Source organism: Hypanus sabinus, chromosome 23, assembly GCF_030144855.1.
Source record: "Hypanus sabinus isolate sHypSab1 chromosome 23, sHypSab1.hap1, whole genome shotgun sequence".
In the NCBI taxonomy this organism is placed as follows: domain Eukaryota; kingdom Metazoa; phylum Chordata; class Chondrichthyes; order Myliobatiformes; family Dasyatidae; genus Hypanus; species Hypanus sabinus.
The window spans coordinates 22,622,411-22,694,499 of record NC_082728.1 but is presented as its reverse complement, the minus strand read 5'-3'; the positions used below and the strand labels follow the sequence as shown (position 1 = coordinate 22,694,499).

General features: G+C 42.0%; 1 protein-coding gene across 2 annotated transcripts; it reads left to right on the top strand.

The window, feature by feature from the left end:
• The first annotated feature begins 25,976 nt into the window (after positions 1 to 25,976).
• fscn2b (fascin actin-bundling protein 2b, retinal) lies at positions 25,977 to 63,394 on the top strand. Of its 2 annotated transcripts, none has more exons than XM_059949065.1 (5): positions 25,977 to 26,799; positions 50,033 to 50,189; positions 57,347 to 57,468; positions 59,897 to 60,064; positions 63,189 to 63,394. In XM_059949065.1, exons 1-5 carry the CDS (start codon positions 25,977 to 25,979, stop codon positions 63,392 to 63,394), a joined length of 1,476 nt encoding a protein of 491 aa, XP_059805048.1. The 2 variants fall into 2 exon arrangements, with proteins under 2 accessions (XP_059805048.1, XP_059805047.1); XM_059949064.1 differs by having other exon boundaries at positions 57,347 to 57,509; positions 59,866 to 60,064.
• The last annotated feature ends 8,695 nt before the right edge of the window (positions 63,395 to 72,089 follow it).

Here is a 72,089-nt window from a genome sequence, read left to right as displayed (position 1 = left end):
GTCCACCCAGTTAGGTCCTCTCAGGCAGGCCATGAGAGCCGACTTCAAGTGACAGTGGAAGCGTTCCACCAGTCCGTTCGACCGTGGATGGTAGGCAGTTGTGTGGTGTAGCTGTGTTCCCAACAGGCTGGCCACACCCGACCGCAGGCTGGAGGTGAACTGGGCGCCTCTGTTGGAGGTAATGTGGGCCGGTACCCCAAAGCATGCTACCCAGGTTGCAATCAGTGCTTGGGTGCAGGAATCGGCAGATATGTTGGTGAGCAGGACCGCCTCTGGCCACTTCGTGAACTGGTCTACCGTAGTTAGGAGGTACGGTGCTCCTCGGGACACTGGTAGGGAACCCACGATATCCACATGAATGTGGTCGAACCTCCGGTGGGTGGGTTCGAACTGCTGCGGTGGGGCTTTAGTGTGCTGCTGCACCTTGGCTGTTTGGCACTGCGCGCACGTTCTGGCCCATTCACTGACCTGCTTGCGAAGTCCATGCCACGCGAACTTGCTGGAGACCAGCCGGACGGTTGTCCTGATAGATGGATGCACCAAACCGTATATGGAGTCGAAAACCCGCCGCCTCCAGGCTGCCGGGACGATGGGGCGAGGTTGGCTGGTAGCCACGTTGCACAGGAGGGTCCTCTCACCTGGGCCTATGAGAAAGTCCTGCAGCTGCAAACCCGAGACTGCGGTCCTGTAGCTGGGCATCTCGTCATTTGCCTACTGCGCCTCCGCCAGTGCTGCATAGTCCACCCCCAGGGATAGGGCCCGGACAGCTGGTCTGGAGAGTATGTCCGCCACGACGTTGTCCTTTCCCAAGACATGCTGGATGTCTGTTGTGTACTCGGAGATGTAGGACAGATGTCGTTGCTGGCGAGCCGACCAGGGATCAGACACCTTCGTGAACGCGAAGGTCAACGGTTTGTTGTCAGTGAACACGGTAAACGGCCTGCCTTCTAAGAAGTACCTGAAATGCCAGATTGCCAGATACAGTGCCAACAGCTCCCGGTCGAAAGCATTGTACTTGAGATCGGGTGGTCATAGGTGCTTGCTGAAGAATGCCAGGAGTTGCCAGCGCCCCTCAATGAGCTGCTCCAGCACCCCACCAACTGCTGTGTTGGGTGCGTCCACCGAGAGTGCGGTCGGAACATCTGTTCTGGGGTGCACCAGCATTGCGGCATCTGCCAAGGCTTCCGTGGCTTTAACAAAAGTGGCCGCGGCCTCCTCGTCCCAAGTAATGTCCTTGCCTTTACCCGACATCAGGGTGTATAAAGGGCTCATGATACAGGCTGCTGAGGGGAGGAAATGGTGGTAGAAGTTCACCATACCAACGAACTCCTGTAGGCCTTTGACTGTGTTGGGCCGGGCAAAGTGGTGGATTGCGTCTACCTTGGCGGGCAGAGGTGTTGCCCCGTCTTTGGTAATCCTGTGGCCCAGGAAGTCGATGGTATCGAGATCGAACTGGCATTTGGCCGGGTTAATATACTGGCCGAAATCACTCAGGCGGGAGTAGAGCTGGCGGAGGTGGGACAGATGCTCCTGGCGACTACTGCTGGCTATAAGGATGTCGTCCAAATAGGTGTACGCAAAGTCCAGGTTGCATCCCACCGCATCCAGTAGCCGCTGGAACGTCTGTGCAGCATTCTTCAGGCCAAACGGCATTCGGAGGAACTCGAACAGGCTGAACAGGGTGATAAGTGCTGTTTTGGGGATGTCTTCAGGGTGCACCGGGATTTGATGGTATCCCCAGACGAGGTCTACTTTGGAAAATATTCTTGCCCCGTGCAGGTTTGCTGCAAAGTCCTGTATGTGCGGCACGGGGTAGCGGTCTGGAGTGGTAGCCTCGTTCAGTCTGCGGTAGTCGCCGCATGGTCTCCAACCCCCAGCTACTTTGGGCACCATGTGCAGGAGGGAGGCCCATGGGCTGTCGGACCTCTGTACGATCCCCAATTCCTCCATCCTCTTGAACTCCTCCTTTGCCGAGGGAAGCCTTCGTGCGCGGGCGTGGAGGAGTGGTCCCTTGGTCAGGATGTGGTGCTGAACTCCATGTCTGGGCATGGTTGCAGTGAACTGCAGTGCCAAAATCGATGGAAAGTCCGCCAGGATTCTGGTGAATTCGTTGTCCGACAGCGTGATAGAGTCCAGGTGTGGGGCCGGCAACTTGGCTTCACCCAGGGAGAACGTCTGGAAAGTCTCGGCATGTACCAGTCTTTTCCCTTGCAAGTCGACCAGCAGGCTGTGAGCTCGCAAGAAGTCCACCCCCAGGAGTGGTTGGGCCACCGCGGCCAGTGTGAAGTCCCACGTGAACCGGCTGGCGCCGAACTGCAGCTGCACTGTGCGGGTGCCGTAGGTCCGATTCGTGCTGCCGTTTGCGGCCCTCAGGGTGGGTCCTGGCTTCCGGTTACGGGTGTCGTACCCCGTTGGGGGCAAGACACTTATCTCCGCTCCAGTGTCGACCAAGAAGCGGCGTCCTGACTGTTTGTCGCAGACGTACAAGAGGTTGTCCTGGTGGCCAGCCGCCATAGTCATTAGCGGCAGCTGGCCCTGGCCCTTGCAGGGTGGGCGACAACGGCGGGCTTCTTTACCCCACCGCTGGTGGTAGAAACACCACTGTTCACTGGCCTCCTCATTCCTCCCTCTGTGTTGTGTGCGCCCCCCTGCCAGGCCTGGTCTGGTCTGCTGTTGGGCGCGTGGCCTGGTAATCTGACTGATGGATGCCACGCTCTCCCTCTTGGCTTTCCACAGCATGTCTGCCCGGGCCGCCACCATCCAGGGGTTGCTGAAATCTGCGTCAGCCAGCAGCAGATGTATGTCCTCGGGCAGTTGCTCTAGGAACGCTTGCTCGAACATGAGGCAGGGCTTGTGTCCGTCAACCAGGGACAGCATCTCGTTCATCAATGCTGACGGCAGTCTGTCTCCCAAACCATCCAGGTGAAGCAGGCGGGCACCCCGGTCACGCCGCGAGAGGCCAAAGGTCCCAATGAGCAGCGCTTTGAATGCTTCATATTTGCCTTCTTCCAGGGGCAACTGTATGAAATCCGCAACCTGGGCGGCCGTCTCCTGGTCAAGGGCACTCACCACGTGGTAGTAACACGTGGAATCAGAGGATATCTGCCGAATCTGGAACTGGGCTTCTGCTTGGCTAAACCACACGCGTGGTACGCAGTCGGAAAGTCGTTTCGAGACTAGTTTATTCAAACTTCGTGGTGCTGGCATTTAATCCCTAGCGCCTGCCCTCTCCGGGCAGAAATGATGTCAGAGGTGCATTACCAAAGTCTCTCCCCACACGCTGGCTATTTGTGAGCTGGTTGGCCTGCGCAGAAAGTGGGTCACCGCATGATTACATTTGAAATTACATTTGAAAGAATACGTTTGCCACATGGAGAATGCCTGAAAAATTCACAGTACTAGTTTCAGAGGTGGTGAGCTTGCTGTGCAAGGATAGATTGAGTACAGTGAGACCATATTCTTTAGAATTTAGAAGAATGAGAGGAGATCTCATCAAAACTTGAAGTTTTTGTTGGGTTGGATGCAGGGAAAATGTTTCCCAAGGCACCACAGGTACAGGAAACAAAGAATTAGTCACAGGAGGCAGAGGAACGGCTGTGAGATTGCTTCACGTCGATGGGGTGGGCCATGTCCATGGACTCTTCAGAGGAGTAAATGAATACGCCATTATTCTCACGGAGTTTATAAGGACTCGTGATGGGTGTGTTTTCACGACATCATTAACAGGCTTCCCTAACTAGAACCCCTGGATGAACTAAGAGATTTGAAATCTGCTGTGGGCTGGATTGGTGGCATTCAGGACTGGTGATTCAGGAAAGTCCAAAAGTCCAGGTATGACCTTTGGAAGGCCATCTCACATGCAAAGCTGCAATTCCAGACTAAACTTGAATAACAGAGGGATGCTTGACATCTGTGGCAGAGCTTGAATGCAATCACCTCCTACAAGTCAAAGCCAAGCAATATAAATAACAAAAAAAGTTTTGTTCCCAGATGAGCTCAATGCCTTCTATGCTCACTTTAACCAACAGAACATGAAGGAACCTTCATGAATATGCACAGCTCTCGATGGCTCTGTGATCTCAGACTCTGAGATGAATGTGAGAGTCTTGTTCAGGAAGGTAAATCCGTGGAAAGCATCTGATCCAGAGGGGATACCTGGATGATTACTGAGTGCTAATCAACTGGTTGGAGTGTTTACAGACATCTTCAGCTTCTCACTTCGGCAGTCTGAGCTGCCCTCCTGCTTCTGGCAGGGTTCAATCACACAGCCCAAGAAGACTGTGGTAATCCATCTCAGTGACCGTCGTCCAACAGTGATGAAAGTGCTTCGGGAGGTTGGTCATGAAGCATATAAACATGGTCTGGATCCATTCCAATTTGCCTACTGTTACGACAGGTCCACAACATTTCTTTAGCTCGTCATTTAGTTCTGGAACACTTGGACTGCAAGGGAGCTCTTCATTGGTTACAGTTCAGCATTCAGCACGGCCGTCCCCTTGAAATGCATCACTAAGCTTCCAGACCTGACTCTCCCTGCCTCCCTGTGAAACTGGGTTCTCAATTTCCTCACTGGCAGACCCCAGCAGGTACAAATGGCGACAGCACCTCCTCCACTCTCATCAGCACAGGTGCATCACAAGGCTCTTTGCTACCTTCATGCTCCACTCACGTTATACCGATGATTGTGTGGCTACGTTCAGCTCCTATGCTGTATTTAATTTTGCTGATTACACCATTGTTGTTGGCCAAGTCAAATGAGGTGTGTGGCTAAGCGCAGCTCCAACGCTGTATTTAAGTTTGCTAATGACTCACTGTTGCTGGCTGAATCAAAGATGGCAATGAATCAGCATATAGGAGGGAAGTTAAAAATCCGATGCTTGGTGCCACAATAACAACCTCACGATCATTGTCAGGATAACCAAAGAACTGATTATTAACCACAGGAGGAAGAGGCTAGAGGTCCTAAAGTCAATCCTCATTAGGGATCAGAGGTGGAACTATTAAGTAGCTTTAAATTCTTTGGCTTTAACCGGTCAGAAAATCTGTCCTGGGACTAGCATGTAAATGCCATCATAAAGAAGACAGTGTCTCTACTTGCTTAAAAGTTTGCTTAGAAGTTTTTGCATGTCACCAAAAACTTTGTAAAACTTATATTGATGCACAGTGACCAGGTATGGAATCACCAATGTTCGTGAACAGCCCAGTCCATCACAGGGAAAGCCCTCCTCGCTGCTAGGTATATTTACATGGAGTGCTGAAACAAGAAAACAGCATCCATCAAGGATCCTTATGATCCAGGCCATGATCTCTTCTCACGAGTACTAAGGAAGGTGGAAGGCAGCAGAAAGAAAATTATAGACCAGTTAGCTTGACCTCAGTGGTTGGGAAGATGTTGGAGACAATTGTTAAGGATGAGGTTATGGAGTACTTGGAGACGTGGGACAAAATAGGATAAAGTCAGCATGGTTTCTTAAGGGAAAATCTTGCCTGATGAACCTGTTGGAATTCTTTGAGGAGATTACATGTAGGATAGATAAAGGGGATGCAGTGGATGTTGTATATTGGGACTTTCCGAAAGCCTTTGTCAAGATACCATACATGAGGCTGCTTGCCAAGTAAGAGCCCATGGTATTATGAGAAATTTACTGGCAAGGTTAGAGCATTGGCTGATTGGGAGGAGGCAGTGAATGGGAATAAAAGGATCGTTTTCTGGTTTGTTGCCAGTAACTAATAGTGTTCCGTAGGGGTCAGTATTGGGACCACTTATTTTTATGCTGTATATCAATGATTTAAATTATGGAATAGATAGCTTTATTGCCAAGTTTGCAGACAATATGAAGACTGTAGAGGGGCAGGTAATGTTGAGGAAATAGGTAGGCTGCAGAAAGACTTAGACAGATTAGGAGAACTGGCAAGAAAGTGGCAAATGAAATACAATGTTGGAAAATGCATGGTCATGCACTTTGGTAGTAGAAATAAATGTGCAGACTATTCTCTAAACAGGAAGAAAATCTAAGAATCTGAGATGCAAAGTGACTTGAGAGTCCTTGTGCAGAACAACCTAAAGGTTAACTTGCAGGTAGAGTTGGTGGCGAGGAAGTCAAATGCAATGTTAGCATTTATTTCAAGAGGTCTAGAATACAAGAGCCGGGACGTGATACTGAGCCTTCATAAGGCACTGGCAAGGCCTCACCTTGAGTATTGTGAACAGTTTTGGGTTCCTCATCTAAGAAAAGATGTGCTGACATTGGAGAGGATCCAGAGGAGGTTCACAAGGATGATTCAAGGAATGAAAGGGTTATCATACGAGGAACGTTGATGGCTCTGGGTCTGTACCCGCTAGAATTTAGAAGGATGAGGGGGAATCTCATTGAAACCTTTCAAATGTTGAAAGGCCTAGAGAGAGTAGATGTGGAAAGGATGTTTTACGTGGTGGGGGAGTCTAGGACAAGAAGGCATAGACCCAGGATAGAGGGGCGTCCATTTAAAACAGAGATGCGAAGTAACTTCTTTAGGCGGAGGGTGGTGAATTTGTGCAATTTATTACCACAGGCAGCTGTGGATATATTTAAGGCAGAGCTTGATAGGTTCTTGATTGGATATTGCATCAAAGGTTACAGGAAGAGGACTGGGGAGTGGGGCTGAGGAGAGGAAACAATATTAGCTATGATTGAATGTTGGAGCAGAGTCGACAGGCCGAATGGCCTAATTCTGCTCCTATGTCCTATGGTCTTACTACCATTGGGCAGGAAGTAGAGGAGCCTTGGGTCCCACACCACCAGGTTCAGGAACTCTTATTACCCTATAACCATCAGGCTCCTGAACCAGTATGGAGAACTTCACTGGTCACAACACCAAAATGATCCTACAACCAACCAGCTCACTTTCAAGGTCTCTTTTACAACTCATGTTCTCAGTATTATTATTTGTTTTTGATTTACACTGTTTGTCTTCTTTGCACATTGGTTGTTTGTCAGTCTTTGTTTATTTGTGGTTTTCCATAGCTTCTATTTATTTATTTTTCCTGTGAACGTCTGCAAGAAAATTATTCTCAAGGTAGTGTATGGTAACATGTACAGCGCATACTTTGATAATAAATTTACTTTGCCTTTGACTTACCGCTAACACTAGAACAAGCTGTTAAAGCACTTTTTTTGGGTTGGTTAGCACATGTAGCAAATAACTTCAGCAACAGATTTCAGCCACTACTCTTCAGATTCAAATATGATCTGTGGATTAAATCTAAAATGCTGCTCTGGGGAACAATAGGTTCCTTAGAACCATGAACCAAGATAATTGAAAGATTCCACAGTTAATTGGAAGACCAGATAATGCTGATTTAAGTTTGTTATTTAGGTGTGAAGCGGTAGGTGTGGACTTTGTGTGTGGGTAGTTCAAAAGAAGCATTATGGATGAATTGTCCTTTGACACTAAAATGTGTAGCATTAGGTTGAGCAGATCCCTCACCTTCTCTCTCTCCCTCTCTCACCCTCCCCCTCTTCCTCCCCCTTCCTCCCCCTCTCTCCCTCCTTCCCAACCCCCTCCAAAAAACTGCTAGCTTACTTGTGAGCATGTGTATCTACCAACTGTGACTACCTCCAGTGACTTCGTTCACAAGACAACATGGGGTGGGGGGGGGGGGTAAACTCTTCACACCTTTTGAAATCTCTACCTCAGAGACAGTTCAGTGACTGAGTATATTCAATAGAGTGAAAGACAGATTTCTGGACATAAAAGAGATTGAAATATAAAATAATAATGATGGAAAATGGTGCTGAGTAGGAGATCAGACATGACCTTTTCCAGCCCCTTTTTAAAAATAATTTTATGATTTATGAATGAGGGGGTCTCTTATTGAAAGGCCTAGAAAGTATGGATTTGGACAGGAAGTTTTCAATAGTGGAGGAGTGTATGACTAAAGGGCACAGCTTCAGAGTACAAGTACATCCCTTCAGAACAGAAATGAGTAGGAATTTCTTTCGCCAAAGGGTGGTGAAACTGTTAAATTCATTGCCGCAGATGGCTGTGGAGGCCAAGTAACTGGGTGTATCAAAACGGGGTTCGTAATAGGTGATAGGTTCGTAAATTAGTAAGAGCATCAAAGTTTTTGGAAAGCAGAAGAATAGGGCTGAGAGGGATAAAAAAAACAGTCAGGATGGAATGAAGGAGGAAACTTGATGGACTGAATGACCTAACTCAGCTCCTATGTCTTATGGTCTTATGGACACTGCAAGGGGCAAAACAGCTTCACATTACTTCAGCACTAAAGACTCTTCAAGATAATTCATTATGAACCTCAAGCAAATATTTATCACACTGTTGAATGAATTTGACTAATATGCATGGCATAAACAGAACTTAAAATGAAAACTTAAAATATATTATCTATTAAAACTTTCTGAAGATTAGTTATATAAAGTAGTTTCAGAATTTCAACAAGACTTCTTTTGGAATGAAGTCTTTGCAAAAATGGAACCAGTGACCACAGAGTTCTGAAATGAAGTTCTACATGGTTTTGGAACTTTTTTGGATGCTATCATATCTTAGACTTGGCAACAACTTGGCAATATTTATATATTTGCAGTACACATTTTCATAAGAATCTATTTCAGAAATTTCTCGATTAAGTGAAATCTTTGTTACTTGTAGACTTGACTGTTTCAGTGCTCTCCAATCCAGTCTTCCATCTTCCAACCTGTACAAATATCTCATACAAAACTCTACTCTCTGTCCTAATACAGACCCAGTCCAATGTAACCAATACCTCCACATCAAGTGGCCTGTGTTGACACTAATCCAGGACTGCCTCAGTATAAAATTCTCTTTTTCTCAGGCCCTTCTGTAACTTGCTCCTCCTTCCCTCCTCAAATTCTACAACTGGCCTCTGACCTCTGTACTTCTCATGTTCTGATCTTTTCTAATTTTATTCTCTCCACTGTAGCTTTAAGCTCTGGCACTCTCTTCAGATATCTTTGCATCTCTCAACCCCTCACCCATTTTAGATCTCCAAAACCAACAACTTTGACTAAGCGTTTGGCCGCATGTTCCAATATGTTGCCCTATTACAAATCTTATTTAATAAGATTCCTATGAGCCAGTTCGACATGTTTCACATCATAAGTGCAAGTTCTTACAGCAGAACAATGACAGACATTACGCAGACAAAGGCAAAATGCTAAAAGTTATGGGAAACAAGAAGTAGAAAAGCTGAAATGCGCAGTAGGTCAGGCTGCATCTGTGATACAGATAAATTATTTTAAAAGAATGCTGGTTTTATGAACAGCTTGAGGCAGTCTTCTCTAGAACCTTGATTAATACTGCAGTTAGAGCATACACATTCTACATTTTACTCCCAGTAACGGGAAATTGCTCCATGTGACATGAGCCGCAGGATGTATGCCTTATTGGAACCACCTATCTGAAAATAATAGGCGGCCAGGTCACTTATTTCCAAGACCTACAAACAAGCTGTTGGAGGTATTCAGTGCATCTACAATCTCTTGTGCCTTTATTTGCAAAACCTGCTGAAAATGATGATTGGTATATTGGGAACAGGAGAGTGGCAGAGGTTACGTACCATTGTTTCTGAAGAACTATTGTCACATATGTATAAGATGATAAGAGGCGTAGATCGAGTGGATAATCAGAGACTTCTCCCCAAGGTGGAAGTGGCAAACATGAGGGGGAATAATTTTAATGTGATTGGAGGAAAGTATGGAGGGGATGTCAGAAGTAAGTTCCTTTGACATAGAGTGTAGGTGCGAGGAACACTCTGCCGGGGTGGTGGTAGAGGTAGGTATATCAGGGACATTCAAGAAACTCTTAAATAGGCACATGGATGATAGAAAAATTGTGGGCAATACAGAAGGGAAGGTTCAGCTTGACTTTAGAGTAGGTTAAAAGTCAGCACAACTTTGTGGGCTGAGGACCTACAGTATACTGTCTCACTACTGTTCTATGTTCTGTTTCCTAATGGTAGTACTGATTGACCTCAATTAATTGCATTCAGGTACAGTGAACAGTATGTTTTATATATGGGACGAGAGACCCAGGACTTCAGTTGTGTTTGAAGCCAAACTATATACATTACAACTTCAATTACAATATTCAGTTCAGAGGGAAAATGCGGCAGATAGAGCAGAAAATAACTTTACACTGAAAAAAAATGTATTTGAGGGAAATCATTTTGCAATCAATTGTACAGAACTAAATGATGTTACAAAACTGATTGGAGAGGAAAAAACAAATAAAATGATTATAAACTTAAGTACCTCAATTTTCTAAAATTTTCAAGGAAATGTAATTTTAATAGTAAATACAAATAATTTTGTTATAGATTACGAATATGATAGTTTAGCAATTCATATAATATTAATATTTTAAATGATCCTGTAGAGTCATAGTGTAATACACCACAGAAACATGCCCTCTGGCCCAACCAGTCCATGTTCGTCCCAGTTGCCCGGTTTTGGCCCATAACCTTCCAGATACCTATCTGAATGCTTCTTCAATGTTGCATTTGAACTTGCCTCGATTATTTCCTCTGACAGGACACTTCAGATACTCATGACCCTCTGCGTAAAGAAATTACCTTTCAGGTCTCTTTTAAACCTCTCCATTTTGAGTTTGTATCTGTGCCCACTAGATTTGAACTTCCCAACTCTGGTGGAAAGACTATGATTGTCCATCTTAATGTCATGAGATTATAAACTTCTATGAGACCAACTACATATTTTCTTACATTTTAAGGAATAGAGATCCTGCATTGCTAACCTCTCCCTATAACTCACACCCTCGAGTTTAGGTAGTATCCTTGTAAATCTCTTCTGTATCCTCTCCCGCTTGAGAATGTCTTTTCTATAACAAAGCTGGTGGAAAATTCATCTTTTATGTAAAATGGTTGGAATAGTTGATTATGAATTAGGCACTTTTTGCTTGCAATCCTTTTACTGTACACTTCCAAGTGATTAATTTTTCTGCAATTTCCCCAGAGACTGAGTTGTAACTAATGAATTTTCTTAGGAGCTCAACTAGAATATAGGTTTTTTTTGAGGAAAAGATGGGAAGTTCTAAAGTTTTTATTGCAGTGCAGAATCAAAGTTGAGAAAGGTAAGGAAAAAGTAAAAGTGAATCAAGAAGCCCAAACTAATGAGTATATTTTTATTTTGTATGTAAAGAAGCTTTTCAGCTGGGAGTAGCAGGGTGTCTCACAATGTAAACTTATTGCAGTTATAAGGGAAAGAAAAGGCGCCAGGTTAGCGTACTGGTTAGTGCAACGCTATTACAGCTTGGGGCATCAGACTTCAGAATTCAATTCCGGTGACGTCTGTAAGGAGTTTGTACGTTCTCCCTGTAACCGCGTGGGTTTCCTCTGGGTGCTCCAGTTTCCTCCCACTGTCCAGAAAGCAAATTGGTTAGTAGATTAATTGGCCATTGTTAAATTGTCCTGTGATTAAGCTAGTCTTAAATAGCTGGCTTGCTGTGCTGGAAGGGCTGTTCACCACTGTATCTTTAAATAAATTAAATAAATAAAAGGTGAAATCTCCTGTAAAGTTCTCTACAATTGGATCTTTGACTTCCTAAATGGAAGAGCACAATCTGTGATTGGTGATGATATCTTCTCCTCGCTGACAATCAACACTGGCACACCTCAGGGATGTATGTTTAGCCACTGTTCTATTCCTTCTATACCCATGACTGTGTGGCTATGTATAACTCAAAAGGCCATGTATAAATTTTCTGATGATACAACCATTGTTGGCAGAATCCCAGATGGAGATGAGATTGCATACAGGAGCAAGATATACCAGCTAGTTGAGTGGTGTCGCAGCAACAACCTTGCACTCAATGTCAGTAAGACGAAAGAGCTGATTGTGAACTTCAGGAATGGTAAGATGAGGGTTCAGAAATGGAAAGAGTTAGCAGTTTCAAGTTCCTGGGTGTCAGGAACTAACCTAGTCCCAACGTATCAATGTAGCTATAAAGAAGCCAAGACAGCAGCTATGTTTCATTAGGAGTTTGAAGAGATTTGGTTTGTCAACTAAAACACTCAAAAACTTCTATAGATGTACCATGGAGAGCATTCTGACAGGCTGCATCACTGTCTGGTGTGGGGGTTGGGGGGCACTACTGCTCAGGTCTAAAAGAAGCTACAGGAAGTTGTAAAATTAGTCAAGCTCCAACTTGGGTACTATCCTCTGTTGTACCCAACACACCTTCAAGGAACGGTGCACCAGGAGCGTGACGTCCGTTATTAAGGATGCCACCAGTACCGGCCCTCTTCTCATTGTTACCATCAGGAAGGAGGTACAGAAGCCTGAAGGCACACACTCAAGTGATTCAAGAACAGCTTCTTTCCATCTGCCATAAGATTCCTAAATATATAATGAACCCATGAACACTACCTCACTTTAAAAAACATATTTATCATTTCTGCTTTTGCACTTTTTTAATCAATTCCATATATACATATATCCTTACTGTAACCTATTATTTATTTATTTTTCTTTCTATATTATCATGTATTACATTGAACAGGGTCTGCTATGTTAACAAATTTCATGACACATGCCGGTGATAATAAATCTGATTCTGATTCCTACAATCTAAACAGAACCACAAATTATGCATCTTTCTTAATTCTTCCTATCTGTGAAGGTTGATTGGTATTCAACCTTCTTGAGCCAATGTCAGGAGCCATTGAGCAAACATCATCGGGTGAAAACAACTTTCATCGGTGTTCTGTCAGAAGACAGTTAGAACCTTTAATTTCTTTTGATAAGGGTTTCTAATTACCAAGTTATCAAGAGACAAGATCGTTAATGTTGGCAAGATTTGTTTTCATGTCCTGTAGCTTTTTAATTGTGCTATCTCTTGAATTGATTCGGTAATAGATGCCTGGCTGCAGTGGGGAAACCAAGAAAAGAGGAGTGTAGTGTGTAAGCAAAGCTGATGACATGAGACTCGGTATAAAATAATCATTAGAAACCAATCCACCAGGGCTAGCAGTGTAGCATTCATTCCAACACAGATGAAACTTAATCTATGCTGTTAGGAAAATAGGAATGTGACTTGGAAATCAGAGCCTCACTACTACTTCTGTAAAAAGCTTAAACACATAATAAAATTAATAAATTCTTAAGCAGATATAATGCTCACTGGGCCACAGGAGTACCTATAAAATTATACTATGTGTTGACAATAACTGCATAACATGGTGCCATGTCATCAAAACCAGACATTACATTTAAAGAAGTATGAGCTCTGATATTGTTATGTTTAGGGTAGTCATTTTGCTGAATCTCATCCAGGTACTCTCTGACTGAAATGGCAGGACGACATTCCACTGGCTAATTGGAGGTGTGATAGTGTCAACTATGGTGACTTATTCTTGATTCCTTTTGTTTCCCTTCACCCCAGGTGAGAAAACTGGGATATCTCTCCTCTTAGCAAAGCAGGGAGTGAAATTCCACCTTTTGAATAACTTTAGCAAATGGAACGATTTTCCTACTCATAATGGAACATAGAACAGTATAGTGCGATACAGGTACTTCAGACCATAATGTTGTGTCAGAGGTCAGACCAGGCCATCAGCTTGAGTCATATGTGATTATTCATGCAGACTGTGGTTTATATTGGCCTCCTTAAGCTTTCTGTGTTTTCTTTCTTGCTGCTGATTGGCGGATGGGGGCGATATGTTACTTTCTTGGGAAAGGGAGGAGTTGGGTGATTGATGTTATTGTCACTGGTTTTTTGTGTGGGAGGAGTGTGGGTTTGACATTTTTAGCTGCTGTGTCTGGCTGGGCAATCTGTTAGATTTTGTGCCTGGGAGAGGTTGGGGGGGGGGGGGTGGTTTGAAGTTTGTGAGTTTTGTTTTTTTTTCATGTGGGACGGGGGCCTCAACAACTTCCATGGTTTTCTGTACAGCTATCTGGAGAAGGTGAATCACAGGGTTGTATTCTGCATACGTACTCTGATAATAAAGCGAAACTTTGAACCTTTGAGTCAACTGGAATTCCTCCCTTCTGCACTTGGTTGCAAATCAAAAATATTCTACCTATTAGTTACCTTAAGTTTAAATACATCTAGACATTACTAAATGTTTATATCTGCCAGCTCTGAGTTTGTTACAAGCCATGCCAGCACCAGCACCTTTCCATAAAGCGAGTGGCAACGAGACTACAGGTGGTGGGAGCTTAGGCCCCGCCCACGAGCATCACTGACAGTTCGTAGTGTCATAGGCTTTGCACTGTGCTCCAAATGTTTCCGATGATAGAAACAATTGAAGAAGATAAATCATTCAAAAAGTAAAAGTCATAATAAATCATAAAGCAAAAAGTTATGAAGCAAAAGCCAAAATACCTCAAATAAAAGTCTGCATTTAATAAAAATGTGAAAAAACACATCATAGATATCGTGGGCACTTTGGTAGTGTAGCGGTTAGTGTGATGCTATTACAGATCATGGCATAGGAATTGAGAGTTCAATTCCAGCACCGTCTGTAAGGAGCTTGTACGTTCTCACCATGACCTCCCTGTTTTCTCTGGGTGCTCCAGTTTCTTCCCACAGTCCAAAGACATACCAGTTAGTAATTGGTCATTGTAAATTGTCCGTGATGAGGTTAGTGTTAAATAGGTGGGTTGCTGGGCAGCACAGCTTGAGAGAAGGGAAGGGAGTGTTCTGCACTGTATATCTAAATAAATAAAGGTTTACGGTCTTCAAATGAATACCTCTTCTCAATACATCAAGGATACATCCCCTTACCCCCCCCCCCCATTCATTGTATCTAAAGGTGATGCTGCCACAAGAAGGCAACATCCATCAAGAAAGATCCTCTCAGATCCTTTTCACAACCACCATCAGGCAGGAGGTACACAAGCCTGAGTTCTCATCGTACGAGGTTCAAGAAAAGCTAATTCTCTTCTTCCTGGACCACCGACAAAACCCAAATCATTGCAGTTCAGCAACACTATCGCCACTTTGATCACTTTGCAATAAAATGTGTTTTGTTTCTTGTTCGAACTGTGGTCCTTTTTGTAAAGATAGTGTCTGTTTCGTGCTTAGTTCACTTTGTTCTGGTGAGTGCCAGTCAGCTATGGTACATGCCTATGATGCTACTGTAAGTAAAGTTTTCATTTCAGTACATACTTGTACTTGTGCACGTAACAAAATCCTCAACTTCAGCTTTGCATGTTGTAGTAATGTGAGTATTATTAAAAGTAAGTTAATACTAATCAGGAAGCTGTTGGTAACGAGAGGCGGGATCCGGGGTTGGCGGGGTCTTTACTTCCGCTCTTTTTACTCCCAGTGTGCATTGTATGTAGTTCCTCCGCCCAGGCCGCACGAGGTACCTGGAAACCTCTGTATTGTAAGTATCATTTGCCGTCCCAGATAAAGATGCTCTTTTGGCCATCAAGTTGTCAAGTGGTCTTTTTGTAAAGTAGAATTTACCACACATGTGACGGTAACAAATTCTCGGCTCAGCAATCTCCAAATGCATTGCCTCAGTGTATTGCAACTGGCAGACAGTGGGCTGTGGGCTGTCAGAGCTTTCCAGCCCACTTAACTAATCAAGCCCAGGCAGTTAGTGTGTACATCTGGACTGGAAGCAAACAGACAAACACTAAGGTGTTCCTGCAAAAGCAGAAATTTTAATAACGAGTACTGTGCCGGGTTCAGTTCTGATGAAGGGTCTCAGATCTGAATCATTCATTGCTTCTCTTTCTTTGTACGCTTCCTGGCCTGCTGAGTTCTCTAGATTTTTTGTTTTTATTTCAATACCCTCACACTGTCAGCCAGTATCTTCTCTATTTTAGATTTGTAAAGACACTCCTCTCCTAAACCAGTAGAAAATCAAGGTGTTATTAATCACTTGGACTGGATAAGTATTACCTAACTTACACTATTAGAATTTCATTAACTTCTCTTCCCCCCCCCCCCCAAAATGATCCAGTTGCTAGTTGCAAAAAAAAATGTAAGGAAACCTTTTATTCAACATAATTTTATCTGCACTTGTTCAATAAAGAGTAAGTGAAACCTTGAAGTGCTGAATAATGTGAGTGTTGCCACAATTAACACAACTTTTACTTGCAAAATGTTGCTGTCAGAGAAGTATTCTTTGGGGCAAGTTGGGTGAATTTCAGAAGCATGACAGGTACAAATTGCTTCTGTCATTTCCAGGCCCAGAATAGGCGACACAGTGCAAGAAGTCCATGACCCTGAAGCAACCGAGAAAAAAAATTAGACCTTTCAACCTCGTTTTATTAAAATGAGAGACTTTGTCAATTAAAAAACAAACAAAAAAATGCAATAGCTGAAATAAAAACAGAAAACTTTGGAATTAACAGGTTAGCCAGCATTTCCAGAGAGACAAAGTTCACGTTCCAGGCTGACGAGCTTTCATCCTCAGTTCCAACGGTATCTTTTTGACTTGAAATATTATCTCTGGTTCTCTATTCACATCTGCTCCCTAACTGCACCGTCGGAAAACTTCCAATATCTTTAGTTTTTGTATTTGTTGGTCATTCATCCAATGGCCGCTCTTTGAGTCAGAGATAACAGCCCTGCCTGTTGCCCTGTTGATAAAGTCTTTGGGGAAGCAGAATGCAAGAGGCTAGGGAAGGAAGAGAGTTGGGTGGCAATTGCAAATGAACAGGTGCTATCAGGACTGCCAGAGATTGCAAAGGTGCTGCCGCTTCCAGCTCTGCTGCCAGATGGATCCCAAAGATACCGACTGTTAGATATTACTTTGTCAGAGCAATGCAACAAAAATCTGAACTGAACAGTACCTCGGCTTGTTGCTTAATGCTAATCAATACTGCTCAAATATTCTTGGGAGCATAAATGGGATTAATTTCTGGTTATGGTGGTTGGCCATATGGAGTCACAAAATGGCTTCAACACTTAAGAGGGTCGTTTGAGCAGCCCAGCCAATTCTACTCTCTCAACCGTGTCCCTGAAACTCTTTTCCGTATGACTGTTACTATTGAATCTGCTTCCACTACCATGCCTAGCTGTGCATTCCAGATCCTATCAGTGCCATAAATGCCTCTGGAAGTCCTACGATGTGTCGTAGCCTGAAACGTCAACTGCTTAGTCATTTCCATAGATGTTGCCCTTCATGCTGTGTTCCTCTGGCATGTTGTGTGTGGTGCTCTGGATATCGGGCATCTGCAGAATCCCTCGTGCGTATGATTTGCTGCTCCACTTTGAAGTGCGCCCATCCTGAAGAAGTTTAGATCTCTGACAGGTGCTCAGTAAGACCCTCTCTCATTACTTTCCCTCTGATCTCTGCTGCCCTCTGACTCTTCAGCCATGTGCTTACCTAGACTCGCTACCACAGCCACGTATCCACTTTGGGAACATGACTTCGCTGCCAGGAAGTCCCGATGAAGGGTCTCGGCCTGTAACGTCGACTGTTTATTCATTTCCACAGATCCTTCCTGACTATATCAATTTACTCATTAAGAAATTCTATCAAAGTTAGTTAGAAATTGTTTACATTCCAAGTATCCAAATAACTGCTAATTCTGTCCTTGATTATTGCTACTAAAACCTTCCCCATGACCAGGATTAATCAGATTTGTCATAGGCTTAAACCTAAACTAATTTTTGAACAACTATATAATATTTACAGTTTTTTAGTTCTCAAGAACCATTCCTAAATCTATGGATATTTTGTGGACTAATGCCAGTTTCTCTGCAATTTTTCCTCACAGCAACTTAAGGCATATCCCATGTAGTTCAGGGATGACAATCCACTTCAAATGCAGCTGGCCTTTCCAGTACCCTCTCTTTATTACTTTTTAGCCGCACAGGATTTAAATAGACCTTCACTAACAAGAGAAAATCTGTGGATGCTGGAAATCCAAAAGCAACACGCACAAAATGCTGGAGGAACTCTAGCAGACCAGGCAACATTTATGGAAAAGAGTCAACGTTTCGAGACATTCCTACATGCCACGCCAAGGGAATGGGAGGTGGAATTGAGGTGGGTGGCTTCCGGGAGATCCTGCTTCTTCTGGAACCTACCATCCTGTACTTCTTCCTCCCCTCCCCCCACCTCCTCACTCCGACTCCTCTTCTTTCTTTCAGTCCTGATGAAGGATCTTAACCTGAAATGTCAACTCTTCACTCTTTTCCATAGATGCAGCCTGCCCTGCTGAGTTCCTCCATCACTTTTTTTGTGTGTTGCTTTAAACCGACCTTCCTTGGTTAAACCTACTGTTAGTGGTTAAACTGAGGCAGCACAGTAGTGTGACAGTTAGCGTAATGCTTTACAACGTTAGTGATCGGAAGATCGGGATTCAATTTGCACTTGTATGTTTTCCCTCGGACTGTGTGGGGTTCCTCCCAGTGCTCTGGTTTCTTCCCAAATTCCAAGTAGGCATACTGGTTAGGGCATGCTTTGTTGGTCCTGGAAGCACACTGACACTTGCGGGCTGCCCCAGCACATCTTTGGGCTGCATTGGTCATTGGCGTAAATGATGCAGTTCACTGAATGTTTCGATATTTCAATATATGTTACAAATAAAGCTAATCTTTCTTTCTAATGCAAGGTGTTCACTTTGTATCTCAGCTACGACTCCACCTCTGTGGGTAGCAGGTGTCATTTGTTATCTTTGATCGTTTGCATCGCTCCTTTCACAACCCTTATGCTCTTCACTTGCCTTGGATTCCCTTTCATGTTTTCTGCCACACTTTCCTTGCATTCATTTTTTTCTTTGTAAATTTCCTCTTTTTACTTACTTGCTGAATTTGATGCAATTAGTCTGTGTTAACAATCTAGAATCTGTCAAATGCTCTTTTCCTTCTGCCCCATTTCACTGTCTTAGAACATAGAAACATAGAACACCTACAGCACAATACAGGCCCTTCAGCCCACAATGCTGTGCTGAACATGTACTTACTTTAGAAACTACCTAGGGATACCCACAGCCCATTAATTTTCTAAGCTCCATGTATCTGTCCAACTGTCTCTTAAAAGACCCTACTGTATCCGCCTCCACCACTGTTGCCGGCCGTCCATTCCACACACTCACCACTCTCTGCGTAAAAAACTTAACCCTGACATCTCCTCTGTACCTACTTCCAAGCACCATAAAACTGTGCCCTCTCGTGTTAGCTATTTCAGCCCTGAAAAAAAAGCTTCTCATCGTCTTCTACACTTCTATCAGGTCACCTCTCATCCTTCGTCACTCCAAGGAGAAAAGGCCAAGTTCACTCGCTCTTTCTTAGCCTGAGGAATCCAGAAGCACCTCATGTTAGGAAAAAAAGCAGACAAAACAGTTTAGATACAGAATAAAGTTCCTACATTCAACTCTGAGTGAGTGCAGCAGGTGTCACATATTGATAAAGACTTATTCACCCCTGAAACATGCCCATAACAGGTATGACACTGTTTAGATACAGACTAAAGCTCCCTCCGCACTGTCTAATCAAACATCCCAGAGCAGCTTCTGTATAAGTTAGTATACAGTACAGTTTAGGTCATTGGAGAAGAGCAAAACTGCTCTTCATTGCATTTCCATCCTCGTACCTTGTTGAAAGAGGCTTCAGTGCAGTGAACCACATACTGACAAAAAACAGAAACCGCTTGGACATTTAAGGCATTTGTTGTCACAACTTGAACCAGATATTTCAAGTCTTGCTAAAAACCATCAAGCTCAAGGACCACATTGACATCGAAGCTGTTGTAGAGTGCACAGGTACTGTGTAAACGAGGATTAAGGAGAAATAAAAAATTAAAGCCAAATTATTTTTCTCATGTTAGCATATGGTAGACATGGTTTTACACTATGGAGGTGCCAGAAAGTATATTGTGCCTAAGAGGGACTCTGGCAAGTATGAAAATGATTGGGCTAAAAAGTTTGGGAAACGCTGAAGTAGATTATTCTCTAGTTGGCAAGTTTTAACCAAAGGCAGTCACAAGAAACTACAGATGCTGGAATATGAAGCAAAAGAAAGAGCTGAAGGAGCTCGGTGGATTAGGCAACAGCCTGGGGGAGACCCTCCATCAGGATTGAGATTGAAGAGGGAAGATAGCGATTACAAAGAGGAAAAGGGGAAGAGTTAAGGCAGGGCAAATAGGGGGCAGGTGGACTGAGGAGGAGTGCAGGATGATGGCAGATGGAGCATCAATCTCTTCCAATTACTTTATGAAGACCAAAGTCACTGTCTTTAAACCCCGTAACGAAATACATATGCTGGCTGAAGACTTCACCCACTGCCTGATAATGAAGTAGGCTGTTCCCAATTTAAATTAATCTTGACCACATGATCATGTCATCACTTAGCCTGCCTTTTACTGTGTTCTGTACCAGCAGTTTATGGTCAAAATGACAATAAACTTGACTTGATTTCTTTACTTGCATGTATAATATTATCAAACTTTGCATCTTCAGCTCATTCATGGATTTGTAGTCTCTAGAATTTATTGATTCAGTGCACTTCTACCCACTGAAAACTCGGGGTCTTTCAAAACCCCACCTTCTGTTTTCAAACGCACACCAAGTCCTGTTCAGCCACTGCCCCTGTGCTTGCAGACCTACATTAGCACCCCACGGATTGGAGTAAACATTCACCCCAGCTGTCAGCAGTGTACCATCTTCACAGTATTTCTTCCATCACAGGTACAGCCTTAGACATTGATTCTGTAGGAATTATTCATTAAAGAGCTTGGTGAAGAATTTTAGTAGCATCTTGTTTGTCAGACATCTGATAAATGCAAAACCACTTCCCTTTTTTGTTAGATTTCTTCTGGCATTTCTAGGTACAAAGGTTTGAGAGGAAACTGCTGAAACCACTTGGGGATGTGGTAAGTGGTTCAGTCAACTCAAACTTTGTGAAGAATTGTGCTTCACATAGCTAATGACTGCAGGAGCAACATTAATGATCTTAGCAATAAAATTTAGTGTGAGCCTTCACTGTCACTGAAGACAATTTCTTGGTGTGACCATCATCACTCAAGTTGGTGCAAAATCTCACAGATAGCAAATATTTGGTGTCACTCCACCATTGTGGTCAGTTTGGTTAGCTAGCACTGGGCCACATGAAACATTTGTACCAAATTTGCATCATAACCTTACCCTATTAAAGGCTGTGTTAACTGACCCAGAACTGAGCAGATGAGTTTCTGAGCCTACGCGTTTCTGAAATTACAACTAATTATGTTTTGAATTGTTTTATTTTAGATTTTAAAGTGGTTTATATTTTTAAGTTATTGTTTTTAATTAAAAATATTTTCAACATTTCTGAAAGTTCCTGAATATTTCTGAAATAATTTTAATGTTCTAGTTGTTTTACTATTCTCCTTAAGTCATAGGATGTGAGTGAGCCAGCTATCCTTTTCGGATTCTCTTTGGGAGCAGGAATTGTTTTGCCAGCTATGATTATTATTGCCTAGAAGGCTGCTTTCCAGGCAAGTCCTAGTTTGCAAGGAAAACTCCCAGTGATTTTCCCATGTCCTCACTGAAAGAATTATTAGAAGTGAATGCAAATCTCATTTTTTGGAGTCACTGGGGATTGATAACTTGAATTGTCCCACAACCTGATTGATAAATATATTGCTTTTGTTTCATTAAACCGCACAGACTAGAAGAGGCATAAGGGGGGCGTTGGGAGTGGACCCAAATGCAGGACACAGACACTGAACTGCCAGGAACAGGACTAGGCGTGAAAAGGAAGCAAGGGAAGTGAGGAAGAAAGGACGCTGGACATGACACAGGCCCTGGACGAGACAAGGATTCCGTGCCTGGGGTAGGGCTTGATATGGAGAGCGTAACCAGGACATGGAACTGGGAACTAGGAGCCTGGACTTGGACTCCGAGCCAGAGACTGGACAAGGACCCAGAACCTGGGTCTTGACTTGGGCTCGGACTCCAGAACCAGGCTCGGACAAGACGTGGCTACAGGACGAGGAGAGGCACAGGACTGGACATGAGACTCCTGGACAGGACAAGGGAATCCCAGCACCGGGCTGGGCAAGGTGCTCCTGGGCTGGGCGAGACACATTAATAAGACAAGAACACAGAGCCTTGGTCGAGGGAGAACAGAAACGCAGAACACCAAGCTGGGACCCCTCCTTGGGTACAGGACAAAGGGCCGGGACTCATTACACAGAACGCTGAATATGACAAGACAGTTCCCAATGCTAGGTAGCAGCAAAATGGCTGGACCTACCTAGCGAAGGCATGGGCACAAACAGACAGTTCCAAACCGGGCAAGGCTCCAGGCAGAGGCAGGGCGAGGCAAAGGGAAGGGATAGAGACAGGGGATTTGGACAGGAACAATCCAGCAGCCAGAAGCTGAATCCTGAAGCTATTTATGAAGCCAGCCCAAATGAGAATCAGCTGCCTCAACAGAAACTGGGGAAACCCAGAAAACCTGGAATAAGTGACATGGACCGGACTGTGAACCGGAATGCAGATTTCACGGACCGGACCATGACAAAAAGCAGTCCAATTTAATTCTGAACCTTGGAAAAGTTAAAATCAGATGGAGTTATGTCACTGAAAACTCTCCCCTGCCCCTTTCTGAAGAGTTGCATGAGAACAAGTGCAAGCATGACTCTGATGCCTTCTACAGCCAACAAACTGTAGATCTATTGGAAATAACATCTCCTTGTTGCCAACAGTCAACACTGCCCCACCTCAAGGATGTGTGCTTAGCTCGCTGCTCTGTTCTTTCTGCCTGCCAAAACTATGTTCAAACAACACTTCTACACTTGCTGTTGACACAGCTGCCATTGGCAGAATATCAGATAGTGACAAGGAGGCATACGCTACTGCGTGAGTGGTGTTGTGACAACAACTTTGCACTCAACACCAGTAAGACCAAGAAATTGATTGTGGACATCAGGAAGGAGAACTCGAGGGAACACACACCAGTACTCATTGAGGAATCATTAGTGGAAAGGGTGAGTAGACGTGCAAACTGGAGAAAATCTGAAGATTCTGGAAATCCAAAGCAACACACACAAAATGCTGGAGAAACTTAGCAGCCCAGGCAGCATCTATGGAAAAGAGTAAACAGTTGATGTTTTGGACCAAGACCCTTCATCAGGACTGGAAAGGGAAAGGGAAGGAGTCAGACTAAGATGGTGGTGGTAGGGGCGGGAGAGGGAAGAAGTACAAGGTGGCAGGTGTTAGGTGAAACCAGGATAGGGGAAGGGGGTGAAGTAAAGTACTGAAAAGTTGATTGGTGAAAAGGAGAAATCTGATAGGAGAGGACAGAAGTCCATCCCCAATGATCCCCCTTCTGGAACTTTCCTTGCAATGGAACAATTGCTACACCTGCCACTACACCTCCTCCCTCACTGCCATTCAGGGCCTCAAACAATCCGTCCAGGTGAAGTGACACTAGTATTGAGTCTACTGGGGTCATCTACTGTATCCAGTGCTCCCGACGCAGTCTCCTGTATATTGGTAAGACCCGATGTAGATTTGGAGACTGCTTCATCGAGCACCTTTGCTCTGTCTGCCACTCAAAGCACCAGTGGCCACCCATTTCAATTCTACTTCCCATTCCGACATGTCAGTCCACAGCCTCCTCTACTGCCACAATGAGGCCACTCTCAGGTTGGAAGAACACCTTATATTCTGACTCTGTAGCCTCCAACCTGATGGCGTGCATATCAATTTCTCAAACTTCTGTTAATTGCTCCTCCTTCACCGTTCCCCATTTCTGTTTCCCTCTCACACCTTCTCTCCTTACCTACCCATCACTTCCCTCTGGTGCTCTTCCTCCTTCCATTTCTTCTATGATCTTCTGCCCTCTCCTATCAGATTCCCCCTTCTCTAGCCCATTATCTCTTTCACCAATCAACTTCCCAGCTCTTTACTTCACCCCTCTCCTTCTCCCGGTTTCACCAATCACCTGCCATCTTGCACATCTGCCTCCGCCTTCTTAGGTGAGCAGTTTCATGTTCCTGGCTGTCATCATCTCTGAAGATTTATGCTGGGCCCAACATATGGATGCAATTAGAAATCAGGCACGTCAGCAGTTACAGTTCATTAGGATTTTAAGGAGTTTTAGTTTGTCTCCAAAGACTCCAGCAAATTTCTACGGATGTACCGTGTTGAGCATTCTAACTGGTTGCATCACCATCTGGTAAGCAGAGTTCACTGCACGGGGTGGGAAAAAAGCAGCAGACAGTTGCAAATCCAGCCAACTCTATCATACTACATCTATGGATGCCTCTAAAAGGTGGCATCTATAAATGCTGCTATTACCACAGAAGCCCCATCGTCCAGGACATGCCCCTGTTCTCAATGCTGCCAGCAGGGAGGTGGTACAGGAGCCTGAAGACACACACTCAACATTTTAGGAACAACTTCTTCCAGTCTGTCTTCAGATTTCTGATTGGACAATGAACCAACTCATGAAGACTACCTCAATATGTTTTGCTCTTTTTGCACTACCTATTTAATTTTTCTGGTTGTAACTTATAGTTTTGTTCTATAAAGAAACAAATTTTACTACATATATCAATGACGTTAAACCTGATTCTGCATTCTGTTTAGGGTCAGGTTTAGACCGGTGGCCATTGTATCACAGTATAATTAGAAGCTTCGGGACAGATTTGGAGAACATGCTAATCGTTTTTAAGATAAAGAATGCCAATAAAATTCAGGTCACTTTTTAAAGCTGAATTTAAACTGGATTTTTAAAAAAACTTAGGAGAGTACAGTCAAATAAAATCGATCCACCAAATCAATTGGACATGGACAGCGGCTCTGTCGAGCAGGCGATAGGCCGCGGCACTTCACTCCACGTTGTAAACTCGGCATCACAATTCCCATCGCCACCCATCCACTGCTCCACTAGCAGGTGGAACTCCAACTACAACGCAGGCCGAAGGCTGATTAATATCGGCATTATCAGTTTTATTTACGTGCGTTGTTGGAAGCTATAATGAAAGAAAGTAACTGTACGGTTGGCAGACTTTGGAGACAAGTGAATTAAAAATCAGCAGATGGACGCTGAGCAGTAATATTCAGCTTATCATGAATGGCAGTAACATCCGAATGATCCCCCTCACCTACTCCGACTCTTTCGTTGAATATCTGTTTCATAGCTGCTTTTTGCTCTGTTTCGAGCCTTTTCTAGGAAAGGAGACAACGGAAGAAGGAGGCAAGGCAGATGGAGGAAGGTGTTCTGGAAGACTGCGGGATAAAAGGATTAAAGCATAAATCGAGTCTCCGGGGTAATTGCTAAGAGGATTATACCGTATAACTGGAGATGGCTGTAGGTGACCTGAAGAGAAGGAATCAGAGAACTGAGTAACTCTACACTCCAACCAAAGAGAAAGGGGACACCAGCACAACTTCACTGCAAGGTACGCTATCGCGTTTCATCCTGGTTTACACCTGAAAGACTGCGGAATAATTCAGAGCGACCAGAGTTCGAGAGATGCTCTTGGAGGCTGAACACGCTGGTATCCGACGGTAATCTGATAAAAGACACGTCTCTATACATCTGAAGGAATAGATCCATAGGGACTGAAGGATAGGACAGGAAACGTGCAAAGGACCAGTGTTGTGACATAAAACTCCCTCAGTTGCTCCATCAAGGCGCTGCTATTAATTACAGAGCACTGGAATTTTATTAAAATCAGCGAGTTTATAATCCTCGGCGTTAACAATTAGAAGTCTTCAGCAGCCCATACATCTTTTTTCATACAAAAAAAAAATCGACATTCGAAAGCAAATCTTGAAGTCCGAAGTCTTGATAATTTTTAAATAATTTGCTGAGGTACTTTTTGGTTAATTGCTATTAAAAGCTTTATAGAGGATAGATGCCTGGGCATTTAAGCTGACGTCACTGAATACTTCTACAGGATTTGGATGTTTTGGCTATTTGGTCTTTAAGAAACAGATCGAGTAAAAAGTGCCTGTATTTTTGTGTTTCTGAGCTTCCACTGGAAGAGAATTTTATAGTTCCCCACCTGAAGAAAACAGTAACCCGAAGGAAACGAAATGCCCACGAACGGAACCCACCAAGCATTAAAAATCCAATTTGGATTGATCAATTGTGATAATAAGTACCTGACAGCAGAAGCGTTTGGATTCAAAGTCAACGCATCTGGTGCCAGCCTAAAGAAGAAGCAAATCTGGATGTTGGAACAAGACGACGGCAACAACTCTGTGGTATTTTTCAAGAGTCACCTTGGGCGCTACTTGTTGGCTAATAAAGACGGCGATGTGTCGTGTGAGGCCGAACAACCCAGTGTGGATTGCAGGTTCACCGTGATTGCACATGCCGATGGCAGATGGTCTCTGCAGTCCGAACCCCACAAGCGGTATTTTGGTGGAACTGAAGACCGTCTCTCGTGTTTTGCCCAGACCATCACCGAGTCCGAACTTTGGTCCATTCACCTGGCCAGTCACCCTCAAGCCAACCTTCTAAGTGTCAGTCGGAAAAGATACGCCCACCTCTCGGCGCAGGAAGACGAGCTATCCGCCGACAGCAACATTCCTTGGGGCGTGGACGCCCTCATCACCTTGGTCTATCAGGAGAAGAAGTATAGTATTCAGACCAGCGACAACAGATTTCTCCGGAATGATGGAAAGTTGATTACAAAGCGCGATTTGGGCACGAGCTACACTTTGGAATTTAAAGCGGGAAAAATCGCCTTCAAGGACCATGAGGGGAAGTATCTGAGTGCATTGGGGCCATTTGGTACTCTAAGATCTGGCAGAAACTCCAAGCCCGGGAAGGACGACCTCTTCGACTTGGAGCAGAGTCATCCCCAAGTGGTTTTACGAGCTTCTAATGACCGGCTGGTGTCCATCAGACAAGGTGAGGTCTTTCGCTGGTTTACTAATTTAAAAGATCCATTTGAAAAATAATACAGCCTCATGAAGAGCATATTACTCTTGTTATGAATTCATTGATACCTTTACTCACTGAACCACCACAGTGTGCAGGGATGAAAACAACAAATCCTGCTTCTGAGGTAAGGAAACATTTTTAATTGCATCTCAAGTAGGCCCAATCACCTCTTCATTATTTTCATTTAATGTATTCGTTGCTGCTTTGCTATTTTACAAAGCAGGCAGAAGGAATAGAATGGCAAGATCTTGACTTGAATATTAATTTATAGAAAAATGACATACTTTTCCCCAAAGCTTGCAGTTTGAAATGAAGCAGCAGGCCTATTAACAACCGGATCTATACTACTTAGTTATTAAAGTCTCTTTGTTTTTGCCTGTGAGATACACTGCCACATTCAGGCCAGTCCATCAAAGCACTTCCCATCAGTGATCACATTGACAAGAGAGCAGCACCCATTATCAAAGACCCTCACTGCCCAGGCCACGCGCTCTTCTCACTGCTACCATTGGGCAGGGGGTACAGGACCCCTTGGCTCCCACACCATGTGGTTCAGGAGCAATTTTAATTATACAATCAGAATGGATAGCATAATTCACCACAACTCTGCACTGACGACACAACCTAAAGGGCTCTACAACTCCTATTCTAAGTATTATTTACTTTTTTATTGCAGTATTTGCACAATCCATCTTTTACACATTGATGCTTTCTCAGTCTTTATGTAACTTTTCATAAATTCTATTGTATTTCTTTATTTTCCTGTGAATGTCTGCATTAAAGTGAATCTTAAGGTAGAATATAGTGACATATACATACTTTGAACTTTGATCTCTTTCCCATAGGACCCTGAACATGGTTGATATCTTGGTAATAGATTTTGATGAATAGAATATTTCACTAAGAGTTGGTTGGCGGGGGTAGGTCCTGCCCTGATCTAGGATTTCAACAACAGAAATCATTGGATTGCCTAGTTTCTAATGGATTCATAAATTCTGATTCATTCATTTAAAATGTACATTGTATTACTATGGTATTTCAAAGATTGAATGATGAGATAATCCAATAAAGTAGGAAATAAATAACCAAGTAAAACCTAACCTTTGGTTGAAATACTTTTTAAAGATTGGCATGGTTTCTTTTTATCCTTTACTATAAGAGGTTTAAGCCTCGATCGGTTGAATGGCAGAATTCAGCTCTTGTGTCTTATGGTCTCTCAAGTTTGGAGTCTGGAGTTTGGGAAAACTTTGTAGGGAACTTTGCTCATGGGTGGTGAATGGACAATTCTCCAACAGAGTGAACAAATTTTCCTCCCAGAACTATTTACCATTTGTTCCCCTAATACTTGTATTCAAAGATGGGCATTTAGGTTGAATTTCCAGAGAAGCTTGATCCATGTGGAAATGATCTCTGGATAGTGCCAAAATTTTGATTAAGAAAATTTGGTAAAAATCATCTGAATTCTTCAGCAGGTAATGCCTCAAAAGGTAATGATGGCATCCAGTTGTAAGGGCACTCACCACCCAGGACATGTCCTTTTCTCATTACTACTATTAGGGAGGAAGAAGACACACACTCAACATTTCAGGAACAGCTTCTTCACCTCTGCCATCTGATTTCTGAACAGTCGATGAATCCATTTTCAGTGTGACCTAAATGCTGGTGCCTTTGTTTGGAACAAATGAACGCTCCACATCAAATAGACTTGATACCTCTAGAACCCACCTTTGCTAGTGTCAGTTGCCCATGCATCTTCTTGGCATTGCATTCCCACCATACCTCTGTGCCTGCCACATCTTCCACTGATTTCCATCATTCAATCTTCCATGCAAGGGTTCAACTCAGAAACACTGTATTCATCTTAATATACGTATTCATTGTATTGCTAGAAAGTTTGCCCCTTCTCTTCCCTGTCCCACTTCTTTTGTGCTTCACAATCATATGGTTATGAGTAACTGCACAGTAAGAACTTGAGCTCCACTTTACCTTTGAGGAGAGCAGAACTTTTTTCAGACAATTGGTACAAGCCGAAGAGTCATAACACTATCACTTGCAGAATTTGACCCAACAGTTGACCTCAACCTTAATATCAGAAGGACGTCTCACCAGTCTTAGTATGAAATAGTTTACAATTAAAAATTAAACTTAATTTATAATCCGGAAGCAATTCCTAGAAATGACTAGAGGAATTTTACCTAGATATACTCAGTTGTTATTTATTATGAAGCATCAGCCCCTGATGCTGTTCCTGTTAGGACAGTGAAAACATGCCAACCAACTGGAAGGTGCATTTGTTCAAGAACATCTTCAGTTTCTCACTGCTGCAGTTGGAGATTTCAACCTGCTTCATAAGGGCAACAATCCTACCAATTCTTCAATGACTGTCGACCAATTGTACTCACATCTGTTGTGATGAAGTGCTTTGAGAAGTTAGTCATGGCCAGAATAATCTCCTGTCTAAACAAGGACCTGACCCACTGCAAATTTGCCTATCCACTTATTAAACCTACATCAGATGCAATCTCACTGGCTCTCCACTTGGCCTTTGACCTCCTGGATAATAGCAAAAACTATGTCAGGCTGTTCGTTGATTAGAGCCCAGAGTTCAACATTATCATCCCCTCAGCACTAATCAACACGTTCCAAACCTGGGCCTCTGTACCTCCCTGTGCAACTGGACCCTTGACTCCCTCATCGACAGAACACAGTCAGTGCACATCGGAAGTAACATCTCCTCATCGCCAGTCAAACACTGGAGCTGCTTAGCCCCTTGCTGTACTCTCTCTACACCCTTGACTTTGTGTGGATAGGCACAGCTCAAACATCATCTATAAATCTGCTGATCAGAATTTCAGATGGTGATGAGGAGGCGTACAGGATTGAGAGCAATCAATTGGTTGAGCGGTGTTGCAACAACAACCTTGTACTCAACATCAGTAAGACCAAGGAATTGATTGTGGACTTCAGGAAGGGAAATTTGAAGGAACACAGACTAGTCCAGCAGTGGAAAGAGTAAGTGGTTTCAAGTTCCTGGGTGGGTATCAAAATCTCTGAAGAAGTAGAGAAACTATCCTGGCCCCACATACCTCAACATATTAATGCAATCACAATGAAAGCAATGCAGTGACTGTATTTAATTATGAGCACGAGAAGATTTGGTACGTCACAAAAGACTTGTGAACATTTCTATAGATGTACCGTGGAGAGCATTCAGATTTGTTGCATCAAAGTCTAACATGATGGGGCTGCTGCACAGGATCGGAAAAAGCTGAGAGATCTGCAAACTGAGCTAACTCCGTCAGGAACACTGACCTCCCCAGTATTGAGGAATCCTTCAAAAGACGACGTCTTGAAAAGGTGGCATCAATCATTATGGACCCCCATCACCCAGGACATGTCCTTTCCTCATTGCTACCATAAAGGAGGAGGTACAGGAGTCTGAAAACACATAGTCCACGATTTAGGAACAGCTTTTTCCTGTCTGCCATTCCAATTTCTGAATGGACAACTTCACTTTTTTTTTGCTCTCCTTCTGCACTGCTTATTTACAGATTTCATGACATACGCCAGTGATATTAAAACTGATTCTAATTGTGGGACAAAAGTACTGTCTTGAATTGTAAAGGGATCTCTAAATTGTCTTGTTGCTTTTCACTATCGGTTTTGGATATTTCCAAGGCTGCTTCATGAAAAGAAGAGCAGATTTCAGATGGATCCTGTAAACAACAGCAGTTACATGAGTAATCTAGGGTGCAAAAATGCAAAATCACAAAAATCTTCTTCTATAACATTAATAAAAATATTTCTAATGAGGAGGTTATTGCTCAAAATTCATCCCTGGCTGATACGACTAAGCATCCTAGAGAACAATGTTTTCTGCTAACCCTCCAAAGTTAATTTTATTTGAGACCTTTGAGTTCATCTTGTTATGATATATCATTAACAACCCACCAGGAACATTTATAGTGAAGTAGAATCATATACTTTAACAGAGACAACAGTTTAGCATGACCCACCTGAGCTCCGCTTCATTTTCCTCAAAATAATAATCAAAACAGTGCACCAACCTATCCTTTGACCAAGTCTTTAGCCACACATTACTTGCTATGGCCACTGTATTTGTTTTATTAACGGCAAAAATTTTTGTCTGATTATTTTCAATGCTGTGGGACACATGTAATGATAAAATAACACGTCATTACAGATTGTTCTTTGTTGAATTATCTTGTGGTTTACTCCTCTGTCTAACTAATAAAGAAATAATTCAAACCTGCTAATTTATCATCCAACAACCATTTTGATTGCATTAGCTTTACTCTGGCACCCTAATTGATGCACTGATCTCCACCAAAATTGGGTGTGATGCTACAATTGCCTCCTGTCCAACTGTGCTAAGAGGGAAGCTCTGCTCAGTTTCCAAGTTGGTTGCCAGACATGTCTGACAACATAAGCACAAGCCAAGAAGGTATAAAACTATCTGTCAACATGCCTTAGCCCCAACGTTCAGATATTCCTTCGGTATCAGAATCAGATAGTTTTCAAGTGTCTACAAGATCGCGATTAGGTTTGACCACCAGAAATTTTGGAGAAGCCTTTATGTTAGAAGAAAGTGACCTGTACAGATCACAGGTGATGGGTGATAGAAGGTTATCTACCAGAACTGTGTACTAATTTATTTCCTTGACCAAACCTTCAGCTGCATTACCTGCTAATATAACCAACCATTTTGGTGGTTGGTGTTGGCGATATGAAATTATTGTGTTTCAATGTACACCTTTGCACTAGAAATTTTGGGACTGAGTTTAGAACTGATGCAGAATTTTGGAGGGAGAAAGGAGGGCTTTAAGAACACAACAGTAGTCCACATAGCTAATTCTATGCCTTTTACCCTCATTCACCAAGTCATCTGATTTCTTTGTTGAGATGGAGTGCTACATTGGGACTCATGGTAGGGAAAATTTCAGAGTACTCAATTAAGGATGAGATTGTAGTTAACCATGCTAAAGAGACAACAGCTAGATATAGCCAGACGGATTTCAAAGGGATAATCAAGCTTGACAAACCTCAGCATTCTTGGATGATACAATAGGTCTGATTGATTGTTTATACTGGGCTACTGCAACCTTCAAGGCTCATTTATGTGAAGAATGTAGTGACCGAATAAATAGGGACAAAAGTAGACCAGTTCCACCAGTCAATGAAGTAATGGCTGATTTGAGCTTGATTTTATTCTTTCCTGCCTTTCTGAATAACCTTCAACTGTCATATACTTCAAAAAAATTGTCAGCTATGAATATATTAAAGACTCAGCCTTTGTATTTCTTTGTGGTAGAGAATTCCAAAGATTCATGACACTCTGAGAGGAATAAAATTCCTCCTTATTTCTGTTGTAGTCATCTCTTTATCTTCATTGTATTTCTCCTAGATCTTTTTTTCTCGAGCCTCCTTAGAAATTGCAATATTTCAATAAACATTTTGCCTAGTCTTTCCTTGCATTTGGCCAATTTCCCACATTTGGTGTGACAGCAAAGGAAAATGTCAAGTTCCTTGTCACTCAAGTGTGATTGGAGCTGACCTGTATGGGTCTCTTGTCCATGGTAGACATATCCATTACTTTCCATGTTGTTATCAGAAGAGTCACAAAAAGCAAGATTTCCCAGAGGCTACCCATTTCAATTCTACTGCCCATTCGCATTCTGACATGTCAGTCCATGACCTCCTCTACTGCAAGGATGAGGCTACACTTGTTGGAGGAGCAACACCTTGTACTCTGTCTGAATAGCCTCCAACCTGATGGAATGAACATCGATTTCCTGAACTTCCGGTAATTGCCCCCCCCCACCCGCTTCACCATTTCCCATTCTTGTTTCCCTCTCTTACCTACCCATCACCTCCCTCTGGCGCTCCTCCCCCTTTTCTTCCATGGTCTTCTGTTCTCTCCTCTCAGATTCCCCCTTCTCCAGCCCTTATCTCTTTAGCCAATCAACTTCCCAGCTCTTCGCTTCACCCCCTTCCCCTCTCCTGGTTTCACCTATCACCTGCTACCTTGTACTTCTTCCCACCCTCCTGCACCTTCACCTTCTTACTCTGACTTCACCCCTCCCTTTCCAGTCCTGAAGAAGGGTCTCGGCCCGAAATGTCGGCTGTTTACTCTTTGCATTAGAAGCCACCTGGCCTGCTGAATTCCTCCAGCATTTCGTGTGTGTTGCTTTGGATTTCCAGCATCTGCAGATTTTCATGTGTTTGCATATAATTGGCTCCACTTCCCTTTTACAGATTCACTTTTAAAATAACCATAAGACCATAGGACATAGGGACAGAATTAGGCCATTCAGCTTACCAGATCTGCTTCAGCATTCCATGATGACTGTTTTATTATCTCTCAACCTTGTTCTCCTGCATTCTCCCTGTAACCTTTGATGCCCTTATTAGCCAAGAACCTATCAACCTGTGCTTTAACTGTGCCCAGGCATCCACAGGAGTGAATTCCACAGACTCAGTGCCCTTTGGCTAAGGAAATTCCTCCTGATATCTGTTGTGAAGGGATGCCCTTGTATTCTGAGGCTGCGTCCTCTGGTCCTAGACTCCCCTTGTACAGGAAACAGCCTCTCCATGTCTACTCTGTGTAGGCCATTCAACATTCAGTGAGAACCCTCTCCCCCTCTAATACTTGTAAACCCAGCAACAACAGGCCCAGAGCTATCAAATGCTGCCCACACATTAACACTTTCATTCCCGGGATCATTCTCATGAGCCTCCACCAGTATTCTGAAGTAAACTTTCTTCATTTCACTTTTAAGTTGTTCAAGTTTTTTTTCTGTTGTACTTTTTAATCCTTTTTGTTCCTTTGGGTTCATCAGCTGTGCAGGGGGTGTGGGGTGGAGTCTCCGACATGGGCAACAGCTTGCCCCCCCCTCCCCCATATTGTACTGCCCTGGCTTGCTCGTCACATAGTACATAATCGATCCTGACCAGCGGAGGGAGGGCTTCACGATTTTTTTGATATCGTGTTGGTAGGAACCCTTTACATTTTAATTGATATCCAGACTTATTCAGATTTAGACTCATTTATTTATCCAAGGCATTTTAAAACAAAACCTACCTCCCAAGATCTGGCAAGCAGGTGGAAAAGCTGAGCTTGAGGATGGGCTTGGCTGCAGTATTTAACACATTCCTCTGTAGTTCCTAATAGTATTAGTTAATCACAATTTAAATATTCTAATTAAGCTCCCACATGCTCTAGTGCTTACAAAACCAGGGTCATCTACAAACAGGAATGGGCTGCCTTCTCCGTCAGCCCACGACTCCCCCCACGACTGCCAATTTTCTAAATAAGGTGAAAGCCTTCAAATTGATAAAACAGTTCTAGGCACAGCAACAAATCTCCTCCAATTCATCAGCAACATTTTCTTTGTGCCAATCACGTGCATTTATATCTGCATTGGCGTATGTACTCCTCAGCAAATTTCACCCTTGGCTTCCGTTTAATGATCCGTGACGACCTTCCACTAATGTACTCAATCCCTTGCTGTTCTCCACGTCTCTTTAATAGGATTCTCTTTGGATTACTTTTCTACTTAAATTCCAGTACTCCCGTGCTGTGTTGGTGAGCAGCAGGTTTCCCTGCCTGATGCCCACCTGAGCTGCTCACTGGGACCTTAAGGAACGCCATTTGCCCTGTGCAGTGGCTCTGAGAGTTGAGGATTACTTTGTATCATGTTGCATAGTTATATTTCTGTTTTAATTTCCTTTTTCCTACATAAAGGATTGCATACGGCGAAGCACCTTAGTCAAATGTGATTGCTCCCTTTCCACAGCAATGCTGGGCACTAGGGTAAACTGGCTTTTCCTGTCCCCAGTGAGCTCTGTGGTAGGAGGTAGGTCACGTGTGAGGACCACCTTGTGAAAAGCTACTTGCTTCCCTTGAATGAGTGATTGTCCCTGTCCCAGGAACAGAAGATCCAGCAGCAACACATTCAGAAAGATTGTCCCAGCGTCGAGTTCAATTGCCCTACAAACGTTGCACTTTCCAACTTCACAAAATAGAAGCACATGATTCACGTTGTGCTATCACTACAGCTGTATAATTCCACCTTCCACCTGACTGTTTGCAAGTCACTTGGAGAAAAGCTTGCAGCTGCCTTTAGCTACCTCTAGCCATGCCTATTCCTGACTGGCTATCCTTACTCTGCTAATCTAAAAGCTGTCTGGAAAAAGTCTCAACTCACACCAATCTGATTCACTTGCAGCTTCTGTGCTGGACCTAGGCTGGATCCATGATGACATCGGAGATTTTGAAAACTCAAGAGAGATCTAATATTCTCTCGGGTATTTTTAAAATATCTGATGTCATCTCATTTTCTGTCTCCGTAATCTTTTCTAGCCCTTGGAAATCTATCTGCTCCTTCAATTCTGGTTTCTTGAATTTTCCCAGCGCTAACAGCTGCTCTGCTTAGGGCTATATCTTTAGCAGACCAGCCATAAATCTGGAATTCCTTGCCTAAATTTTTTTACTGCCTGTCTTTCCTTCAAGATGCTCCTTAAAGTTTACCTCTCTGACCAAATTTTTGTTCAGCTACCCCAATGCCATTTTTAGACTTGTGGGGGGGGGGATTTAGTTTGAAGCTGCCCCAGTGAAGTGCCTGGGACCATTTTGCAATGCTTAGCTGCTGTGTGAATAGAAGTATTAAAAAAGAGTAAACACTATTCTTTAACACGAGATTTTGCTGATTCTGGAAATCCAGAGTAATTACCTACAAAATGCTGGAGCAATTCAGCAAGTCAGGCAGCGTCCATGGAAGGGATAAAGTGTTGACATTTTGTGCTGAGAACCTTCATTAAGACCAGAATTGCTTTTTTATGTACCTGTAAAAGAGGAGCCTTTTCACTTGTTTTCAAAATTGCCACAAAGCCTTGATGAACCATCCTACCCATGGAACACTCGATAGTTCGTCATGTTGCCCTTGGCTAATGGTTGTTTCTTAGACCGAATGCAGAGAAATGCTCAGTGATTAAGATAGACAATAATACACTCTTGTGCTACTGTGTGATGCCTGGAGAGCAGCAGCAACCAGTCTTTGCCACAGACCAGGGATAACTCTGTTTTCCATAGAGTAAACTTATTGGTTATCTATCTATCAGCTTTATTTTTGAAGATTATTAAGCATGTATTGGATGAGAATGCAAGGGGTCCAATTAGTAATTTGCAGATGACAAGGAAACTGATGGAATCGTATTTAGGGATGGAAGCAGTCTTGGGCAGTAGCGAGACCTAGAATAGCTGGAAGTTTGTGTGACAGATGGAAAGTAACCCAGATGCCTGGGAGGTCAAATTCTAACAGGACATATAGAGTAAGCGGCAGGGACTGAGAGGCATGAATCTATAAAGTGACCTTGAAGTTCAAGCCCAAAGTGCCCTGGAAGAGGCAACACAGGTGGATAGGGTGTTTAAAAGGCACTTAACATGTTTGCCTTCTTATGCCAAGGCTTCGAGTATAAGAATTGGGACATGTGTTAGAAATGTGCAAAACGTTGTTTGGCTGTACTCAGTTTGGCCACCACACTGCAGGAAGGATGTGGCAGCAGTAGAGAAAGGGTGCGAAGCTGTGGCCTAGAACGGAGGGCTGAGTTACAAGCAGAGGTCGGATAGGCTGGCTCTATTCTCGTTTGAAAGAATTTGGGGGTAATCTTGTAGAGTGTTTTAAAATTATAATGTGCAAACAGTAGATAGGATTGTAGATCTTGAATTAGAGAGAACAGGTTTAAGGTAAGAGGGGGAAAAGAAATAAAGGATATTTGAAGGTAATTTTCTTACCCAGAGTGTGATGAATAATTGGAACAAAGCACTAGAGCAGTAGCGGAGGCAGCGGAAATGACAATATTTAAAGTGTTTAGACAGGTATTTGTACAGAAAGTGAGTAGAGGGATATGAACTTAACACAGGCAAATGGGATTAGTGTAGGAAGACATCATAGTCAGTGTAGAAGAGGTACACAGAAAGGGCACTTTCTTTACTGTGCATAGTCCTACTTCCGTCAGTGCTTGACATGCAAAATCTTAGTGATCATATGAGCTTCTGCAAAAAAAATAATTTTTGAGCCCATTATGTGTCACAGTAACATTCCTCGCACTAATGTCTAGTCTAATGACATTAGTGTGTGGCGTGTGCCAACACACCACAGCAAATTACTAATAAACGTAAATGGAAATGGTGAATAAAGTTGATCCTTGATGTGTTAAAAGTGCAGGGCCGAATTTTCTTTCCAACACTGCAAATGTTTCAGAAGGACAGTGAACGCAACACAAACAAATCAGTTTTACTGCTAACATGGCAGAACACATTTCTATAACCATGAAGAAGTTACTCTGACAGTGTTGTAGAACAGGGCTGAACAAGTCTGTGAGCACACATCCTTTTATTAAGCACACACGAGGTCATCTTACACTGAATAATTTATCAAATTAACTATTTGATGACAAGTATTCATGTTTCCAAAGAGGGTGTCAGCAACTAGACCATGGCTGACATGTATACCAACTCTATTTATCTGCCAGGACCCTTGAGCCTATTGTTGCAAATGTTTCAGTCTTAAACATTTTGATAATCTAATTTGCATGCCCCCATTTGAAATGGAAAATTCTGAACATTTTCCTATGACAATAAGAATATAAGGAATAGGAGAAAGAATTGGCCAGAAGAGCCCAAAAGCCTGTTTTGCTTTTCAGTAAATCATGGCTGATCACGTATTGCTCTTCACTTTTCTGTCTATTCCAGATAACCTTTGACTCCACTGTTATCCAAAATTCTATCTGTCTCAACCTTCAATATGTTGGACAATTTGATCTTCAAAGCCCTCAAAGGTAGAGAATTCCAAACTCCACAACAGAGGAAATTCTTCCTCATCTCTGCCTTGTTCTGAAACCATGGTCTCTAGTTCTAGGCTCCTTAAGCACAGCATGCTGAGGGAACTCAGATCAGGCAGATCTTTGGGAGGGGGGTTGTTCTTAAGGGAAACCTTCATCTCAGCATCTAACATGTCGGTTCTCCTCAGAACAATCAATGTTTCAATAAAATTATCTCACATCCTTTGAAACTCTTGAGTACATGCCCAAACATTGTGTGAATAAACCCTGGTAACTGAGTACAGCCCTATTTTATAGTCTCTCTTTATCCTGTCTAATGTCAAGCCCAAAATGGACTAATTCCAGTTTTCAGATTATATAAAGTAAATTTATTATCAAAGTACATGTATATTGCCATGTACAACCCTGAGATTTGTTTTCTTGTGGCATACACAATAAATCCAAGAAACACAATAGAATCAGTGAAAGGCCTCGCCCACTAGGACAAATAACTGGTGTGTAAGAGACAACAAGCTGCAAATAAAAAAGGAAAAAGTAAATAAATAAGCAATAATTATTGAGAACATGAGATGAAGAGTCCTTGAAACTGAGTCCATAGGTTATGGGAACCAGTGATAGGGCAAGTGAAATGATCCCCTTTGGTTCAAGGGCCTGATGGTTGAGGGGCATGAACTGTTCCTGAACTTGATGATGAGTGTCCTAAGGCTCCTGTACCTTATTTTAAGATTGCACCAGTGAGAGGAGAGCATGGCCTGGGTGGTGGGGGTCCTTGATTGTGGATGCTGCTTTCCTTTGAGAGTGCTCAGTGGCGGAGAGGGCTATACCCTCTTATCGTCCAATTCACTGAGCAAGGCAAATGACCGTCTTGCTGAATCTATTTGTAATTTTATTGAACTCAAAGTACAAAGATAGTTTACACCACTTCCCTAATATCAAAGCACAGTTCTAGTGGTTATGTGCCCAAAACTGTCTGAAGTTCACTTGAACTGATGTTTATCTCCTGTGTTGCACAGCTGAAGATTGTAACAGGCTTAGCAAGAAGCCACTTGTTATTCATGAATTGTAATATCCCTCTCAGGTTGCAAAGTGACTTTATCACAAGCTCTGTCTGCCACTGCTGTTCTGTTTAATTAGTCTGCACATGTCTCCTTGTATCTTCCTTCCTAATTAACATACAATAAGTCCTTATTTAGTATTTTTGAACTATGTGTATGAGCAGCCGCCTTTTTTCTCATTCAAGTCATTAATAGGTAGCTTGAGGCAACCCCTCAAATCCTGTAGCATACTGCTTGTCATTTTCTACCAATATTCCCTTATTTCACTTTCCTATTTCAAAACAATTACCATCCGTATCACAAGTATATTTCCAATTGCACGAGGTGTCATTTTTTTAAAAAAAAATTCAGAATGCAAAGCCTCAGCATATACCTCTTAAACTGAGCGCCCAGCACCCAATGATGGAAGTAAGTCTTAACTTCATGTCAAAACCAGATGAAACAGTTGAAGAACATTTATCCAGGAAATTAATTAGGCCAACTTTTGGATAATCCTGATAGCCAGCTAAATAAGGTATTAAGCGCCTTAAATATATAAATGAAGAGCTTACTGATTTATCAGGCTCCTCCCAGAACTGAACTGTAATATGTGGGTCAAGGGTTGGGCCTACCCTGCTTGGGATTCATCTTGACAGCCATGGATTCCCCAAATACCTTAAAACAAAATAAGTTTGTTTTATGTTATTTCGAGATAGAGCGCGGTAACAGGTCTTTAAGACCCAATGGGCCCGTGCTGCCTGATTATAGCATGTGACCAATTAATCTTCAAAACCATACGTCTTTGGAATGTGGGAGGGAACTGGAGCACCTGGAGGAAACCCATGCGGTTACTGCGAGAACGTACCGACTCCTTACGGACAGCGGCAGAATTGAATCTATGTTGCTGGTGGTGTAATTGCATTATTCTAACGACTAAGTTACATGTCCATCAAATTATTAAACTAATTATTAGAAAAATAGCTTCCCATGGAGTGAAGGAGTGCAAAAGCTCACAATACCTCCTAAATGTCAATGAGAGTTCCCGTTTCTAAACCAAATGTGCATTATTCTAGATTCCCAAGGCATTACTTGGGCAAAAGACTTTTTTTTTCCCTTTTTCGTTAAGCTCAACTCTTATCCTCAACCGTAACAAAAGTAACTGTTGAGATTCCTGGAAGAAGCGTACAGAAATGTTGTTTCCTGGTCAAGGTCATTCACTTCTGCTATCTGAGGAACTTGGAGATCTGGTTGCAAAAAGCTGAATTTGTGTGTTTAAATAAAGGCAAGTAATGAGTTCTGTCAACACTTAGCCAGCTCCCAGCAGGTATAAAGCCAGGAATTAGTTCAGGTTAGGAGGCCGAGATTCAGAGATGTGGAGCAGATTACACTAATCATCATTATGACGTGTACTACTCCTGAAACACAGTATCCAGGATAAGAGGTTATATTTTCCTTGTGGTTTCAAAGCAACAAACTGTTTTGCTGTGGGGTTTCAGAGATGTGGAGCAGATTACACTAATCATCATTATGACGTGTACTACTCCTGAAACACAGTATCCAGGATAAGAGGTTATATTTTCCTTGTGGTTTCAAAGCAACAAACTGTTTTGCTGTGGGGTTTCCAGTAAGCTGCCTGTTACTTGTGAATTATATCAATGAAATACAAGAGATTCTGCAAATGCTGGAAATCTTGAACAACCCGTGCACAGTGCCTGAGGAACTCCCCAGGTCAGGCAGGGTCTATGGATGTTTCAGGCAGAGAACCTTCATCAAGAGTAGGAGGGGAGGGGATGGAAGCCAGAATAAGGAGGGGGAAGGGAAGGAGTACAAGCTGGAAGGTGATAGTTGAGACCAAATGAGTAGCGGGGGGGGGGGGGGAGGGGGGTGATGAAATAAATCTTGGAGGGGTTAGGTGAATGAGGTAAAAGGCTGAATTCTTCACCTGCTTCTCATCTCACTTTAGTTCCCCTCCTCCTTCCCTTTCTTCCATGGTCCACTGTCCTCCCCTATAAGATTCCTTCTTCTAAGTCCATTACCTCTTCCTCCTAACCCCTCCAGCTTCCCCTCCCTCTCTCTTACCCCCACCTCCATCTTCTTTCTCATCTAGTATCACTTATCACCATCATCTGCCAGTCTGTACTCTTTCCTCTTTCTCCCCCCACTTATTTTGGCTTCTGCCCCCTTCCTTTTCAGTCCTAATGGAGGGTCTCAGTCTGAAACATTGACTGTTTATTCCCTTCCCTAAATGCTGCCTGTCTTGCTGAGTTCCTCCAGCAGTTCTTATGCATTTTGTAATGGAATACCTTTTACAATCTTCTGTTCTCAATCTCTGAATAATGAGCACATGCTATCTCTCCCAGCTGCTCTCCATCCGAAACCGGTCACTCTCCGAGTGTTTTCCTCCAGCCACGTCTGTTCATTTTCTGATAATTCCTCTGCAGCTCTGACTGTGTTGTGTCTTTGTTCTAGATGAGAGTGCAGTGGGTTTTTCTGCAGTGGCAGAACGCAGAATGAGCTCACAATTTTACCAGCCTTTAGCTATTAAAGAGATTTCCAATGTAAAAATGTTTCTTCAACAACGCATTGATTTACAGGACAACTACTGCCATTGTGTCTAATAATAGAAAGGAGCCCTCCTTTGCTTTATTTCAGCAGTACCATCTTGTCTTTAATATTTTTATTGTAACTTAAAGTTCAAAGTAAATTTATTATCATAGTACATATGTTACCATTTAAAAGCCCGAGATTCAGTTTCTTACATGCATACTCAGTAAATTCATAATAAAATAATAACCATAATGGAATCAATAATAGACCATATCAACTTGGCGTTCAAACTGTGCAAATACAAAAAGAAAGAAATAATAGTAAATATTGAGAACGTGAGATGAAGAGTCCCTGAAAGTGAGTCCTTAGGTTGTGGGATTATTTCCATGATAGGGCAAGTGATGTTATCCCCTTTGGTTCAAGAGCCGGATGGTTGAGGGGTCATAACTGTTCCTGAACCTGTTGATGTGAGTCCTGAACTCCTGTGCTACCTAGCTGGTGGCAACAGTGTGAGGAGAACCTATCTTGGGTAACTTGTAGTTTTTTTTGTGTATTGCACTATACTGCTGCCGCAAAACAACAAATTTCATGACGTGTCTGCGATAATAAACCAGATTCTGAATCTAATGTGGTCTCATGACAGAAATGATTATAATTTTGCATTTCACATCAGATTCTGTCTGACGGTAATGGGCTTACATGCATATGTGCATGAATAAGACTTCTTCCAGCTGATGGCATTAGTGCATGGATTAACAAATACTATCTCTCCTTACTTTTAGGAAATTCATTTGAAAGAAAAGATGCCACTAAATCTATCAGTTTTTATCATTTCAAATAGTGTTTTTTGATGATAAAAAAACAGTTCAACCTATGAGCTGGGGTGGGCATAGGCTAATGTCTGCAAAACAGTGAATATGCTGAGAGAAGAAACTCCGTGAGCAGTGGATGACATACAAACTACAGCAGCTTCTCCTGATTACCCTGGCTAATTTCTCCATTGAAATACAGTCAGTAGAGGGTAGTTCTGTCTAAATTATTAGCATCACTTAAAGCAACGTAGTCATTGGATTTAATGGACCAGAGAATTGTTCTACTCTCTCTGGTGGCACTGTCACTGTATACAGACAATTGTAATTCATTCAGACCTGTCCAGCCAAAATAAATTCAGATTATTATTTTTAAAAAAAACGGATATGCATTGACCAATACATCTAAAACAAATATCAAAGTGCAAAAAAGGCTTGGAACATTTTTTCAAGAAAATTTAACAGTAAGAAAACTTTATTAACCAAGCATAACTTTGCCGGAAACCAAATCTGAGTTAGTAGATGTTTCATTTTATTTGGTTTCATCACTGGAAGAGGGTCAGATTGGGATTTTGGCCGATGCTGCGCCAAGCATTGCTGATGATGAAGGCTCAGGCATGGGAGGTCATCTCTGAGCAGAAGGGAGATGCACAGGATCTGGAATTGTGTATCTTCAGTGGTGGTGGGGCTCTGATTGGGGAGTGATGTGGGTGGGAAGTTGGATGAAGAGTGGACGTGGGGACGGACGGTAATTCTCAGGTAAATGGTTTGGATGAGATGGTCATTGAGATTTCTCTCCTGCGTCACTATCCACAAGAACAACATTTTTACAACAGAATTATCTCATTCTAATTTCAAAATCACTGTGTTAGTGAGAAAAGCCAGCTGGCAACAGTACAAGGTGGCCCAACTATACCAAGTATATCAGAATCACCTCACACAAATATCAAAATTAACCACAACCCAGCTTTATTCAAGAAGTGATTTTTAAAAAATCTTAAACCATTATGATTTATGTGATAAAATGAACGGGGAGCAACTGGAAGTTAGTTTTACCACTGAATGCTATTTCTATATTACTTCTGAGGCCTTCTGTTGGTCAGAGTCACCCATGGGAGTTGTATCCTAGCTATCTATGTGGTCAACGCGGAAGCCAGGGGAAACAATACTTCTTTATGTTGTTAAATACCTCTTTTCTAAAAACACATCACTGATTTTTGAATTGTAAATGACTGGAACTATGAGTTTAATCTACAAGTTAGAAGCAAAATCAGAAGGCAGCATTTCTTTCAATTGTCACTTATTGCACCTGTTTCCTGTATGCTCCATCAAGTCCCATAAACTGCTTTCAGACCCAGCAAAGAATGTAGACTTGCTTTTATTTAGAGACATGGCACGGAATAGACCCTTCCAGCCCTTGGAGACACTCCGCTCAGCAACTGCTGATTTAACCCTAATTGTGGGATAATTTACAATGACTAATTAACCTACTAACAAGTACATCTTTGGACCGAGCACCCAGAGAAAACCCATGCATTCCACAGGGAAGACATACAGACTCCTTGCAGATGACATTGGAATTGGGTTCTGCACAACGATGTCCTGAACCGTAAGACCATCATGCTAACTGCTATGCTGCCATGGCTTTGCAGGGTGGATGATCAGGAAAAAGACCAAATCACAGTCTCTCTGACAGAATCTAATGTGCAATGGCGTTAGTGTTGTAGTTGTTGGATCGGCCGTGATGAAATGGCGGAGCAGACTCGATGGGCCAAATGGCCTAATTCTGCACCTAAGCGTTATGGTCTTGAGAAGTAATCTATTCTCTTATAATCAGTGGGAGCATTTGTAAATCAATTGTCTTCAGACAGCAAAATGAAAAATGTACAATAGGTTTTCCAACTGAACTGGACTGGCAAGGTTGGTAGGGAAGTTAGCAATGCTGACTTACATTTCCCAGTTTCACTTGGAATTAAGATGTTAACTGCAGAGTTTCCACATTCACTCTGTGGCTGCTTTGGTTTTCTCTGGGTGTGCCAATTTCCTCCCATAACCCATAGACCTGCTGGTTGGTTATTTGGCTAACAGAAGCGTAGGTGAGAGGCAGAAAGAATCGAAGAGGAATCTATGGGCAGGTTTGAAAGAAGATCAGTTGTCTGGATAGAGGGAAATAAGTAGAAGGAGAACAGGATAATGGAATTACTCCCTTAAGAAACAACATGGGCCACGTAAGTACAAAATGGGTGAGAGTTAACATTTCATTGTTTGGGTTGCTCACTGGCAGTTATTTCTACCCCTAAATTTTCTTCTCTTCTTTTGAGGTTTTGAGCTTTCCTAGGTCAAAGTTCCACAAGCACAGTCCGTCTTCCAACACAACTGATCGTAACCCCAGTCTGATAGTCTGTAAGGAGTGTGAGGGCAGAAGGGTCAGTGAGTTCCTCCTCTCATTCCACTTTCTCACCCCTTCCTTGTCTAAGTAGTTGCACCGTAATTTTGTATCCCTATGTTAGGAGTGAAGTTTAATATTTTATCAGAAAGGTTAGCACCAACAATTGTGCATTGCCCCTTCAAATTGTAGACATCAGTCCAGATCAGGGGCTCCCAACCTGGGGTCCTCAGTTAATGGTAGAAACCCACGGTCTTGATGATGTTCTGAAGACGGTTGATCAGACTTGTGCTCATGACGCTCTAGCTTAGGCCAAAGTGCTGATTCAAACTTAAATTGAAGCGTAGCACCGAGGACAATTGTTCAACCCTAGGCCCAGCTACCCAAGCACAAGTACTGTTCACACAGTCGGTGTTGTCTGTCTGATATTTTTATTCATTTGATAACGTTTGCTGAATAATCAGGAACTATGCAGATATCTAAGGGAATAATATATTTAACTTAAAATATAACAGTAAAGTCATGATGCCATATCTTCCACCTGCTATACTACCCATTGAAGTATTTTAACTTAGCATCATGTTCATCATTGGATGGGATGATATCCGGTCAAGATGGCGCCTGCGTACAACGCTCCTTCGGTCAATGACATCTGGATAGATCATGAAACCATGTATTTCACTTTCTTTTAGGTCTTTAAAGTTTATTTTCATCTTGAATGTGATTCTGGAAATGCTGGAGCCTGTGATTTGCAGTTTGGAGATAGTTTGGGTGTTTCAGTGCTTTGCAGTCTCGGAGTTGATTCTGGGAGGCAGAGTCAGTGTCGAGAGAAGGCTGTGAGCTGATATTCAATTGCGTTTTGCCGATTAAAGCTTCTATGTTCACCTGTTAAAGTGACTAGGAAGATCGACACACCGTCTGCCAGCCTTTTTATCGCTGGGGGATTGTTCTGCTGCCAGAATCGGGAGACTACCTTTTATCACTGGTGAGATCACTCTGCTACGGAGAGGGAAAATGTTGCCTAGGTTTCCTGCATTTTGGCTGTGGACATTTTTGCAGTCTTACGGTTTTTATATTCTGTGTTTTTTTTGCCTGATTTTTCTCACTTTTGTGTGTGGGAGGGGGATTTGGGGAGGGGGGGTGGTCGATGTGCCTGTTCCATTTTGTTTTATGTGGGCAGGAGGGATTTTTGGGTTTGATGATCGTGCTGCCTTTCTTTCTTGGTTTCATGATTATCTGGAGAAGAAGAATTTCAGAGTTGTGTACTTTGATAATAAATGAACCTTTGAATCACAAACATCATGGGATGAAGGTCCTGTTCCTATGTATTAATATTATACACTCAGTAGCCACACTATTGGCTACCTTCTGTACCTAATAAAGCAGCCACTGTGTGTGTATGTTGTGTCGTCTGTTGCTGTCAAGGTTTGACGTGTTGTATATTCAGAGATGCTCTTCTGCACACCACTGTTCTAACATGTGGTTATTTGAACAACTGTCACTTTCCTGTCAGCTTGAACCAGTCTAGCCATTCTCCTCTGCCCTCCCTCTCATTAACAAAGCATTTTCCCTTACTGGATGATTTTTTTTTTTTGATTTTCACACCATGCTCTGTAAACACTAGAGACTGTTGAGATCCCAGGAGATCAGCAGTTTCTGAGATACTCAAGCTACCCCGTCTGCTACTTGCAATCATTCCACGGTCAAAATTACGTTCAGTAGATCACATTTCTTCCCCATTCTGTTGTTTGGTCTGAGCAACAACTGAATCTCTTGACCACGTCTACATGAGCTGCTGTCACAATTGGCTTTTTATATATTTGTATTTACGAACAGGTGTACCTATTAAACTGGTTGCTGAGTGTACAGAGAACAAAGCCGGCAGCCAGTGCGATATTGGCCATTTGTGTTTTCCCCAAGACAACTTCCCACACCTTTGTTTGTTTTTAATATTCATTTAATCTCACTCACTCTGTTCAAAATCATTAGATTTGATTTTTTTTGTGCCTCCCACATACCATCACCAACACAATGCTTAAAATAAACCAAAGGATTTTTTTTAACAGCTGTTGAGGTGTTATTTAATGTAGGATAAATTTACATTGATCAAATTTAGGCAGAGTTAATCTGCTGTTGAAACCATGTGTATTTCCTCTGGGTAATCTGGTTTCCTTCCTTAACACAGAGATGTACTGGTAGGTTAATTGACCACAGCAAATTGCCTCTTAATGGAGGCTGATAGCAAAAGGAATCTTGTGTGAAAGAGAGAAGTTGCAGGGTATGGAAAAACACAATAGGCTGAATGGCCTTCTTTGTGCCATTACAAATGTAAAATAAAATATCCAAAGCAAAAATCAGAAGGACAGAGGTACCCGGCTGGAAAAGCAGCATCGATGGGGAGAAATGAATATTTGATTTTTTTTCTCTTGGAGACGAGACCTTTCATTTGCACTAAAAGGGGAGAGATAAAGAGTTGTGGCAATAGCTTGCAAGTGCTAGGTATAAACAGGAAAGGAGGGGTGATGGGGTGGGGGGAATGAGTGGAAATACAACAGAAAGTGGGTCACCTCACTACAGGAAGGATATAGAGAGAGTACAGAGGAGATTTACAAGGATATTGCCGGGACTGGGGAGCACGCCTTATGAGAATAGGTTGAGTGAGCTTGGCCTTATCTCCTTGGAGCAACGGAGGATGAGAGGTGACCTGATAGAGGTGTATAAAATGGTGAGAGGCTTGATCATGTGGATAGCCAGATGCTTTTTCCCGGGGCTGAAAAAGCTAACAGGAGGGTGCATAGTTTTAAGGTGCTTGGAAATAGGTACAAGGGGGATGTCAGAGATAAGTTTTTTTTCACAGAGAGAGTGGTGGGTGCATGGAATACACTGCCAGTGACAGTGGTAGGGTACATGGAGATTAGAAAAATAGAGGGTTATGTGGTAGGGAAATTCTAGGCAGCTGCTAGAGTAGGTTACATAGCCAAAGTGTAATGTGCTGTGGATTTCTGTTCTATGATAGGTGGGGACAAAAAATGAGCTGCAGATGATGGAATCTGATATGAAATGAAGGTGGATCATGAAGCCAAGTAGGAGTGGTGGGGTGGGCAGATAGGAATAGTACAAGATGGGGAGGGGACCCAGTAGGAGGGGAGTGTCGGTGATGGGCAGAGGGAGTGGGTGGAAGAAGGGAACAAAACAGTGACTGGGGGGGGCACTGGGGTGGGTGTGGGATCTTGGTATTTCAGGAGCAGAGAGAAAGTGGGGAAGAGGAACAGTTTACCTGAAACTGGAGAATTCAGTGTTCATACAGTCAGGTTGCCGAGGGCTTAAGATAATCAAATAAGTATTGTTGGAACAAGCTGCTCCACGTGAGCCTGTAACATGAATCCACATGGAAATGGCTCAGTGTGTTACGACAAAGGGTACAGCAGAATTATTTCATAACATAAGCTTAATAACTTATGAGCTGGTAAATCAGCATGAAAGTAAGGGGCTAGATCAGTGCCTCATTATGTCTGAAGCTTTGCCATTGGAATGAATATCTGGAAATGTTGCAGAATTATTGGGGATAAATCTTAGTGTGGCTGGTGGGGTGGAGATTCATCTCTACCAGAGGTGTAAGGCGCTCCATCCCTCCACCAGCCTGCAGGTCACCCTTGGGCAAGGTGCAGCATCTGCTTAGCTTTCCAGTCAGGGTCACATGAAGACATGGGAGCAGGTGGTGGGTGGTTGTATGAGCAGCTTCTGCATATCACAAGCCTGGCTTTGTGATCACTGATGCCAGGCAGACAATCTCTGAAAAGTATTGATAATGGCTGGGGTCACCCATCTGGTAAAGACACTGCCCAGAAGGTGACCACTTCTGTAGAAAGGTTTGCCAAGAGCACTCATGGTGATGGATAAGACCACGATTGCCCAACATGGCACTTAATAATGATGATGATGAATTCTTAATGAGGACGAGGTGATGAGTTTGGAGTAAAACACTGAGCCATTGAGATACTGAGGAGATTGTGCAGTCTCTGCTGTTCAGTGATTGGCTGGGCTGCTGGTAGGAACTGATATTGAGAGGTCAGAGTTCCTGGTAAGTCCTGAGAATTTCAAAGTAATTTTCTATCAAAGCACATATGGACCTGTATATGTCACAACATACCACCCTGAGATTCATTTTCCTGTAGGCATTCACAGCAGAACAGAATTAATGAAAAACTACACACAAAGATTGACAGCCAACGTGTAAAAGAAGACATTTTGTGTAAATGCAAAATAATAATAATGAATAAATAAGTAAATAATACTGAGAAGTCTTTTTATCCCAATTGATTTAAATTTATTCCATTATTCTATCCATGGGCCTAAGAGTATATCAGAACTCAGGAAGGGTAGGGAAAATGCCCTTGTTGAAGATGTGCCGACAGTAGCTGGATGGATAAAAATGGTTAATTAGTGTTAACGTTGCAAAATCTTGTGGTGAAAAATCTAGGGGTTTCCCTTGCTTTGAGATATTGTTTAATAATATTTCATTAATAACACCAGAATTTAGTTCCTAATCTGCTGCCATGACTACTCATTGGTTTAACCAGTGTAGCCATCTGTGCAACCTTGAAGAATCTTCTAAGTGAACTCATTAGAGTCAGTGAAGAAACATTTATGCCAGAGATGGAGGAACAAAGAGCAGAAAGACAGATGCATTAAAAAAATTAAAATATAACTATTACTAAGAACCTATTAACTCTTACATTTTCTATAACGTGGACAATATCATGAGCAATATTAAATGAAGATTATATAGAATCATGCATTTGCGTTCTTTTGTTATACGATGTGCTATGCTTCACAAAAGCATCTGTGGATGATCAAGATGGGTATGGCGTACAAGGGTTTGAGTAAAACAATATAGTAATGGTCTGTCTTTGGAGTTCCTGAGCTGGCGTTTGTATTTTCAAACCAGAGGCCTGTCCTGTGGTTGGAGGACCATATGAGTGGGTGAGTGGAAGGGAGGACAGTTGTTGTTTTGTTGCATGTTGTGTTATATTGATGTAATTGCTTGAGTTGTTCTGTGGAACATTGTGGGCATGCTGTGTTGGCACCTGAATGTGAGCAGACACTTGTGGGCTGCCCCCAGCACATCCTGGGGTTGTTTCTAACTGTTACTTAAGTTGTGTTGCTCACTAACGCAAATGGCCATTTCACTGTATGTTACGATGCACATGTGATAAATGAATGAATTAGAATTTGAGTTTTGGCTTGCATTCACTTTAGAGAGTTGAAATCAAAATGTTTTAAGAACTAATCATTGAATTGTTAAAAGGAATTGTACATATATAGAATATTTATTCTGACTGGTCTGTATTTATGCTCCAGAAGAGTATTTCCTGGCCACCTTTAAATCACCCAATTAAGATTTTACCTATTCCTTTATTCTTATGTATTTATTCAAATTTAAATCATCCTAGCAAATTGTCTCTTCTTTATATAAGATCACAAGATACTGTGATTAATTGTCATCCAGTAAATGCCCAGGAGCCACCAACGTGATATTATTTTAATTGTTTTGTTGCCAGGTATGAATATCTCAGCTAACCAAGATGAAGAAACTCATCAGGAAACTTACCAGATGGAAATTGATAAAGAGACCAAGAAGTGCATCTTGCGTACACACACAGGAAACTTCTGGACATTGGTGGCTCATGGAGGGATCCAATCCACAGCCACTGAAGTGTGAGTTATCTTACAAAAATTCAATTTAGAAACTATACTGTATATGCATTTAAATTGGCCACACTTTTAATATTCCTTGCTAACAAGGTCGTTTAACAATAGCTATCTGCACTGAAACATTGCTTATGTGTGCCATTTCGGAAAAGTGATTGAAATTTAGGATGGATTGTGTATTTAATATTTCATTAATATTTGTGTAATCTTGTAAATATATTGTTTAAGCATTCTTGGTTGTTTATATAATTAATTGTGATTATATGCAAAAATAAGTGAATTGCATTTGTTATAATGCTACCACATGATAGTTGTGTGCCTCACTTAAAGCAAAACACAAAGTTAGACTCCTATTTTGGACACCCTATGTCTTTCAATTAATTTGTTTAGTGTTTTTGAAGTTTCAAAACATAACAGCGGCAATGATGTATTTTTAAAATTAACCTGAGACAGCTACTAACTTGCTAAAATGCAGCAATAAACAGCGAGTTTAAAAACAATAGTGTAGCACGGGCAGAGACAGTCAAGTTTATTTTTAAAAAGGGCAGAAAATGGAAGAAATCACAGGTTCATAAACAGTGATAATAATCATTAAAGAAAGAGCAGAAATGACTGGCTATGTTGGAAAGATAGACATGTTCAATTGCTGGCTGAGATATATTGAGCTAATTGAACGGTGGATTAAAGCAAATGAAATGGCCAATGAGAAATGAGTACCAGTTTTGCTAAGTGGATTGGGTTTAAAGGCTTACGGTTTGCTTCGAAGTTTAACTGCTCCAAACAAACCAGCAGAAATGAGCTTTGCTGCTATTATGAAAGTAATGCTGGAGCATTTGGAACTGGAACGATTGTTGGTTGCAGAATACTGTAGGTTTCATAAGTGGAATGAGAAGGAAAGGGAGTCCATTTCAGCATACATGGCTGATTTGAAGAGATCATCTGAGTATTGTCAGTTCAACGATGGGTTGAATGCACTGAAGGATTGTTTAGTTTGTGGAATCTTACAAGAAAGCATTCAGAAATGCCTCCTAAATGAAGAACAACTCACGTTTAAAAGAGTAGTTGAAATCACTGTATCAGTGGAAACAGCAGCATGGGATGCAAATAAGTTGCCTTTGGAAATGAAAGTGAGCGTGAACAAAATTGGAATGTCTAAACAGAAAGCTGCCTGGCCGAATAAATTATGCTACCCTTGTGGCAGGGGCTCACATTCACATTTATAGGTAAAACTTGTAGGAAATGCAGCAAAGTAGAACATTTACAAAGAGCATGCCGGGTAGACAAAAATAAATGGATTGCACAGAGAAGGGAAAAAGACAAAAAGTCAAACTGCCGTTTCAAAAAACACTAATCTGCATGATCTCGATGAAAAATCTGATAATGTTGAGAGTGGTACAGAACTGTGTAGCCTTGAGATTTAAAATGTGAAATCTAACAAAAGACGAGCAATATGGCTTACACCAGAAGTGAACAGCAAATTAATTAAAATGAAATTGGACACTGGTTTGGCTGTTTCATTCATACCACAAAATGAGTTTGAACAGCAGTTCAAAAGTGTTAAGCTGAAGCCTGCAGATATCCAGTGAAGAACTAATACTGGAGAAAAGATAGCTCCTGTGGGACTGACATTTGTAACAGTGAAATACAGCAATGAACAAGCCACATTGAGCTTTTATTTGGTAAAAATTGGAGTATCAGCATTGTGGGTTATGAATGGCTGAGACAAGCACAACTTGATTGGAGCTCCATCCACCATTTGCATGCCACATCCCCTGCAATGAATCAAGGAAGATACTGGATGATGCCTTAGCAGTGTTCAAGGATCACAACGGAAAACTCAGACATATCAAGGGTAAAATAGCATTAAATGAAAATTCTGTAACCATGTTTTACAAAACCCATCTGGTTCCTTATACCGTCCATGATAGATAGATTGATAGATAGATACTTTATTCATCCCCAAGGGGAAATTCAACATTTTTCCAGTGTCCCATACACTTATTGCAGCAAAACTAATTACATACAGTATTTAACTCAGTATAAATATGATATGCATCTAAAATCACCCTCCCAAAAAGCATTAATAAATAGCTTTTAAAAAGTTCTTAAATAGTTTACTAAAGTGCATTGAGTGGTAACTTAAGCTCAGTCCTAACCCCAGCACTTAACATGTCTTGCCCCTGGTGGTTGAATTGTAGAGCTGAATGGCGTTGGGGAGTAATGATCTCTTCATCCTGTCTGAGGAGCATTGCATTGACAGCAACCTGCCGCTGAAGCTGCTTCTCCATCTCTGGATGTTGCTGTGCAGAGGATGTTCAGGGTTTTCCATGATTGACCGTAGCCTACTCAGCGCCCTCCGCTCTGCCACCGATGTCATACTCACCAGTTCTGTGCCCACGACAGAGCCCGCCTTCCTTAGCAGCTTATTAAGACGTGAGGCGTCCCTCTTATTAATGCTGCCTCCCCAGCACGCCACCACAAAGAAGAGGGCACTCTCCAATAACGTAGCCAATGAGCTAGATCACACAGAGGCTGAGGGAATTCTTTCCAACATTTCATGGAGTTCATGGACAATGCCAGAGGTCCCAGTAGCTAAGAAGAATGGGTCAGTCAGGATCTGTGGTGATTTTAAGGTTATCATCAACCCAGTAATGAAAGTAGATCAATATCCCCTGCCCAGGGTAAAGGATATCTTTATGCAAACCTTTCTGGAGGGAAAGACTTCAGCAAAGTGGACTTAGCTGAGACATATCTACAGATGGAGATGGAGGAAGAGTCGAAATTGTTTCTCATCATAAACACTCAGAAAGGAATTTATCACTATAGTAGACTTATTTTTGGTGTAGTGACTGCACCTCCACTCTGGTAGAAAGCTTTGGATCAGATGCTGCAAGTGTGCTTCGGCACTCAGTGTTACCCGGATGACATCAGTAATACCAGTAAGGGTGATAAGGAAAGTATCCAAAGCATCAAGACAGCGTTAAAAAGTTCAGAAGATTGTGGCTTCAGAGTGCAATGTGACAAGTGTGAATTCTTTAACCAAGCAAAACTAAATGTGATGACACTATTAAGGCACAAGATTTACAGAAGTGTGCTGAGAAACTTCAAGCAGAAGTGGATGCTCCAAGGCCAAAGGATGTGTCACAGTTGCGTTTGTCAACTATAACAGGATCTTGTCAAACCTTGCTACTGTGCTCCACCCCTTGAACTCATTGCTGCAGATTGGGAAGAAATGGCAATGGGCAAAGTAGTGCGAGGTGGCATGAAAACAGGTACATGAACTGTAATCACACATTATGATCCACATTGTCCAGTGAAGCTTGCCTGTGGTACAGGTGTAGTCATGTCACATGTTACGGGTGATGGAAGTGAACACCCCATAGCCTTTCCATCACATTCCCTTTCCACTGCAGATAAAAATTACACTCAGAATGACAGAGTCTGGTTTGGGGTGTAAAACATTTCAACCAGTACTCGCATGGGAGAGAGTTTACTGTCATTACTGATTATCAACCACTAGTGTCCATTTTCAATACACAGAAGAGTGCTCCACTATCTTCAGCTCCACAGATGCAGGGATGGGCTCTGTGTCTTGGAAGGACACAATTACTCAATTACTAGATTGTACTCAAGAGGATGACTAATCATGGAAATGATCCCGTTTACCCTTGGAAAATGAAATACAGGTGTCCCCTGCTTTACGAATGTTCACTTTATGCCACTTGGCTTTTACAAAAGACCTACATTAATAACCTGTTTTCGCATTACAAAGGGGATTTTTGCTTTTACAAAAAATTTTTCCGATACAAATTAATGGTTCTTTGCTTTACGCCATTTCGGCTTAAGAAAGGTTTCATAGGAATGCTCTACCTTTGTAAAGTGGGTATCTACCTGTATCTGAAAAATTTACAAAAATGGATACGCTAACGCAAATCAGAAGTTTCCCTGTTACGGCAGAAATTATCCAAAGGGAAACCAGAAAAAAATCCCACACTGTCTCAGGTCAACATGGCCACCCTAAATGGCTGGAATGTGCAACGGAAACTCCAGTTTCCCCATTTTTACCAGCGCCGAGATGAATTTTCCCTTGACGGAGCTTGCCTTATGTGGGGATTTAGAGTTGTCGCACCATCCAAGCTGTGAGCTCAAGTGTTGGAGGAGCTACATCTAAAGTGTTGGTGGAACTACATGACAGTCACGTAAGCATGGTTAAAATGAAAGCATTAACTCAAAGCTTTGTGTGGTGGCCTAGGATAGATCAGCAGATTGAGTAGCCTGCCATGCCCTGTGCAGGCTGCCAACACGTCCAGAAGGTGCCAAGAACAGTGCCTCTCCGTCCCTAGGAAGGGCCTGGCAGAGGGTTCCTGTGGATTATGCCAGATCATTCATGGGCACAAATTTCTTTGTAGTAGTGGATGCATTACAAAGTGGCCAGAAGTGTTCCCAGTACCCTCCACTACAGCAGTGCACATCGATGACATGTTAAAAAGCCTCTGCTCAGGGACTGAACACTCAAGTCAGTGACAATGGACCATGGTTTGTGGTAGAACGGATTCAGTCATTTTGAAAAATGAATGGTCTAAGGCATATTACATCTATACCACATCACCCAGTCACAAATGGCTTGGCGGAAAGGTTTATGCAGAGTCCAAATGATGCACTGCGAGTAATGTCAGCAGAACACGCTACACTAACACTGAATCAGAAGCTGGCCAATTTCATCCTTGCATTTTGCAATGCAGCATACTCCACCACCAACAACTCATCAGCTATGCTGTTCCTGGGTTGTCCCTTGCATTCATGCTTGGATCTCCTCAAACCCAATTTCAGGTGTATGCAAGACAAACAGCTGAGACGAATTGAAGTCTCCTCAAACCAGGAAGTTCAATGTTTCAATCCTGGACAGGGTCCTGGCGAGATACTACAGAGGTGATCGAAAGTGGATTCTAGGAAAGGTTAAGGACAGAACTAGACTACTTTCATATACAGTGGAGATTGCGTCTGATATCATCTGGAGGCGACACCTCAATTAGTTGAAGAGCGCAGAGTCAATTTCTAGAGAAGAAATGTGGCTACTGCTGTCAAAACCACTTCCTGCAGTCTCAGAGGCAACTCTTAAAACCACTAAAGAGGACCTGAGACCGTTTCACAGCCACAAGTCTCACCAGCCAAACAGAGTGTCAGGAAAGGTATTATCCCACAAGAGTAAGAAATCCTCCACAGAGATGAAATTTTTAGGCCTTAATGGGACAATTTAAAATTTACTATGCTGTGGTTGTCTGTATATAGTTGTATGGTATACTGTGTATATAGTTGAAATGCATTCTCTATTGAGTTGCAGTTTATCACTAAGCAAGGAGAGTGTTGTGTATTCAATATTTCAGTAATATTTGCGTAATCTTGTGAATATATTGTTTGATTAAGCATTCATTATTTATATAATACATTGTGGCTAAATGTAAAAAAATAAGTGCAATGCATACATCATGGCGCTACCACGTGACACATGCACACCTCGCTTAAATGGATTCCTGCGTCTTTGCTTTAATTAGTTTAATGTTTTGGAGTTACAAAACATGACCGGATGTGTTTGAAAATAAAGAAAGGATTGAAGTAATTGAAGGTGACAGTTCATGAGATGAGAAATGTTATGATTAAGTGACAGCCCTGCAAATTTGGTATAGATAAACAGGATGCTTGAAGAGTTGAGTCCAAATACGGTTTATGGCTGAAAGATGTTAGATAGTGGGTTAAGAAGTGAGCTTACTGGACTACTGGCAGACATCATGAGCTGGCTTGGAATGGACTGACAACTTCAAGTGTCTGAGACACCTACTTCTGGTTTAACTTTTAGCTTGAAAGAAAGATGCATGAAAACTGGCAAAGGAGAACTGGTGGGATGACAACTTCCAGTTCCAGTGGCAATGCTAAGAGGGAGCAATAGTGATAGGAGAATGGGCTGCAAAGGTATAGGGTTGTAAGCAAAGTGGATCACAAGAATAAAAAGGAATACTTGGCTTTACATAGTGACCTTCACAACATCAGACCATCCCATAGAAATGAAAATAACAAAGGCACCAGGAGAAAAAGAGTGTTGTTCTGGTTTTGGAGAGCATCTAGAGAAGGTTCAAGAGAATGATCCTAAAAGGGCTCATGTATGAGGTGTGTTTGATGGCTCTGGGCCCGTACTTGGTGGAGTTTAGAAGAATGAGAGGGTATCTATTGAATGGCCTAAATAGAGTGGATATGTGGGAGTCTAGGACCAGACGGCAGAGCCTCAGAACATAAGGATGTCCCTTGAGAACAGAGATGAGGAGGAATTTCTTTCACTAGAGAATGGTGGGTCTGTGGAATTCATTGCTACAGAAGGCTGTGGAGGCCGTCATTGAGTATGCTGAATTTAAAGCACAGTTTGATAGGTTAGTATAGGTGTCAAAGATTACAGTGAAAATGCAGAAGAATGTTGTTGAGAGGGACAGTAAATCAGGCGTAATGGAAGAGCAGACTTGATGGGCAGAAAGGTCTAATTCTGCTTCTGTGTCTAATGGTCTAAGGACCATGCGATCTGATATCATTATTTATTTCATCTATGAGAAACATCACCCCCAAATTATTATTGTAGTCTTCCTGTAGCAAGTGTAATGGTACACTTGTACTATTAGCAAGGACCATTTCGTGCCAGCAAGTTGTGACCTGACTGATCCCACATTCATCATTTCCACTCTCTCACTGGGAGCAAAAGCATTCCCACTCCTTTGGTGAAACTAAACCATAAGACAACAAATTTCACGACCTACATCAGCGACAATAAACCTGATTCTGATATCATTTTAGCCTTCTCTTTACTGCTGTTTGCTCACTGGGATTAAAATATTACCTCTCCTTCGATGTGTTTTACACAGTTTCTTTTCTGGACAACGTTATTCTACTTTGTGCTATTTTGACGGCTAGAGTCATGCGGTTTATACCGCAGTTTGTGTTGTAACAAAGCGGGGGGAAATATCTGTGCAGCTGGATCCCTTCAAAATCAGGCAGAGAAATATGGTACACTTCATCTTCAGTCTCCAGGTATAAAGCAATTGCCTGAACATGGGGATCTGGTGAGGGGTAGATGTCAGCAATGAGCACAGCTTTTTCACAGATTTTTCTGCTCTCAATTCCAGAGATGCCAACTGTTTGTTTGAAATAGTGTGGCGTGGGAGAAGAATTGCACTTAAGGCCAACAATGGCAAGTACATCTGTACAAAGAAAAATGGACAGCTTGCCGCAGTGAGTGAGTCAGCTGGTGAGTTAAACAAGAAGCAGAGACCCTGCACAAAGACTCGTGTAGGATTGATTGCTGTCACTAATTATGAACATAAATTCCAAAATCAATCTATTCTAACCATACTTGTAGCTTGATCAGGTTAATTGTCTCAATCAAGTCATGGCTTAGAATTCATGAACATGCAAACACATTTGAAAACAATATTACGCAGTGCAGTTTGACAGAAAAATGTTAAGTATAGTAAGATTTTTTTTTAGAAAAGCTTACATAGAATTCCAAATTGAAAATGTGTACAAGCCTGAGGAGAGTGACAAGACTACACACACACACAAAATGCTAAGCTCATTTCCTGGTGGTGTAGCTAATTCAGAGGCATCTTTCGGATGAGTCATTAAGCTGAAGCCATGTCTTCTCTGAAATAAATATAAGAGATTAGACGACACTTTATTTTAGGAAAATTAGGGAACTTGTCCTTGGTATCTCTCGATTAATACCACAAAACCTGTTCGCCCAGTTATTGCTGCTAGTTGGAGTTTGCCTTGTGTAACTTTGCAGCTTGGCCTTCTACATTACAGCAGTAACAGCATTTTAAAAGGTTCATTGGTTTAAAAAAAAGCCTTTAGATATTCTTGAGGGCAAATGAAAGATGCTACATAAATATACTTTAAAATGCGTTCAAACCTCAAAGTAAATTTATTATCGAAGTACATATATGTCACAGTACACAACCCTGAGATTCATTTCCTGTGGCATTCACCATAGATCAATGGAACTGCTACACACAGACAAAGAGCAACAAGCAACCAATGTGCAAATAAAGACAAATTGGGCAAATTAAAAAAGGACACAATAGTAATGTTAATAAATAAATAAATGTCTGAGGACGTGAGTTGCAGGGACCTTTACTTTATTGTCGCCAAACAATTGATACTAGCGCGTACAATCATCACAGCAATATTTGATTCTGCGCTTTGTGCTCCCTTAGGTACAAATCGAAGTAAATATAATTAAAAAATTTAAATTATAAATCATAATTAGAAAATAGAAAAGGGAAAGTAAGGTAGTGCAAGTCAGGTCTGGATATTTGGAAGGTATGGCCCAGATCCGGGTCGGGATCTGTTCTGCAGTCTTATCACAGTTGGAAAGAAGCTGTTTCCAAATCTGGCCGTACGAATCTTCATTCTCCTGAACCTTCTCCTGGAGGGAAGAGGGGCAAAAAGTGTGTTGGCTGGGTGGGTCTTGTCCTTGATTATCCTGGCAGCACTGCTCCGACAGCATGTAGTGTAAAGTGAGTCCAAGGATGGAAGATTGGTTTGTGACCTTGACAGTAAGTCCAAAAATTATGTAGTCAGTCCAGTGTTGAGGTGAGTGAAGTTATCCACACTGGTTCCAGAACCTGATATTTGAAAGGTAATAACTGTTCTTGAAGCTGGTGGCGTGGGATCTACGGCTTCTGTACCTCCTTCCCGATGGCAGTAGCAAGAAGAGGGCATGGCTTGCATGGCGTGAGGCTTTGATGATATGTTGGCGCTGGAAGCATGGTGACATTTTTGGGCTGCCCTGAGCACATCTCAGACTCTGCTGGTCATTGTTGTAAGTCAATGCATTTCATTGTCCATGTGAGAAATGTATTCCTAATGGAAACACTGGAGAATATATATTTCAGTGAAAATAAACAGTATTCTCAATAACATTCCACAGGGAGATTAATAAACGGTATGTTGTCTACAGTGAAAGAATCTAGAAGAAATTATCTCCTGGTGCCAACAATGTGCATTGATCACATCCAATCTACATATTTTTTATACAGCCACAATCAATACATGGTTTCGCAGATGACTAAGTAGCCACTGGTACTAATTAATCTCAAAATCTTTAATTTAATTTTTAAAGCAATCAAGACCAGGACCTCATTAACCTCAATGTTCTAGCAAGTGACTTATGCTAAACTACCTCCCATTTACCACCGGGAGAATTGTTAATTAAGGTGCAATTGAAGGGTGTAAGAAGAGCAAACCGATACACTGACAGACAAGTTATTTTGAATGAGTGCAATGTAAAATCTATCAGATATTTCACTGCAAGGAATTTAGAATTCAGTATTCAGGTATGTCTTTGGCGATCAAAGACTCTTTCCAAGTCTCAGGGTTGAACATTTTTAGCCATAAACTGTATGGGGTGATATTGGTAACAGATATATTTACACAATAATTAATGCTGATATTGTTTTAAAGCACTTAAAACAGAGGAAATTCAAATGTAAGTCAATCTGTTTATTGATGGTTAACTGCATAGTTTTGAAACCTCCTACAATTCTGCTTAAATTAGGTGGTTGATGAAAAGTTCAAATGGTAATGTAGCCAATGAGGCTGTATCTCTCAGAATGACTAATAGTATTTCACTGCAAAACTGTAGACCAACAATTTTGTCTATTCTGCGGCATTAGGCGAAGATGAAGAGTTTACGTTGAGACTGATTAATAGACCTATCCTGGTACTACGAGGAGATCATGGATTTGTCTCTTATCACAAAGGTTCTAGCACGCTTGATGCCAATCGATCAGCTTATGACATCTTTCAGCTTGAGTTTGAAAATGGAGCCTATCACATTAAAGGTGAGCACCTGGATTCTGTGAGAATGCTTTTGGATAAATTTCAAGTTCTGCTTGCAGCTTAAAATTTGACTAAAAGTGTCGTGTTTTCAGTGGAAGAATATGCTTGCTTTTTAACTACTATCCCAAACAAATTTTCTGAGTTTCAAGCTAAGATCATATCGTTATAGAAACATAGAAACATAGAAAATAGGTGCAGGAGTAGGCCATTCAGCCCTTCGAGCCTGCACCGCCATTCAGTATGATCATGGCTGATCATCCAACTCAGAACCCTGTACCTGCTTTCTCTCCATACCCCCGATCCCTTTAGCCACAAGGGCCATATCTAACTTCCTCTTAAATATAGCCAATGAACCAGCCTCAACTGTTTACTGTGGCAGAGAATTCCACCGATTCACCACTCTCTGTGTGAAGAAGTTTTTCCTCATCTCGGTCCTAAAAGGCTTCCCCTTTATCCTTAAACTGTGACCCCTCATTCTGGACTTCCCCAACATCGGAAACAATCTTCCTGCATCTAGCCTGTCCAATCCCTTTAGAATTTTATATGTTTCAATAAGATCCCCCCTCAATCTTCTAAATTGCAGTGAGTATAAGCCTAGTCGATCCAGTCTTTCTTCATATGAAAGCCCTGCCATCCTAGGAATCAGTCTGGTGAACCTTCTCTGTACTCCCTCTATGGTAAGAATGTCTTTCCTCAGACTAGGGGACCAAAACTGCACACAATACTCTAGGTGCGGTCTCACCAAGGCCTTGTACAACTGCAGTAGAACCTCCCTGCTCCTGTACTGAAATCCTTTTGCTATGAATGCCAACATACCATTTGCCTATTTCACCGCCTGCTGTACCTGCATGCCCATCTTCAATGACTGGTGTACAATGACATCCAGGTCTCGTTGCACCTCCCCTTTTCCTAATCGGCCACCGTTCAGATAATATATAATTAGCATTTTAAACTGACAGTGTAGATCCTGAAATACATTTTCAGGCAGTGCAGCATCAGAATCAGATTTATTGTTACTGACTTGGATGAGGTGATGTTTGTTATTTTGTGGCAGCAACACATTGCAAACACAAGACATTTGCATTTTACCAGTTGCATCACTGTCTGCTGTGGAAGCACCATTGCATAGGATCAGAAAGAGTTGCAGAGTGTTGTAGACTCGACCAGATCCATCATCAGGCTAGTCCTCCTCACATCTTCAAAATGCAATGCCTCACAAAAGGGCCACCCATTATTAAGGGCTGTCACCATCCAGGACATGTCCTTGTCTCATTACTACCATCAGGGAGAAGATACAGGAGCCTGAATGTTTTAGGAATAGTCCTTACCCTCTGTTGTTAGATTTCTGAACATTCCAGCAACACTCCTTTACTATTCTGCTATCTTTTTCCACTACTTATTATTTATTTTTCTTGTAATTTACAGTAAATTTTTATGTATTTGGTTTTAATTTAGCGATACAGCATGGAGTAGGCCTTACAGCCCTTCAAGCTGTGCTGCCCCAGCAACCCCAATTTAACCCTAACCAAATGACAGGACAATTTCCAGTGAGTAGTTAACCTGCATGGTATGCCTTTGAACTGGGAACAAACCAGATCTTCCAGGGAAAATCCGCACATACAGAGACTCCAGTATCGAACTCCAAACCTTAATGCCCTAAGTTGTAATAGTGTAATGTTAACCGCTGCTCTACTGTGGCAACAGTGGAGTTCTGTACCGCACTGTACTGCTTTCACAAAACAACACTTCAACATTATGTATGTCAGTGATAATAAACTCTATTCTCATTGTGAGTTTTCATGTGTGATGGTTAGCATTCGGTCCTCGGCCAATAACAGATCAGTCAGTTACGTACCTCAAAGCTGCTTGGGACATCATCTGCTGCCACATTGACCTGCTGAACAGTTGGTGATGTACCTTTGGGCAGGAAGTAAAAGACATTGTACCTGATATTCTTGATATTCATGGCATCCGAACATGAAATAAAACAGGAAAGTATTGGTAACAGTCAGTAGTTCTAGCAGCGTCGGTGTTTGAGGTCAAAGGCCATCCCTCGGACTCTTAAACCTGATCTTTCCACAGATGTAGGCTGACCTGAGTGTTTTACCGTTTCTGTTTTACGTCTTCTGTTGATTTTTATTTTTGATTATCATATGCAAGTGTGATTTGCTCTTTGTGGAATATGGATTAATTGCAGCAATTACAGTAATATAGCTATTAAATCCACGGGAAGTTCTGTGTCCAAAGAGAGTTCCTGACTAAATGAAAATCTAAAACCCAAACATTTAGAAATATTCCAGGTTTTTTGACAACTTTGGGCAGCTAAGGCAGGTTTTGAAGTTTAGCTGAGTATTAATATTGTTTTTAGTAATTTTGTGGGTAGTGGTTGCTCTGACTATCCCATGTTATGGTGCTTACCCACAGAAGGACCGTCAGCAGGCAGAGCTTTTCTGCTGAGGGCAAAATCACTTATATTCAACAAGTACGCTTGTGAGATCCAGTCTGGTTAATGGAGGGTTTAGTGCATGAGACAGGTGAGAGAATGTTTCTCTTCAGGTGCAGACCAGCTAAGAAGGTTGATGATCTTTCATCAGAAGTGGGAGGTGTTGGAGATAAGTAGCAAACACAAGAGATCCAGCAGATGCCAGAAATCCAGAAAAGACGCACAATGCTGGAGGAACTCAGTAGGCCAGGCAGCATCTATGGAAATGAACAAACAGGTTATGTTTCGGGCTGAGACACTTCATCAGGACTAAGAAGGAAGGGGGTAGAATGAAAAGGAGGGGGGAGATAAATAGGTTTTGTTTGTTATGCACAAATCCCTAAACATTCCACCCAATTCTACATTCCAGCTAAAGAAGTCCAAGGATTTTCTTGTCGAGGCTGATGAAAAGGCTTGGGTGAAGCACTAGGAGACCTTGAAGATACACCAATGACAGATGTTAAAAGCGGAAAATGAATGTTAACTTTTTGATTAGAGATATGCGTCCTTGTTTCAATAAATTGCTGGAGGGAAAAAATTCACACTGAGCCACGAGACTTACAATGTTGTGAAGAGTGTAGTGCTGGCTATGTGTGGTTGGTTCCGTCCCATCACAAATTTAAACTAATGTTCTTTCTCCATAGGCTCTGATGGCAAGTTCTGGTATGTATCCAGTACTGGGACAATCTGCACTGACAGCATCATTCCTGAAGACTTTTACTTAGAATTCAGAGATCATGGTCGACTGGCTATCAAAGGAAAGAGTGGAAAATATCTGTGTGGAAACCAAGCAGGCACTCTTAAGGCAGATGCAGATGAAGTGGACAGTTCCTCACTATGGGAATATTAACGGACAGATTCCATCTCAGTAGATCATGTGACTAACTTGTAGATCTATTCCTTACGCATGATCTCACAGATACATAGAGCAAAATTTGGAGGACTATCTGCAGAAATTATTATTAACTGTAATTTAGGCTCTTTGTTAAGAATCCACCCTTTCAATTTGTAATCTGACCTATGGCACCCATTTAAAACTCGCTATATAAGCATTGGCTGATATCCAGTTCTTGACATTGTAGTCTCATTCTAGGACAGAAGTATGTTGTCCCTCTTTCTGCCTCATCAGTCCATGACCTCCTACATTGCCACAATGAGGCCACTTTCAGGATGGAGGTGCAGCGCCTCATTCCATCTGGGTAGCCTCCAACCTGACGGCATGAATATCAATTTCTCTAACTTTCCCCTTATCCCTCCTCTCCTTTTCCATTCCCCATTCTGGCTCCCTTCTTACCATTTCTGTGCCCCTCACCTGTCTATAACCTCCCTCTGTTGCCTGTCCTCCTTCCCTTTTTTCCCATGTTCCACACTCCTCTTCTATCAGATTCCTCCTTCTTCAGACTTTCGTCTCTTACACTTATCATCTGTCAGCTTCTCGCCTCATCTCCCCCCTCTCCCAGCTACCTACCTTCCCCCTCGCCTGGTTTCACCTTTCACCTTCTAGCTTGTACTCCTTCCCCTTCCCCACTTCTTATTCCGGCATCTTCTCTTTTCCTTTCTAGTCCTGGTGAAAGATCTCGGCCTAAAACCTCAGCCCTTTGTTCCTCTCCATAAGATGCTGCCTGACCTGCTGAATTCCTTCAGCATTTTCTATATGCTTCTCCGGATTTCCAGCATCTGCAGAATCTCTTGTGTTCAGGAATAAGTTGTGCATTGTCTTGTGGGCTTCAGTTTTTAGCATTTACTACAGGAGAAATATTTCGTCAAACTCGTACTAGTTAGGCGCTAACTGAAAATTTTGTACACACAGTTTTATTTGACCCTTGATTAGATAGCATGTACTCCCACTAGTATCACACAGACCGGGGAGCAAGGAATAAGCAATTGTATATATGTGAATATCAGGCTCAACTATAATGCTTACACAATCAATCATCTCTTGTGGTAAGTAACCACATCAGTGAGGCACAGTAGAACACCCTATGTCCTTAAAACCACCCCTCATTTTGGTCTCCAAATAGTAAGATGTTGAAGTCCTGGCACATAGCTCTAACTCGTTATGTCTCACATCCTGTCCCATTACACCATCTCATTTTGCTGATATCTCTATTGTTAGAAAATAGGTCGTCTGATTGCAATGACTAATGCCATGGGTGATCTGATGACTCAAAGTATGACCTCTGATTATACTAGAAAGGTTTCTCCCTCGTATGTGAATAATTTTCCTTGGGCTTTGTACATTTGTATTTTAATTCGATATATAGGTTGTTCCCATAGTGTATCTAGTATGGTTCACACAAAACACTGGTGGAAATCAGTAGGTCAAAGTCTATTCTTCTCCATAGATGCTGCCTGAGTTACCAAGTTCCTCCAGTAGTGTGTATGTGTTGCTCTGGATTTCCAGCACCTGCAGAATTTCTTGTGTCTAGTATGATTCACTTGGTGACACAGATAGCTTTGCAATCAGGCCTATACTGTCTGAATAGGGTATTTATGTTTTTTTTATTTAGTGCATATAATTGTTATCATTAAGCCCCTCTTATTTTAGTTAATTAATACAGTGTAATCCTGTGGAAATTGAAGTTTTATGGCTTTAATTTTGGAACACAAAACTACATTTTTAACTATATTTATAATAAAATAGCAACAATGTGGTGACAGTCTTAACAAAGTGACTGGGGGATTCCGTGGATCATTTTCAACATGTACCTAAAGGTTGATATGTTGAGAAGTACCATGCCAGCGTATTGCGCTCGTAGCTGGGTACAATCTGCACTGGTTCCACTGACGCTTTGCTCATTAAGTTTAAGCATTCTGACTTTTTTTCCTCATAAATAAGTAACAGCAGATTTTTGGGGTACCACAATCTTTAATTTACAATGTTCCGAAGTGCAGGAATTCGATGCTGGGCCACATCAAAGTTCAAAGTAAATTTGTTATCAAAGTACATATATATCACCATATGCTACCTTGGATTCATTTTCTTGCAGGCATTCACAGTAGAACAAACAAATAAAATAGCCAATGAAAAACTATACACAAAGACAAACAAATGATATACAAAAGGAGCCAAGTTGTGCAAATAAAAATATAATAAATTTGTAAATAATACTGAGATCTTGCGTGATTGAGTCCTTGAAAGTTAGGCCACAGGTTGTGGAATCAGTTCAGATATTTGGGCAGTTGTCAAAGGAAACATGGTTAAGGAGGTATGTGTAAGGAGGAAAGAGAGATGGAGAGGTGAAGAGATTTGAGAAAAGTGTTCCAGAGTTTGCAACTTGGGCAATAAAGGCATGCTCATTTATCACATTCAAGCTGCCTCAAGACTCTCAATATTCCCTCTATAGCACACAAATGAATTTAAACTGTACACAGAGTTGTCAGCATCTACCTCGTTGGCATCTTAAGTATGTTTCATGATCATACACAATCACATGTCCTTTTCTGGTTTTTGGTATGGACAGTGTTGACAATGTGGAGTTTGTGATGATTTGTCTGCAGATTTTAGAACTGACTTATACATACTGTATTTATTGAACTAATTATTGGTTCACTATGTCAAATTCCAAAGAAGCAAAGGCTGTGAAATGCAAAAGAACTGCTAGTTCATTTAAAGCCAAATGGTTAATGAAACAGTAGACACTGTTACACTGAAAGTTCATGAGGTCAGGAACGTGCAGCTATGAGAAATATTTATGTACAATACAGAAACTGGTGTTACCTTATTGTATTAAGATCGTAAGACATTAGAGAAGAATTAGGCCATTCTGCCTGTCGAGTCTGCTGTACTATTCCATTATGGCTGATCCCAGATCCCACTATAACCCATACGTCTGCCTTCTTGCCATACCCCTTGCTGCCCTGACCAATCAGGAAACTATTAACTTCAGCCTTAAATGTACCCATGGACTTGGCCTCCACCACAGTCTATATATTACATAATGCAGAAGTTGCTGGAGAATTTGCAAGTGAGAGAAGTAGGCTGAGATTTGGAAGCTTGACTTTTTAAAGCATCATTTAGCAAGGAAATCACAAACGGATGGTGTGCAAAAGCTCTGGTGAGAAAATCCCTCATTACCCACTACAAGCCTGCTACATATGTTTTGTGAGAGTGCAGATGAACGAAGTGAAAACAATCAGACCCAATGGAGATCAAAGTTCTTATTGACAGTGTTTTGTTAGATATTAAAATGAACACCTCTCTATATAAAATTCAGTGCAGACACGTTATCGTCACAAGTTGCACAGCACAAGATTTTTGTGCATGCTGGTCATTACAAATTAGAGGGAACATCGCTCAAGCAGCTAGAATTGAAGCAGATTTCCCAGAGACTATTATGTTTTGTAACTTCAAAACAGTAAATGAATAGAAGGAAAAAAGATGGGAGCCCGAGAGATGTGAGCCTTGGTTTGTTTTTTAACTTTAAATGTATGCATATGACATGGTAGCATCATGACGCATGCAATTCATGTATTTCATACATATAACCCATAATGATTAAACAACAAAGAATGTTTAATCAAACAATATTACTCAAATATTACTGATATATTAAATCACAACACTCCTCTGCTTAGCCATATTCTCCCTTCCCTTTCTCCCCTCCCCCCACATAAATATAATGCATTATATTTAATTACTATGTAGACATCCACAGCATAGTAAATTTTAAAATTGCCCCATTCGGAATTAAAGATTTAATGGCTGTGGAGCCCTCTACCACAACTCTGGCTTCTCCCATAAAGCCAATGTCTAATCCAATTTACTACCTCATCCTGAATGCCAAGTGAACAAACCTCCTTGAACAGCCTCCAATGCAGGACCTTGTCAAGTGCCTTACCAAAGTCTGTGTAGACAACATCTACTGCCTTGGCTTCATCCACTTTCCTGGTAACTTCCTTGGAAAACTGTAAGATTGGTTAGACATGACCTACCACACACACAGCCATTCTGACTATCCTTAATCAGTCCATGTCTATCCAAAAACTTACATATCCAGTCCTTTAGAATACCTTCCAATAACTTCCCCACAACAGATATTAGACTCACCAGCCTATAATTTCCTGGTTTCTGTTTAGAGCCTTTTGTGAACACTGGAGCAACACTAGCTGCCCTCCAATCCTTTGGTACCCCTCCTGTCACTAAGGATGTTTTAAATATCTCTACTTGGGCCCCAGGAATTTCTGCACTTGCCTCCCATAGGGTCCGAGGGAATACCTTGTCAGGCCTTGGGATTTATCCACTTTGATTTGCCTCAGGGTTGCAAACACCTCCTCCTCTGTGATCTGTACAGGGTCCATGAAGTTGATGCTGCTTTGCCTCACTCCTAGAGACTCTGTATCCATCTTTTGAGTAAATACAGATGCAAAGAATTCATTTAAAATCTCCCCCATCTGTTTCGGTTCCACACATGGACTACCATTCTGATCTTCCAGAGGACCAATTTTGTCCCTTGCAATTCTTTTGCTTTTAACATATCTGCAGAATTCCTTAGGATCCTTCTTCACCTTATCTGCTAGAGCAACTTCATGCCTTCTTTTAGCCTTCCTGATTTCTTTCTTAAGTGCCCTTTTGCATTTCTTGTTCTCTATAGCACTTCATTTGTTCCGACTTGCCTATACCTGTTAAGAACCTCCTCTCTTCTCTTAACCAGGGGCTCAATGATTCTTGAAAACCAAGATTCCCTACACCTGTTATCTTTCCCTTTTAATCTGACAGGCACATACAAGTTTTGTACTCTCAAAATTTCATTTTTGAAGCCCTGGTACTTACCAAGTACATCTTTGCCAGAAAACAGCCAGTCCCAATCCACATTTGCCAGATTATTTCTGATACTGGAAAATTGGCTCTTCTCCAAGTTAGAATCTCAACCCATGGACCTGGCCTATCTTTTTGTATATTTACTTCAAAACTAATGGCATTGTGGTCACTGGATGCAAAAAGCTCCCCTACACAAACTTTCTGTTATTAATCCTTCTGTTGTTCCCTTTGCGATCTGATCTCTCCTCTTCGTTTCCCCATCCACAACATCATCTGATGAATATTTTTTTCATATCTTCACTGACTCCTTTCTTTTTGGCCTTCCATTTATCTAACTGGCCTTTGGTGTTTGCATCTACTTTTACAAGCAGCTTTTTGTCTGGCACTTGAAGTTTGTGTAATGAGCGCTGAGTAGATTCCAGTTATTATGCTCAGAAAAGTGGAATATTTACAACTTTCCTGAAGGTCCTTGAACTCTCTTCCAGCTTAAGATGAAGCTACAGTTTGTAAGTAACTGCCTGATTAACATATCAAAAACTTTCTCAGATATGTTGCCTACAAAAGTTGTTGTAGTCAGACAACTGCTTTTGTCACTTACACAGTTCTTCTGAGTGGCATGGCCCTCTCTTGGTCCAACAAGCTTTCTAACCAGAGGCACAGAGGTTGGCACCAACACCTGTTGGGTAATGGTTCATGGTGCACTGCATGAGGACATCAATCACTAACTTTCTTAATTCACTTTCAGTTGACTCTATTAGAGAGGATGTGGCATAGAGATGGATCTCCAATAAAGTTGTAGTTATCTCCACCAATCATGTCCCCACAATGTTGGTCCTCCTGTTTTTACCAGATAGGAACCTAATGTGGCTTGTTGGTTGTTGTATTTCACTGTTACAAATTTCATTCCCACAGGAATTATCTTTTCTCCAGTAATTAAGTTCTTAATTAGGTAAGTGCAAACTTGAGTTCAGTAGTGTACTGGCATTCAAAATGATTTTGTGGAATGACTGAAACAGCCGAGCCACTGTCCAATTCCAGTTTAATAAATTCACTTCTGGGATAAGCCATTTTGCTTGTCTCTGGTTAATTTTCATATTGTAAATCTCAAGGTCACCCAGTCCTGTGTCACCCTCATCATTAACAGAATTTTCATCAACAGCATGCAGATTAGTGCTCCCTTTGTAACTGCAGCTTGACTTTTTAGCTTTTTTCCTTCCCTGTGCTGTCCGTTTTTATTTTTGACTGCCCAACGTGGTCTTTGTATGTGTCCGACTTTGTTTCATTTTCTGCAGGTTTCACCTTTAAATCTGCATTGGTCTGGTGCATTTGAGCCCTTGCCCCAATGGTATCACAATTTGTTCAGCCGAGCTGGCTTTTGCTTTGACATTGCAATTTTGTTCACACACACTTCCATTCCCGATTGTAACTCAATTGCATCTCTGTCTGCTGTTTCTATTAAAACAGCTAATTCAACTACTCTGTTAAATGTAAGTTGTGCTTCAGTTAAGAGCGGTTTTTGAATGCTGTCTTGTAAGATTTCACCAACTAAACCATTTTTCAGGGCATCATTAAGCCCATCATGGAACTGACAGTACTCAGATAGTCTCTTCAGTTCAGGCAATTATGCTTTTGATTCCACTAATGAAACCTAAAGTGCTCTGCAATCAACAATGGTTTTGTTTCTAAATGTTCTTGCACGCTTTCATGATATTAGCAAAGCTCATTTCGGCTAGTTTAATTGGAACAGGCCAATTTTAAAGTAAACTGCATGCCTTTAAATCCAATGCACTAAGTAAAGCTGGCACTGGCTTTTCATTGGCTATTTCATTTGTTTTAAAATACTGCTCATCCTGCTCCTTATATAATATCTAGTTTTCTGTTATGTAATCAAATGTGCCAATCTTTCCCATGTGGCCAGCCGTTTCTACTCTTATTTATGATGTTATCACCCACTATATGTGAACCTGTGAATTATTCTGTTTTCTCCCTTTTTTTAAGTCAACCATGACTGTCTGCTTTGTCGAAGAGACCTACTGTGCTGATTTTTAAACTCAACTGTTTCTTGTGCATTTTTAAAATTTGGACGTCTTGCTGCGCTTCAGGTAGGTAGTTATCTTGGGTTTGTTTAAACCTCCTTGTTACCACTGTTATATTTTCCAACACCAAAACATTACAATAATTAAAAGGAAAAGACGGGAGTCTGAAATGTGATTCTAACTACATTTTTTACTTAAAGCGGCGTGTGTACATATGGTGTGGTAACATCATGATGAATACATAGTACCATCATGAATTATTTTAACAAAGAATGCTTAATCAAAGGTTCTTTTTATTGTCAAAGTATGCATGTACAATACAACTCTGATATTTGTCTACATCAGATAGCCATTAAGTACAGAAAAACCATGGGTACTGATGGGAAAAAAAAAGACATCAAGTTCCCCTGCATGAAAAACAAAACTTGCTGACCCCAAAATCCCCCCTTCCCTGCAGCAAAAACCAGCCACAATAACGCTCACCAACCCCTACACATAACAATCCCCAACCTCCTGACTCACAGAAAGGAACATCGACAGTAGCACCAAACCCCCAACCCCAGCTCTTACACATAAACATTAACAGATCGCCCACCTGCCAAGAAAGAAAACATCAGAAAGCTGAAGTAAACCGATATAAAGTCCAACAATCGCATAGATCTCAGAATAAGGGAAATGTCTTTTCATCTGCATACGAGGAGAGCAGCCAAACAGACTCAGGCCTTCAGTAAAGAGTGACTGCCGACCAGAGGCCAAATACCGCCAACCCGGGGCCAAATACCGCTGACCCGGGGCCAACTGTGCTGAACCAGCTGCTGACCGTCTCAGTTGGGAGCCTTCGCTGACTCGCTCTGCTTTCACCTCGTTGCTTCAATCTTCCTCGCCACTGCGAGATGGAATCGTTCATGACCCTGCACCTCGTCTCTGGTCTTTTCCACGAGTCAGCTTGTGTTCTTAGACCTCTTCAGCCCCCCATCTTCACAAGGCAGCTCTCTGGACACAGCATAGTGCTGGATCCTTCGATTGAGTACCAAACTGTACGTCACTGGCTCCAGCAGTTCCTGTAACACAAAAAAGACAAAAAGAACAAGCAGAAGGCATAAGAAATGAGAAATAATTGGATAGATTTGCCATCTGAAAGATGTCGTCCAAGGAATTGTTGCTTACTAGCACCATCTTGACTGGAGGTCCGCTTTTATAATCAAACAATATATTTACAATATTGCTGATATATTAAATCTACAACAGAAACTTCTAAGGCAGGGATTTCTCCAGAGTTAGGGAGATTGTTAGGGTGTGGAGGAATTAAAAAAAACTGGGATGAGATGAGAATTTTAATATCAAGATCTTGCCCTGTGCGGAGCAGCAAGCAAGGCAATGTTAAGTGAACTAAAGCTGATTCTAATTAAGAGACTGGTGGCAGTGATTTCAGGGTTACAAATAAGAGAAAAAGGTAACAGTGGGTTAGAATTGTTAAGCCAAGAGATAACAAAGGCAAGGGTGAAGGTTTCATCACCAGGTTAGTAGCAGCACCAGACAAGGTTATAGGGTTTAACTTGTAAGAAATGTCCTTTAAGTGGCCATTTAGCTTCCCACCAAAAGTGTGTAGTATTCCAGCATTTGAAACGGGCCCTTCAGCCCATCCAGTCCATGCCAAACCATTAAAACTGCCAAGTCCCATCACCCTACACCGGGACCACAGCCCTCCACACCTCTCCCATCCGTGGACCTGTCCAAACTACTCTTAA

Coding starts and splice junctions, on each gene's coding strand:
- fscn2b (XM_059949064.1), top strand. CDS start 25,977: ATGCCCACGAACGGAACCCACCAAGCATTAAAAATCCAATTTGGATTG. Junction 50,190..57,346: donor CAATCCACAGCCACTGAAGT/GTGAGTTATCTT, acceptor TCTCAATTCCAG/AGATGCCAACTGTTTGTTTG. Junction 60,065..63,188: donor TGGAGCCTATCACATTAAAG/GTGAGCACCTGG, acceptor CTTTCTCCATAG/GCTCTGATGGCAAGTTCTGG.